Source organism: Lycium barbarum, chromosome 7 (genome assembly GCF_019175385.1).
Source record: "Lycium barbarum isolate Lr01 chromosome 7, ASM1917538v2, whole genome shotgun sequence".
NCBI classification, from domain to species: Eukaryota; Viridiplantae; Streptophyta; class Magnoliopsida; order Solanales; family Solanaceae; genus Lycium; species Lycium barbarum.
Window position 1 is genome coordinate 82,478,082 of NC_083343.1, and position 72,089 is coordinate 82,550,170.

A 72,089-nucleotide genomic window follows, 5' to 3' on the forward strand; every position below is an offset into this window, starting at 1 on the left:
ATGAAATAGAGCTCTGCTATGTAATCTCTGAGAAAGCAACTATGGATCAAGCCTGTCTCCCTGTGCTCCTGCGGGCATGACGCAGCGTCCACAAACAAAAGGACGTCAGTACGAAGAATGTACTGAGTATGTAAAGCATGATCAATATCAATATGAAAGCATAATAGTCAACATATGAGATAGCATAGCATGGGAGATAATAATATCGTCGTCATAGCACTTACTTGCTTTCCACAAGGACATTCCATTTCCATTGCATACCCGTGTACATACTTCCATATCCGTACTTAATTACCTTCACATTCATTTTCGTATTCATATTCATGTTCATAACATATTCGTACTCATATTGATGTCATATACATAGCATATACAAATATATATTATATATATATATATATATATATATATATATATATATATATATAGCATGCCCGACCAAGAAGGTTCGATGTTTTATACATACTTGGCCAGCCAAGGCTCAAAGTTATACATACCTGGCCCTACCAAGGCATCAGGGTTATCCGTACCATCTGCAGAGGTGTGCGCGCGTTACATAATCATATACATACTCTATACATATTCATATACATATATTCTGCCCGGCATCATAAGCTCGGGGTATTATTATAGCCCTTCATAGACACACATACATATAATAGCCCGTAGGCATCTTTAGCGTCACATTATTTTCATCATCATTACTATCATTATCGCTGTCATCGTCATTATCATTACATCTATCGTAGCGTATCAAGAATCGTGTCGGAAGATCAATCATTTGAAGAAATCATAGACTTATAGAAGATTTAGACGTTAGGCCAAAGAACCATGCCGTATGAAAGAAGGGTTGGCCTTACATACCTTTCGGTTCAACTATTCTACACTTGCGCTTTCTCCTCCAATGCTAGTGTTTCTACCTTCATTAAAGTCATACTATCATTAGAATCGACAGCTAGCATATGTGACTAAAACTAGAGAAAATCGGACAGCATCTCCTTTATTTATACAACATTCCTCCATATCGTAATTCAACTCCCAAACGTCAACAATACATTCACAATATCATAACAATAGCCATTAATCATCCACATTACCCACATTTCTCAATTCACTTCCCATCATCCATGTTCAAGGTCATATCACACAATTTCGTTCATTCAAATATAAGGTCTATTCCATGCTCTCAATGCCATTGATAACATGATTATAATCATAATGTATCAAGAATCACAACTCAATTCAAACTATTTCTGAAAATGTCACAATTCATCATTCATGACCCATTTTCTTATTTCCTCATATAACCCAAGTGTTTTAACTTTCAAATACCTTAAACAACAAGGAAATGTCATAAAACTTACCTTAGATGGTGTAGGAATGAGACTTGGGTGCAAACACTTCACTTGAGAAAACCCTAGTTTACCTCCATTTGGATTTCATGACTTGAATGACCTTAATGGGTTTCCTTACTCTTGATTCACTTGATTTATGTTGTTGATCACTAATAATCCTTGAAACTTGTGGAATAAATGTAGAGAGATGTTTTAGAGAGAAGGGGGATGTCACATGGAAATGAAATAATGAACTTGGTCTCTTATTAATAACCCAAAATCTCATCTTAAATGAACAGAACAGTGGTCGTAAACTTGGTTTACGGTCCGTATTCCAGTTTACGGACTATCCTTCGTGGTCGTGTTTAATCATATCAGAACAAGAAACTCAGGCTGAGAAGTGGTGATTTACGGACACAGTTTACGGGCCGTAAACCACTTTACGGTTCGTATTTTGGGTCGTATTTAACCATTTGATCATTTGGCAGAAAGTTGAAGTTTTGGAAGCCAAAATACGACATGGCAGTTTACGGGCCGTATACCACTTTACGGTCTGTATTTCATTTTACGTGCAATTGGCCCGAATGAAAACCTGCAACTTTTCATATTTACAAAACCTATAATTAGTCTTTGTGGAGCATAACTTATCTATTATTGCATTTGCCTTCGGAATCTTACTTAGGGTCGTCAAACGTTGTTTCTTACTTATGGAAATATCGTATACTCGTACTCCTCGCGGGTCCATTCGCTTGGGCAACAATGGAGGATTTTTTCGAGGTGTAACAATGAGCTTCTTAGGAAGGTTAACCTACATTAGGTGGTTCATAGCCCAGTCAACTGTGATTATGGAGCAAATCCTTAAATTGCTCAAGAAAGATGCTCTCACAAATTGGACAGAAGAATGCCAAGAGGCATTTGACAAAATCAAGAGATATCTTTCCAATCCTCCCGTCTTAGTACCACCCAGGCCAGAGAGCCCTCTGTTACTATACCTGTCAATATCAGAAAATGCTTTCGGGTGCATGCTGCCCAGCATGATGAAGAGGGCAAAAAGGAACATGCCATCTATTATCTAAGTAAAAAGTTCATATCCTGCGAGGCACGGTATACGCTCGTAGAAAAAACCTGTTGTGCTCTGACCTGGATCGCTCAAAAGCTGAGGCACTACCTATCGGTGTTCACCACTCACCTCATATCCCGAATGGACCTATTGAGATACATTTTTCGGCAACCGATGCCCGTGGGAAAATCGAATAAATGGCAGATGCTACTAAGTGAATTCGACATCATATATGTAGCACAAAAGACGACGACAAACTTGAACCATTACGGACTTTCTTCCCGGACAAGAAAGTAATGGTTGTGGAGAAAGAGATGACAGAACCATAAAGTTGGAGACTATTCTTCGATGGAGCAGTCAATTACAAAGGATCAGGCATCGGGGCAGTGTCAATATCAGAAACAAGACAACACTATTCGACGGCTGTAAAGCTCAACTTCAGATGTACCAACAACATGGCGGAATATGAAGCATGTATCCTCAGCCTCAGGATGGCATTGGACATGAACATACGAGAGTTGTTGGTATTCAGGGACTACAATTTGCTCATAAATCAAGTGAAAGGAAATTGGGCGACCAAAAATGATAAAATACTCCCATATGTGAATCTGGTACAGAGATTGTGTGGGAGATTCAAGAGTATCGAGTTCAGGCATACTCCGAGGGCTCAAAATGAGTTTGTAGACGTATTGGCTACGATAGCCTCCATGATCCAGCACCCCGAGAGTGCTCACATTTATCCACTAGAGATTACACTGAGAGAAGAACAAGCTCACTATGCCCATGTTTGTCTCAACCCATTTTTACATAAGTCGTGCGGGCACTTACCTTTCCCACCTCGTTAAGCGAACCCTCAACCCAACGATAAGTAAAGAAATGAATAAATAATCTATCAAGCGGAAAAGATTAAATATGTAAGTCTCACAATATTATATAATAGAATAGTGCGGAATGAGGAAAATACCCCCAGGGCCTAGTCTAATGTCATACATGAGCATCTAAAGGGCTAAATACAAGTCTGGAGTAATAATACATAAAACTGTCTATGTCTCTGAATAGGAATAAGACATAAATGATAGAGAAGTCTTCAAGGCAGCGAACGGCCGTGCTCACCTTGGAAACTTGGAACAGTGTTGAGGAAGACGATCAGCCACGAGAGATGGAAGTAGAACCAACTTGATACTCTGCATTCATAAAGGAATGCAGCAAATGCAGGTCAGTACAATACAACGGTACTGGTAGGCATCATCGGCTGACTAAGCATAGCTAACATAAATCAGACAATAAAGAAAGATAGGCAGACAAACCAACAAGTGCACGTCAAACATAATCGAAGTCAAGTACACATCATCGCCTAAGTGAAACATCTAATCCCAATTGCACCAAGTCTCAATATATCAAGTTTGAATCCAACATCAAAAGTACAATATCAAATCATCTCCAAATCAAGATGTGATGCAATGCAATGCAATAATGTATGGATGGAATTCAATGCCATGCAAATGTTGTGTACACATGTACTCCGAATGGAAATATCAACATCTCGGTAGCACAATCCAGTGTGACTCGCGAAGTCTAAGTGCCACCCGTCCCGGATCTTTGCCCAACAGACAGATGGGATGCCAAATCTTTGCCCGTGGGGGGTTCTTATCGGCACCACTCTGGGGAACTCGTGGAGTCCATGCACTCTCTCAATCCACAATTCCGGAACTAACATCGGATATCGGAATCGCACGTCCCTCTCGTTTAAAAATCGAGCCCAAATCATCACAGTGTTTCATCAATTACTAATAGTGTCTCAACAGTATATCATTAAAAATGAGAGTGCGTGCAATGCATGTATCAACATCAATAATCATGCTCAATATCACAAGTACCAACAATGGCACGCCAACAATATATCAATATCATAAGTACCAACAATAGGTACGCCAACAATATCATAATCAAGAAGGCACAACAGATTCCAATAGCTACTAGCAACACGTGGCATCAATCCAACACAATAGGATAATCAAATCACAATGCAACGGGGTGGCTAGCCCCAATCGCGCAATAGGGCCCAACCTAAAATGATATCAAACCCAACTTCATACCCGAAGGTTTACATGCTTTATCCGACGATATAATCTAAATATATGCTTCGCTATACGAAGTCTCACAAAGGGTAAGCCATAACCTACCTGGATGGACGAACAACAACACCAACAAATCACTCTTTAGCCTTGCCCTTCCCCTGAGCCTCAGGACCAAAGTAGTCTAAGTATATTTGAAATCTAGATTAGAAATCGTGAAGAATGATACTAATATTACTATCTTTCAATTTAGGTCAAATCCGACTCTAGAGTTTGGGAAAACGGTGCCCACAAGGTCAAAACGAGAAATTCAGGAGTGAAATATCAAATTAAGTAGCAGATGATCATAACCCAACAATCATTTGCTAGTTTAGCTCATGGATTATCCTAATTTCAAAATTGAAGCAAAACCCCCAATTTTGGGTATAAACCCTAACTCTTTGATTTAAGAATTCTACTCTAATAATGGAATATAAATGATTAACAACCTTAGATTCATCAAATCTAGCATAAACCCCATCAATTTAATCATTAATAAGCCTAGATAAAATGTTCATCAAAACCCACTTTTATCTTCCATTTCCAAGAGATTATTAAGGGAAGGGGGAATCTATGATGAATAGGATTAATGAAATAGTAAAAGGATTTCGAAAACTTACCACCAAGTATTTTCACCTAAAAGTCTCGAAGGACAGATCCCAAGGGTTCTATTTTCGTAATGGTAATAAGTAGGGGACTAAAGGCTTTTAACACTTCATTAATAATGCTCACCGCCCGTCACCCGCTTTGGCGACGCTGGGACTGCCCCAGCGGAGCCGCTTAAGCGGACATTGACCGCTTCAACGGTAAAGCCCAATTGGCTTGGACCGCTCTAGCGGCAGGGTGACAGCTCAAGCGCTACCGCAGCTGCAGTGCTGGTACCGCAAAAGCGGGCACCAGACACCAGAAAATCCACCCAAATTCACAATTTAATCTGATTTCCCGACTAATTCCCTAGGCTATCTGCTCACATACCATACATATAGACATACATAAAAACACGCCACGAACGCGCTCGTGGCGTCAGAATTTCCAATGGATGTCTCGTTAACCAACTCAACCCCCGATACCTTAATTCCAATTTCTCAACCCAAGTCTAAAAATGCATCCGAGTGCATTGGGAACCGAACCCGATACACATACAAGTTTTAAATGACCATCCGAACCTCTCGGAATCAACAGATTCCCCAAAAAAGTCTGTTTACCTAAAAGTCAACTCTGGGTCAACTCTTTTTCACTTTAAGCCTATATTTCACAAAAGTTTTCTGAATCCGATCTAGACACCTCGGGAAGCTTGTCAACGGCCCCCTTGGGTGAAAAGTGAGCTAATCAATGCTCAGGAAAAAGTGAAAATGCCGAAAAGACTATAACAACCAAACGGGTCGTTACAGCGCCGAGGCCGAGCCAGATGGCCAACCATGGTATGCCGGCATCAATGCATACTTGGAGAAGGGAGAGTGCCTCCCAGATAGTTCGGCGAAACAGAAAAAGACCATCAGGAAGTTGGCTAATGGTTTCTTCATGAACAAAGAAGTGTTGTACAAATGGACACCCGACCTTGGGTTACTCAGGTTCATGGATGTCGAGGAGGCTACGAAACTGCCAAAAGAGGTGTACGTAGGGGCGTGCGAACCCCACATGAATGGATTAAATCTTGAGAACAAGATACTATTAGATGACCATAGAGCATGACTCCTGTAAATTCGTGCAAAAGTGCCATCAGTGTCAGATACACGGAGATCTGATCAAGGTTCCCCACACGAAGTTACATGCGATGTGCTCTCCTTGGCCATTCGTGATATGGGGAATAGACGTCATAGGACCCATCGAGCCTCCAGCCTCCAATGGACATCGTTTAATTTTAGTAGCCATCAATTATTTCACTAAATGGGTACAGGAAACTTCCCACAAATCAGTGACCAAGAAAGTCGTGGGTGACTTTGACAAAAACAATCTGATACGTCATGTCGGTGTACCAGAATCTGTCATCACAGATAATGGAGCCAATCTGAACAGCCATTTGATGAAAGACATCTGCGAACAATTCAATATAACCTACAGGAACTCTACCGCCTATCGATCACAGATGGATGGGACAATTGAGGCTGCCAACAAGAACATCAAGAGGATCCTGAGAAAAATGATCGACAACTATAAGAATTGACACGAGCAGTTGCCTTATACTTTGTTAGGGTAAAAAAAGACAACCCGAACTTCCATCGGGGTAACCCCGTACCTCCTTGTCTATAGTATAGAAGCAGTCATACCCACAGAAGTGAAAATCCCTTCACTCAGAATCATCCAAGAGGCGGAGCTAAATGATGTAGAATGGGTCAGAAATCACTATGAGTAGCTAGCCACAATAGACTAAAAGAGAATGGTGGCAGTATGCCACAAACAGCTGTACAGATAGAGAATGTCTCGAGCCTTTAACAAGGGGGTAAGAGCTCTGACCTTTCCAAATTGGAAAACTTGTGCTCAAGCGAGTATTTCCCTACCAAGAAGAATACAAACGAAAATTTGCACCAAATTGTCAAGGGCCGTACATGGTCATAAAAGTACTCTCAGGAGGAACCATAGTCCTAGCCATGATGGACGGACAAAAGTGGCCCAAAGTTATCAATGCAGATGCACTTAAGAGATACTATGTTTAGGATTCTATTTGTTTGTGATCACATTTTAATTTCCTTGTAATTGTATCTTTTGCTTGTAATCATATATTGTAATAGAATAGGAAAAACAAATCATCTATGTAATGAACTACGAAATGACCTAGCTTCCCCCCAGTGGGATACATAGGTAGTCCATATCGAACCCGATCACATTATTAGTAAAAACCAAAACTTAGTTACTTTATTTCGAACTATGTTCGACCTGAATTCCTGGTGCAACAGGATACATAGGTGCTTTCAAGCTTGGTCGTCATAGAAGAAAAACCCAAGAAACTCTTAGGAAACCCCAGAGACAATAAAGTAAATCAACGAGATCAAGCTACTAGGATCGACACAAGATTAAGCCCATATTTCACAAAAAGTTGACCGAATTCGATCTAGACACCTAGAGAAACGTGTCAACGGTCCCCTCGCTTCAAAAGTTAGCTAATCAATGCTCGAGAAAGGGCAAAAATGTCAGAAAGGCTATAATAAACAAACGGGTCGTTACATCAGATACCAATTGAATCGTCGCTCGTCCTCGAGCAAAGAAGAGAGTAGAAGCGGGAAAAATACCTGAATCAATAAACAACTGGGGATATCAGCTATGCATGTCGGAATCGGTCTCCCAAGTAGCCTCCTTAATAGGACGATGCTTCCATTGCACCTTTACAGAAACAATCTCTTTCGACCTCAACTTTCGAACTTGCCTATCTAAAATTGTGATAGGCTCCTCCTCACAAGTCAAATTCTCATCAAGTAATATAGAATCCCAACGAATAATGTAAGTACCATCGGCATGGTACTTCTTCAGCATCGAAATATAAAAGACTGGATGAATTCCCGCCAAGCCTGGTTGTTACACCCCGTAAGAGTCTGTGCTATTTTAATTAAGACAAGAAAAAAATGAGTTAAGAAAGTTCAAGGAAAGTTAATCGAGTTAGTAAGAATATCGTTATATATATATGGTTGCCTTAAGTATCCCGAGGTGACATCGTAACCTAAAGGATTTGAAATCGCGTTATGAGCGTATATGAGGTAATGTGAGTGCCCTTTTAAAGTATTTGAGATTATTAGTAATGTTATAGAAGATGGATAAAAGATATGAATATATTTTTGCGATTGGAGTTTCGTCGAAGCTTCGTAAGTTCTCCAGTTACGTTTAAGGTTATTGTGATTCTCCGGACCCTTCGAGATGTGTATGGATTGTTATGTACGTATATGACTATGTATATGCATGTATAAGAGGTTACACGAGGGTCGGAAGAGGATTAGAAGTTAAACGAATCTGAACGAAATGAATCCGAACAACTTCAGAAAAATCTCGGACCAGATTTTTAGCCCATATTGTTGGAGGCATATCTCCTAGTATATGAGGAGTTTTAAGGTGTTTTAAAAGCCTAAAATTAAGTTCATCGAGTCTAGTTTCCAACGCAACAAACCGCTCGTCAAAAAGATATCTGGATAAGGAAATATGGACGATGCAAGTTGGGCTGGCGGGGCAGAAAATGGTGACCCGATCCAACATTCACATTCGGCCCATGAGGCCCATTAACGTCATAAATATAAGGAAAAATTATGTGAGGGCTGATCATTTTCAGATAATATCTTCCAAGAACATTAGAGAGAGAGAGAGAAAACTTCAAGGCTAAGGAAGCCATTTTGATCAAAATCCGAGCTCCGAATCCCGAAGCTCATGAAGAGAAAAACGTTGTACGTTGCGTTGCCTTCAATTTGAGATAAATATTGGTCTTGGGGGATGAAATTTTCGTGGTGGATCTTCTGATAAGGTATTTATAAAATTCCTTTTATGTTATTAAAGTGTTTATTTAGAGTTTTAACGAATTAGAACGGAGAAAACAGCATTATAAACCCGTTTGTTGTTTTGTTGAAATTTATGGGTGAGGGGCTGTTTTAATTGAAATTGATGGACTGATTTGAATTAATATTTTGGTTGTGTTAATCATGGACTATGTGAGGAGAGTGAAGGAACTTAATGGTTATTAAGTTGTTGTAGGAAAACATACAACTTTGTTATGGTTTATGTAAAAATGGAGATGAAAGTATCAAGAGGAAAATTATGATTTTGATGGATGATGAATATGATAATGTTGATGTTGGTTTGACCTTGTAAAGTTTGTATGAAAATTTTCATTTTATGTAGAAAGAAGATCATTGATGTTAAAACCTATTTCGTTGTGAACTTTGACGTCGTTTGGTGTTGTTGGGTTGTTGTTGTTGAATGTTTTGAGCCGAGCTAAGTCTCGGGGGTGTTAGATTTATAGGGGAAATGCTGCCGAAATTTCGGTAGCCAAGTATAACCCCAAAGATTAGGATGTTAACTTTCATGAATAGTAACTGGTAAAAGTGACCATTTGCAGTTTTTGGACGAAACGGGAATTGAGATTTGATGAGCGTAAGGCGCAATCCAGGTATGTAAAGCCTATCTATCCTTCTTTTGGCATGTCCTAGTTACGCTAGGTTAAGATCGGACCCTCGGGGATAACTCTGCTCTTGGAAATCTAGGTTCAAGTTTAGGCACTATTCATTGAGCATAATTGAAACCTAATCTTTACATTTGGTTGAAAGAATGTTCGAACCTTCATAACTTTTGTTGTTGTGTCCGAATCCCTCCGAAACTTTTGTAGACGGCTTTATGGAGCCGAAAGTTTGTGATTTGTGTCCGCCGCCTCAATTTGACTCGAGGTGGGCCCGCAAGCCTTGAGGCTTCCATTATTTGGTTCGTTTGGCTCATTTTCGTCCGATATGTAAGGCAATCGTTTGTTTATGACTTAAGGGTTCGTTTGAAATTCCCTATGTCGTTATTGAACGTTTTGCACTTTGAATGATGTTAGATTTTCGGAGGATGACCCGTGAATCGTTTTTCAAAGGTTTTGCAGTTTGGAACTTCGTAACTTTTATACATTAATTTTGATCGACCTGACTTCTACTCCGAGCCTTCTGGCGTCGGTATATTCCTATATGTAACTATATGTCGAGTCCGGTAACTTACTTATAATATGCATATGGTTTCTGCACTACTCCGTTCATGCCATTCACTATGATTTCGTTCGTCGGTACCCGGGCCGGCTTTGTGATCGTGCGCGCTACACCATATTCGGAAGTTATGATGTGTTACGGTTTCCGAGGCCTCGCAATAGGGCCGGTTACCGTCTATGGAGTTATGATGTGATATGGCATTTGATGTGTTCTGATGATGTGATATATGTGTGATATGATGTGTCTGGAGACTGTACGGAGATTTGAAAACTTCTGGAGTTATGATGTGTTGTGGCACCAGCGTCGGGGGTGACCACGTTCCTAAACCCTATACATGATTTGATTTGCATTTGTACATTTGCCTTCCGCACAGGTTTGCTTTGCTACCTTGACGTTTGTGTTTGTTCCATTCTGACTTCAGTTGTGTTTGTGATTTTTGTACCTTCTGCTTTACATACTCAGTACTTCTCCCGTACTGACCCCCGGTTCTTCGGGGGCTGCGTTTCATGCCCGCAGGTACAGAAGCTCGTTTGGGTGATCCTCTGGTTTAGGCTACTCATTCTGATGTGTTGGAGAGCTCCCCTTGATCCGGAGCCTAACTTTTGGTACATACCTTCAGTTGTGTGTGTATTCTGTACATTTGTGGCAGTGTGGGTACGGCGGGGCCCTGTCCCGTCATATGTTCGTATGTTCTGTTTTGTTTTAGAGGCCTGTAGTCATATTTGTGGGTCGTGGGTCCGGTGTGTTTGTATGTGGATCTGTTTTGCGTTCTTAAGCGGCCAGTATGCTACTATGGCCAGGACGGCCCATGAGTTTGTACGTGTGTGTGTGCATTTGGGCGATGTATATTCCGCCACCTTTCTGATTTTGATTTGACTGTTCTGCACGGGCGACCGCTTAAGATAAGTGTTCGATAAATGTTTGTGTGACGTCTGTTGTTAATTTTCAATTCGAACAATGTACGTTAAGTCTGAATGAGTCTGAATACGATGATCCGGTTGTGAGTCTATTTGGGGTGCCTAAGTAGGGCACCAGTCGCGGCCCACGGGGTTGGGTCGTGACACTGGTGGCACTGCCAACTCATAAGCTATATCAGCCACACGGGAAACAATCACAAAGGGAGCAATATACCTGGGGCTCAACTTGCCCCTCTCACCAAACCTCATAACACCCTTCATTGGTGAAACCTTCAATAAAACCTGGTCACCAACAACGAATTCCAAATCCCGGACCTTTCGGTCCGCATACATCTTTTGTCGACTCTGAGCTGCCAAAAGCATAGCCTGAATAACTCTCACTCTATTAAGAGACTCTCTGAACAGATTTGTACTCCAAGGTCGAGCCTCGAACCTATCAAACCAGCCAATCGGAGATTTATATCTCCTACCATACAAAGCATCAAAAGGCTCCATGCCAATACTTGAATGATAACTATTGTTGTACGCAAACTCTACCAATGGCAAGTGTTGATCCCAATGACAACCAAAATTAATAACACACGCTCTCAACATATCCTCGAGCACCTGAATGGTCCACTCTGACTGTCCATCGGTCTCGGGATAAAAAGTTGTACTAAGATCAATCAGGTACCCAACTCCTTATGAAAAGCCCTCTAAAATCAGGAAGTGAAGCTAGTACCCCGATCAGACACAACAGAAATATGGACCCTATGAAATCTCATAATATCCCGAATGTACAACTTGGCTAAATTCTTCGCGGTATAGGAAACCTGAACTGGAACAAAGTGAGCGAACCTAGTCAACCGATCAACTATTACCCAAATAGAGTCAAACTTGCCCAGGGTCTTCGGAAGACCCACAACAAAATCCAAGGTAATCCTCTCCCACTTCCACTCGTGAATGGGAATCCTCTGAAGTACACCACCGGGCAGTTGGTTCTCATACTTAACCTGCTGACAATTACCACACTTAGCCACCAAATCAACTATATCTCTCTTCATCCGACGCCACTAATAGTGCTATCTCAAATCACAGTACATCTTAGTCATCCCCGGATGAATGGAATAGCGAGATCTATGAGCCTCAGACAAGATCAACTGAATCAAAACACCAACACGAGGAACGCAAACACATCCTCTAATCCTGAAAATGCCCTCAGAGTCAATCACGGCCTCTGTGGCCTCACCCCTCAAGGATCTATCTTAAGTCTTCCTCAACTGAGCATCCTCAAACTGATGAGTCCTGATCGGATCCAATAAAGACGACCTCACCTCTACACAAGCTAAAATCCTATCTGGAGCTGAAATATCAAGGCGTATGAAACTGTTTGCCAGAGTCTGAACCTCCATGGCCAACGGACGCTCGAAAACAATCAATCGAGCTAAACTCCCTATACTCACTGTCTTGCGACTCAAGGCATCAACCACTACATTGGCTTTCGCGGGATGATAAAGAGTAAAGATGTCATAGTCTTTCAGGAGCTCCATCCATCGGTGATGCCTGGAATTAAGATCTCTCTGGGTAAACATATGCTTAAGACTATGATGATCGGTGAAAACCTCACAATGAACACTGTACAAATAATGCCTCTAATTCTTCAAAGTGAAGACCACAGCCACTAAATCCAAATCATAGGTAGGGTAATTCTTCTCATGAATCTTCAATTGACGGGAAGGATAAGATATCACTCTACCCTCTAGCATCAACACAACACCCAAACCCACACGGGAGGCATCACAATAGACTGCAAAGTCCATACCCTCCACGGGTAATGCTAAGATTGGGGCACTAGTCAAAAGAAGCTTGAACTTTTAAAAGCTCTCCTCACAATCATCTGACCACTGGCAAGGAACATCCTTCTGAGTCAATCTGATAAAAAATAAAGCAATAGCAGCAAAACCCTTCACAAAGCGATGGTAATAGCTGGCCAAACCCACAAAACTATGAATCTCAGTAACTGTAGTGGGCCTTGCCCAATCCCTCACAGCCTCAATCTTTTGTGGATCAACCATAATCTCATCCTTAGACATAAACATGGCCCAAGAATGCTACAGACTCTAACCAGAACTCACACTTAGAAAACTTAGCAAATAGACTATGCTTCTTCAACAAAAAAAGAATAGAACGAAGATGGCTCTCATGCTCCTCCCTACTCTTGGAATACACTAAGATGTCATCAATAAACACAATTATGAAAGAATCAAGGAATGACCTAAAGAAGCCATTCATCAAAGTCATAAATGCAGCCGGGGAATTGGTATGCCCAAAAGACATCACTACACACTCATTGTGGCCATATCTCGTCTGAAATGCTATCTTCGAAATATCCTCCACCCTGATCTTCAACTAGTGGTATCCTGAAAGCAAATCAATCTTCGAAAACATCGAAGCACCCTGAAACTGGTCAAACAGATCACCGATACGAGGCATAGGGCACTTGTACCGAACAGTAACTTTATTTAGCTGGCGATAATCAATGCACATCCTCATGGTCCCATCTTTCTTCTTCACAAATAACACATGAGCATCCCAAGGGGGGACGCTCGGTATAATGAACCCCTTGCTCAACAAATCCTGTAACTGCTCTTTAGGCTCTCTCAACTCTGCAGGTGCCATCCGATATGGCGGAATAGAAATAGGGCAAGTGCCCGGATCCAAATCAATACAGAAATCAATGTCACGATCGGGTGGCATATCCGACAGATCTGACGGAAATACCTCCACGAACTCGCTCACAATAGGAATAGACTCAAGGGGTGGAGATGTAACATTAGTATCACGAACATGAGCCAAATAGGCTAAACACCCCTTACTTACTAACTTTTTTACCCGAAGGAAGGAAATGATCTTCTTCGGAGCGAGACTAGGAGTACCCCTCCACTTAAGCCTAGGAATGTCCGGTATGGCTAAGGTAACTATCTTGGCCTGACAGTCCAAGATCGGGTGATAATGAGAAAGCAGGACATCCCCAATATAATATCAAAGTCCACCATAACGAGAATCATCAAATCTACCCAAGTGCCACACCCCATAAAAGTAACGAAACAGGATCGGTAAACTTGATCAACAATCACAGAATCTCCAACCGAAGTAGACACATGAACAGGTGTATCTATGGTATCACAACGCAAATCCCAACTAATGACATGAAATGCAGATACAAATGAATAGGTGGATCCAGGATCAAATAACACAGATGCTACTCTATGACGGACAAAAATGGTACCTGAAATCACAACATCTGAGGCCTCTGCCTCAGGCCTACACGAAAATAAGCAACAATGGGCTCTATCACGCCCAATCTGAGATCCCCCTCTCGCACCCTGGGAACCACCTCTAGCTGACTGGGATCCACCTCTAGAACCATGAGAACCACCGCACCTGACTGAGCACCACTTCTCTGAGGAGCACAAACTCGGCCATTAGATGATGTCGGAGTCCTCGACGGATAATAATCCCGCCTGGATGATACCTCCTGGCCATATGCCCAACCTCTCCACAAGAATAACAGGTAAAAGGAGATGAAGGTCCTGATCCAGCGCGGTCATAACGGCACCCCCTATAGGCTAAATATCATCACTGGAGCGGGTATTACATCAATGAAGGGAGCCATAGCTACAGCGGGGTGTGCTGCCCGAATAGCTCCCCGCTTAGGGGTTTGCGCCCCAACTTTGGTCTGTGAACTCCTGCGAGGAGTAGTAACACTAGCTGCTGCCTACTGGGCATCAAGATGAAGTAATACTCTGGCCATAGTATCATGCATGGCCTGATCAGAAGTAACCTCAGGCTGTGTCCGTGCTAGGGCCACTCCATTCTCTGTGGCCTGGCCTCGATCCGGCTGATACTCAAGCTCGAGAGATGGAGACCTCCCCTGGCGCTGTCCCACTACAGGAGCTCTACCTCTGGATGTAGTAGCCCCGCAGCCTCTCGCTCTGCCGCGCCTTCTGGCTATCGCTCGCCCATGGGTGACAGCCGTAGCTACGGGCTTTGGCACTTGACCTCAAGCCATAGTAGCTCGAATCCTCACCATCTGTGAGAGAAGAGATAAGAGTCATATACCAATTTGATCTTTCCAGGTACCAATTAGAATAAAGTAGCACGAAAGAATGAAAGAAAGTGAGATTTCCTAAATGTCCTATAGTCTCTCGCAAATAAGTACGGAGCACATCGTACCGATCCACGTGACTCTACAGGACATGCTCTTTTATTATAGACCGGGTAACCTAGGGCTTTGATATCAACTTGCCACAGTCCATTTTGACATAAGTTGTGTGGGCACTTACCTGTCCCACCTCGATAAGCGAACCCTCAACCCAACGATAAGTAAAGACATGAATAAATAATCTATGAAGCGAAAAAGAATAAATGTGTAAGTCTCACAATATTATATAATAGAATAGTGCAGAATGAAGAAAATACCCCCAGGGTCTGTTCTAATGTTATACAAGAGTATCTAATAGGAATAAATACAAGTCTGGAGTAATAATACATAAAACTGTCTATGTCTCTAAATAGGAATAAGACATAAATGATAGAGAAGTCTTCAAAGCAGCGATCATCCGTTTTCACCCGGGAAACTCAGAACAATTTTGAAGAAGATGATCAGCCACGAGAGATGGAAGCAGAACCAACCTGATACTCTATATTTATAAAGGAATGCAATAAGTGCAGGTCAGTACAATACAACGGTACTGGTAGGCATCATCGGCCGACTAAGCATAGCTAACATAAATCAGACAATAAAGCAAGATAGGCAGACAAACCAACAAGTATAAGTCAAACATAATCGAAGTCAAGTACACGTTATCGCCTAAGTGAAAAATCTAACCCCAATAGCACCAAGTCTCAATATATCAAGTCTGAATCCAACATCACAAGTACAATATCAAATCATCTCCAAATCAAGACGTGATGCAATGCAATGCAATAATGTATGGATGTAATGCAATGCCATACAAATGTTGTGTACACATGTACTCCGAATGGAAATATCGACATCTCGGTAGCACAACCCAATGTGACTCGTGATGTCTAAGTGCCACCCATCCCGGATATTTACACAATAGGCAGACGGGACCTCGGATCTTTGCCCACGGGGGATTCTCACCGGCACCACTCTAGGGACCCGAGGAGTTCATGCACTATCTTAATCCACGATTCCGGAACTAAAATCTAATATCGGACTCTCACGTCACTCTCATTAAAAAATCGAGCCCAGCTCATCACAGTGCTTCATCAAGTACCAACAGTGTCTCAACTATATATCATGAAGAATAAGAGTGTGTACAATGCATGTATCAACATCAATAATCGTGCTCAATATCACAACTACCAACAATGGCACGCCAACAATATATCAATATCATAAGTACCAACAATGGGTACGCCAACAATATCGTAATAAAGAAGGAACAACATATTCCAATAGCTACTAGCAACACGTGGCATCAAGCCACCACAATAGGACAATCAAATCACAACACAACGGGATGGCTACCCCCAATCACGCAACAGGGCCCAACCTTAGACGATATCCAACCCAACTTCATATCCGAAGGTCTACATGCATTCTCGGCGATATAATCTAAATATATGCTTCGCTATACGAAATCTCACCAAGGGTAAGCCATAACCTACCTGGATGACCGAACAACAACACCAACAAATCACTCTTCAGCCTTGCCCTTCCGCTAAGCCTCAGAACCAAAGTAGGCTAAGCATATTCGATATCTAGATTAGAAATCATGAAGAATGATACTAATATTGCTATCTTTCAATTTAGGTCAAATTCAACCCTAGAATTTTGGGAAATGGGGCCCACAAGGTCAAAACGAGACATTCGGGAGTGAAATATCAAATTAAGGACTAGGTGATCATAACCCAACAACAATTTGCTAGTTTAGCTCATGGATTAGCCTAATTTTGAAATTGAAGCAAACCCCCAATTTTGAGTATCAACCCTAACTCTTTGGTTCAAGAATTTTACTCTAATAATGGAATATGAATGATTAACAACCTTAAGTTCATCAAAATCTACCTTAGATTCATCAAAATCTAGCATAAACCCTATCAATTTCATCATTAATAAGCCTAGAGAGAATGTTCACCAAAACCCACTTTTATCTTCCATTACTAAGGGATTATGAAGGGAATGGGGAATCTATGATGATTAGGATTAATGAAATAGTAAAAGAATTAGGGAACCCCCGATTCCATTATGGAATAGTCATAACCATCCTGCCTCACATTGAAGGAACTAGCATTATAAGGTGAGTGTAGCAACAATGGATAATATCAATGAATCATTTAGTTCATAAGAATCGTATCATGGAATTCTAGACTTGAACTCATCATCATTTTCATTTTCATAACATATTTCTTAACTGTATCTCATGAGAAGCTTCTTATCATAATTTCCAAAATGTAAGAAAGTCATGGAGAGATAAGGAAAATCATGTCGTAAGAGTCATGGCTTAGAAAGAAGGAACTAGCCTTACATACCTTTTCATTTAGCTACTTTATCACTTGAACGTTCGTCTCCAATTTTCACGTTTCTACCTTCAAAAGAGTTCGTACTAATATTAAATAATCGATAACATGAGCATGCTTGAACTAAAGCTAGAGAAAATTGGGCAGCATCTCCTTTGTTTCTACTACTTTCTCCATATCATATAACAACTCCCAATCATCAATAATAACATAATCAATAACTTTTGTCAAGTTCGCCATTATCCAACTCCCACAATTTTCTCTCAAAGTCATCCATAACCATAATCATGATACAACATTTCATTCATCCTCATATAATGTTTCTCCCATGTTCTTAATATCATTTATAACATAATTATAATCGAAACATATCAAGAATCATGATTCATATTAAGCTACTACTCAACAATGTCACTATTCTCATACGTGTAACCCATTTCTATTTCCTTCCATAATCCAAGTCTTTCAACCCCTCAATAGTCTAAATAGCATGGAAGAATCATAAACTCACCTTTGATTGTGTAGGAGCAAGTTTTGGATGAAAATCTTTCACTTGAAGAAAAACCCTAGCTTCAATCCAAAGATTTTTCTTGCCTTGTACAACCCTAGTGAGCATTCATGCTCCTGATTCCCTTGGTTGATGAAGTTGATCCTTAATTTCTCTTGGATTCTTGTAGATGAAGTGTGGAGAGAGTTCTAGAGACTTCTTGAGGTGAGTAGAGAGAAAACGAAATGAAATAAATGAACTTGGGGTCCCTTATATCAACTTAAAAATCTGTCCCGACCAAGTTATACGGACACACATACGGTCCGTATGTGTGACCGTATAATGGTTCCAGTGGAGACTCTTCTCTGGACAGGTTATATGATTATCTATAGGGCCAGTATCTTTTACACAGCCCGTACAAAGGACCGTACAATCTACAATTCCCCGAAACTTGTCCTCGTCAACCCGTTTTGCCTCCAATCCCTATGGAACTTTTTTAACACTTGTTTAACACTTCATTAACAATCTAAGAGGCGTCATAACTCTTATTTTAAGACATCATTAAGCCAACATTAACTCGGTACTTTGTAAATCTCTTCTGAAACACAACGTATACTTCGCCTTTCCTAACGAACTTTCTTCTCTTGCCTCATACGTCTTTGGAATCTTAATGAGAACCATTAAGTACTACTTCTTACTTGTAGAAACATCTTATACTTCTTTCCCAACGTTAATCTATTCACTGTGCAATGACATGAATTTTTTCGAGGTGTAACATTCTTCCCCCTTTAAAAACATTCCTCCTCGAATGTTAAGTTCTCGGTAATTCCGCAAAAAATTCGCCAGAGTTTTCCGTGTAATATGGCGCTATCATCCTGTCACAACAGCCTGCAATAACAATGCCTCACAGGGCTACAATACAATGGCAATAAATTTATGGCCACACACGACTAAAAGCATGAAAAGAAGGCATACATACCTCATAATATTGATGTCTCATCATGGATATCTTTCAGGGGTGGGAACAAGTGGTGGTACTTGGACTTCATATTTCCTTCCACTTCCCAAGTCATTTCTTCACGGTTATTGCGCCACAAGACTTTGACTAAGGATACCTCTTTATTTATAAGTCTCCGTACTTGTCTGACTAGTATAGCAATAGTTACCTCTTCATAGGTCAACTTTTCCATCACTTGAACATGATCTACCGGCACGATCCTATTAGGATCTCCAACACATTTTCGTAGCATTGACACGTGAAAAACTGGATGGACTGATTCCAATTCCGAGGGTAAGTCTAACACATAAGCTACTTGACCCACCTTGCGGACAATCCTACAAGGTCCAACGTATCGAGGACTCAATTTCCCTTTCTTACCAAATCTCATCACGCCCTTCATCGATGATACCTTTAAGAACACACAATCATCAACTTGAAATTCTAAGTCTCGCCGACGGTTATCCACATAAGATTTCTGGTGACTTTGGGCTATCATTAATCGATCTCGGATATCCTTGACCTTTTCCACCGCTTGTTGAATCAACTAAGGGCCTATTAGTTGTACCTCTCCTACTTCGAACCACCCAATTGGGGATCTGCACTTTCTTCCATATAATGCTTCATACGGGGCCATCTGAGTACTGAAATGGTAGTTGTTGTTGTATGCAAACTCAATAAGAGGTAAGTGGTCATCCTAACTACCACAAAAATCTAGCACACATACCCGTAACATATCTTCCAAGGTCTGAATAGTGTGTTTGGCTTGCCCATCAGTTTATGGATGAAATGATGCGCTAAGCCTTACCTGAGTACCCAAACCTTCTTGGAAAGACTTCTAGAATTTAGCTGTAAATTGGACTCTTTGATCTGTGATAATAAATATTAGGACACCATGAAGTCACACAATCTCATTGAGATACAACCTTGCATAATCTTCTACTGAATATGTGGTTCTGACTGGAAGAAAATGAGCCGATTTCGTGAGTTTGTCCACGATTACCCATATGGAATCATACTTTCTTCGAGAACGCGGTAACCCTACAATGAAGTCCATATTAATCACTTCCCATTTTCATGTTGGGATTTCCATTGCTTGCAATAATCCTCCTGGCTTTTGATGCTCGGTTTTCACTTGTTGGCAATCTGGACATTAAGCTACAAGTTTTGCTGTGTCCTTCTTCATTCCATTCCACCAATACATTAAATTGAGATCATGATACATTTTTGTCGCTCCCGGGTGAATAGAATACCGAGAGAAATGAGCTTCTTCTAGAATTCGACGGCGTAATTCCGCGACATTCGGAACACACAACCTGCCTCGGTATCTAAGAACTCCATCTATAGAAATTTCAAATGGAGATCTCTCTTTCTCATGAAATATATCTCTATAGTGGCTCAACTAAGGATCTTCATATTGAAGCTCTTTCATCTCTGTATCTAAGGATGAAACGGTTGGATTATTAATATCAATTCCTGCACTGCCTGATTCGATTAGGCGAACTCCGAGGTTGGCTAGCTTGTGGAGCTCACGAATTAATTTTTTCTTCTCTGGAGGAACCTCACATAAGCTACCCATTGATTTGAAGCTAAGTGCATCAGCCACTACATTCGCCTTTCCAGGATGGTATAAATTACTCACATCATAATCTTTCAATAATTCCAACCACCGTCTCTGTCGAAGACTCAACTCTTTCTGTTTGAAAATATACTGGACACTCTTGTGACCTGTATAAATATCAACATGTACACCATACAAGTAGTGTCTCCACATCTTTAGTGCATGGATAACCGCAACCAACTCAAGGTCATGGGTCGGATAATTCTTCTCATATTTCCACAACTGCCTTGAAGCATAGGCAATGACCTTACTGTGTTGTATCAATACACATCCTAACCCAACACGAGAGGCATCACAATATACCACATAACCATCTGGCCCTTCTAGGAGTGTCAAGACTGGGGCCGAATTTAATATGTCCTTCAATTCTTGGAAACTGTGTTCATAAGTATCAGTCCATTGAAATTTCGCTGCTTTCTGAGTTAGCTTCGTCAATGGTACTGAAATAGAGGAAAACACTTCCACAAATCTTCTATAATAACCTGCCCATCCCATAAAACTACAGACTTTTGTAGGTGTTGTGGGCCTTGGCCAAGTCTTCACAGCTTCAATTTTCTGAGTATTAACTCGAATGCCATCAGCTGAAATAACATGGCCCAGAAAAGTCACAGAATTTAACCAAAACTCGCATTTTGAAAATTTTCCATACAATTTACGAGTACGAAGAATCCAAGGACAATGCGTAAATGGTCTGCATGCTCGAATTCTGTCCGAGAGTATACAAGAATGTTATCAATGAACACAATCACGAACAGATCTAAGAGAGTCCTGAATACATTATTCATCAAATTCATAAACACTACTGGAGCATTAGTCAACCCAAATGACATTACCCGAAATTCATAGCGACCATATCTCGTTCGAAAAGCTGTCTTGGGAATATCTTCTTCTGTAACTCTCACTTGATGATAACCTGGCCTCAGATCTATTGTGGAAAACCATTTGGCACCCTGTAATTGGTCGAACAAGACATCGATTCTCGAAAGAGGGTATTTATTCTTAATCGTCACCTTATTCAGCTGCCTATAATCAATGCACATCTGTAGGGAACCATCTTTCTTTCTTACAAATAGGACATGTGCTCCCCACGGTGATGAACTGGGCCTAATAAACCCTTTCTCAAGCAAATCTTTCAGTTGTGCCTTTAGCTCTTTCAATTCTGCAGGAGCCATTCGGTAAGAAGGAATAGAAATAGGCTTGGTGTCCGGTAGCACATCAATAGCAAAATCAACTTCTCTTTCCGGAGGAAGGTCTGGGAGTTCATCTGGAAATACATCCGAAAATTCATTCACTACCAGGACCGATTGAAAAGTCGGTGGCTTTGCTTCGGTGTCACGAACTCAGACTAGGTGATAAATGTAGCCTTTTCTATCATCTTCCTTTCCTTAAGGTAGGAAATAAACCTACCTCTAGGAGACGTTGTATTACCTTTCCATTCAAGCACGGATTCTCCTAAAATTGGAATCAAACCACTTTCATTCAGCAATGGACATTGGCATAACATGAGGCCAACCAATCCATACCCATAATCACATCAAAATATAACATTTCAAGCTCAATTACATCACCTTTAGTCTGGCATTCACATACCACAATTATAAAATTCTTGTATACTTGTCTAGCTATCACGGGATCACCAACCAGAGTAGATACCTTAAAAGGTTTAATTGGCTCAAGTTTCACCCGAATATGACCAGCAATATATGGGGTAATATTAGATAACGTAGAACCCAAATCTATCAATCCATAGACGTCATGAGAGAATATGGATAATATACATGTGACCACATCCGGGGAGGACTCAAGATCCTGACGTCCAGCCAGAGCATAAATATGGGGCTTGGTGCCACCTGAACTGGATGCTCCCCCTCTGCCTCTACCTCGACCTGCAGGAATCTGGGGAGTCTACCCTATCGGGCGCATAGACGAAGAACCAGTGGCTGGACCCCAACTCTACCACTCATCGATGGACAATCTCGTATCATATGCCCAACCTGACCACAGGCATAGCAAGCATCTGAACCTCAGCGACATTGACTGGAATGTAACCTACCGCACTGGCTACATCACAGTACTGGTGGTCTCCGCTGGCTAGGATAACCCCCAAACTGAGAACCTGAAACTCTTGAACTTTGCCCCTGTCCTGAATGAATTGAGCGATCAAATCTCCTGCCTGCAAATCGGGAAGGTGCACTAGTTGCCGACTGGCCTGGATATCTAAATGTGTCTGCCTTGATCCCCCTCTATAGTCGTTACCGGCACCTATAGATCTGGCCCTTTTACCCTGCTCTCTATCGATATCGTGCTCACCCTTTTGCGGATGTTACTATTCTTCTAAGTTCTGGGCATGGGCCTGAATACGGAAAATATCCATCTCTGCTTGCAACAAAGCTGTCAAGTAGTCTTTAAATAAATGTGGCCCTAGGCCACTCACAAACCTATGCACTCTATCTCCCATATCGGCCACCATAGTCGGAGCATATCTAGCCAATGAATTAAAGTGAAGGCTATACTCCCGGGCACTCATTTTTCCTTGTTTTAAATTCAGGAACTTGTCAGCACGGGCCCTTCAAACCTTGGGTGGCAAATAATGGCGAATGAAGGCGTCTACAAACTCTTGCTAAATTGGAGGAGGTGCATTCTCTTTTCTTGAAGATATCCAATTATTATACCAAAGGACCGCCATATCCCGGAGTCTATAAGATGCCAATTCCACGGATTCCGTATCGGACGCATGAATAATTTTCAATGTCCTCAACATCTCATCAATAAAACCTTGCGGGTCTGCATCCGGCTTGGACCCAAAAAATTCTGGAGGGTTTAAACTCATAAAATCCCGAGCTCGAGTACTAGTCGTCCTGTCACCTGAACCTGTACTCTGCGCTGTGCCTGAGCAACAACTAACTACGTCAATAGCTGAATAGATTCGGTCATTTATTGACCTGAAGCAGTCGGTGGAGGAACTGGAAGCATAGGAGCTGGAACTGAAGCCCACTCTTGTTCTTCGATAATAGGTGGAGTATGAGAGGTGTTAGATGGAGCCTCATTATGTGATTCACCTTCTTTTACATTTGTTGGCAGCTCCTTTTCTATCCGCCTTTCTGTCGTAGCCTTGCCCGTTGGGGCTACTGTAGCTTTTCTCTTTGGTGGCATCACTGAAATCATAACACACCATTAGGGAGGAGAAAATCTTATAACATGGATCTATCGCACGATCTAGTAAGAAGAAGAATGGCCATTTTTCCTAAATGCCCCGCAACTTCTTGTTTATAAGTGTGGTGCACTTCACACCCATAAACAAGCCTCTGCTGGACACGGCTCGTAGACACACCCTAGGACTGAACTGCACTGATACCACTTTTGTCACGACCCGGCAACGGGGCCATGACGGGTACCCGGAGCTGACTACCGAGCACCACTCAACCTGCTAGTCATCACACTAAACCTGAACATATATAAACCTCAAAGCTATACATGGATATACATAAGCCCGTACGGCTACAAAAATGTGCACTAACATCATCCTGGGACACAACTTACCCACACGTAAGTATCTACGAGCCTCTACTAGAGTATCAGACATAAGGACGGGACAGGACCCCGTCATGCCCAAATATGTACACAAAAATAATATCTCAAAATAGCACCTCCGGAGTAATGGAGTGCTCCTGTAAACGTGCTGATAGCTCCTATGAATCTGGGTCACCTCCCTGTCTAACTGTGGGCATGAACACATCATCCAAAGAAAAGGACGACAGTACAAACATTGTACTGAGTATGTAAGGCATAAACAACGTCGATGAAGCAAGGAGACATCAAGTAAGGAACCTGTAACTGACTTTCACTTAAGATTGAATAATGCATGCTAACTTACTTCATAAACATAATCATATCATGTATGCATATATATATATAAGATGCCCGACCATATAGGTACGGTGTGATCATCATTAGCCCGCATCAAGGCCTCCTGCGTCCGGGGTAAACGTCTCATGCCGCCCACTAGTGGTGTCTGCCCATGCCATCTAGACATGGTGTATATGCTGCCCGCCTTAGCGGTGTCTGCCCGGCCATAAAGGCGCGGTGTAATCTCATCATCATATACTTATCATAATGCATGTATAAGAACTCATGGACAACTACAATTCTATTGGGGTGACGTAAGGTCGTGAACCCCCGATTCCATTATGGAATAGTCATAACCATCCTGCCTCACCTTAAAGGAACTAGCATTATAAGGTGAGTGTAGCAACAATGGACAATATCAATGAATCATTTAGTTCATAAGAATCGTATCATGAGCTTTGGAATTCTAGACTTGAACTCATCATCATTTTCATTTTCATAACATATTTCTTAACTTTATCTCATGAGAAGCTTCTTATCATAATTTCCGAAATGTAAGAAAGTCATGGAGAGATACGGAAAATCATGTCGTAAGAGTCATAGCTTAGAAAGAAGGAACTAGCCTTACATACCTTTTCGTTTAGCTACTTTATCACTTGAATGTTCCCCTCCAATTTTCACGTTTCTACCTTTAAAAGAGTTCGTACTAGTATTAAATAATCGATAACATGAGCATGCTTGAACTAAAGCTAGAGAAAATTGGGCAGCATCTCCTTTGTTTCTACTACTTTCTCCATATCATATAACAACTCCCAATCATCAATAATAACATAATCAATAACTTTTGTCAAGTTCACCATTATCCAACTCCCACAATTTCCTCTCAAAGTCATCCATAACCATAATCATGATACAACATTTCATTCATCCTCATATAATGTTTCTCCCATGTTCTTAATATCATTTATAACATAATTATAATCGCAACATATCAAGAATCATGATTCATATTAAGCTACTACTCAACAATGTCACTATTCTCATACTTGTAACCCATTTCTATTTCCTTCCATAATCCAAGTCTTTCAACCCCTCAATAGTCTAAATAGCATGGAAGAATCATAAACTCACCTTTGATTGTGTAGGAGCAAGTTTTGGATGAAAATCTTTCACTTGAAGAAAAACCCTAGCTTCAATCCAAAGATTTTTCTTGCCTTGTACAACCCTAGTGAGCATTCATGTTCTTGATTCCCTTGGTTGATGAAGTTGATCCTTAATTTCTCTTGGATTCTTGTAGATGAAGTGTGGAGAGAGTTCTAGAGACTTCTTGAGGTGAGTAGAGAGAAAATGAAATGAAATAAATGAACTTGGGGTCCCTTATATCAACTTAAAAATCTGTCCCGACCAAGTTATACGGACACACATACGGTCCGTATGTGTGACCGTATAATGGTTCCAGTGGAGACTCTTCTCTGGACAGGTTATATGATTATCTATACGGCCAGTATCTTTTATACAGCCCGTACAAAGGACCGTACAATCTACAATTCCCCGAAACTTGTCCTCGTCAACCCGTTTTGCCTCCAATCCCTATGGAACCTTTTTAACACTTGTTTAACACTTCATTAACAATCTAAGAGGCGCCATAACTCTTCTTTTAAGACATCATTAAGCCAACATTAACTCGGTACTTTTTAAATCCCTTCCGAAACACAACGCATACTTCGCCTTTCCTAATGAACTTTCTTCTCTTGCCTCATACGTCTTTGGAATCTTAATGAGAGCCATTAAGTACTACTTCTTACTTGTAGAAACATCCTACACTTCTTTCCCGGCGTTAATCTATTCACTGTGCAATGACATGAATTTTTCCGAGGTGTAACAAATACTCACTGCCCGTCACCCGCTTTGGCGATGCTGGGACTCTCCCAGAGGAGCCGCTCCAGCGGCAGGGTGACGTCTTCAGCGGTACCACTGCAGCGGTGCTAGTTCCGCCAAAGCGGGCACCAGACACCAAAAAATCCACCCAAATTCACAATTCAATCCGATTTTTTGACTAATTCCCTATGCCATCTGCTGACATACCATACACAGAGACACACATAAAAACACGCTTGAATGCGCTCATGGCCTCGAAATTTCTAATGGAGGTCTCATGGACCGAGTGAACCCTCAATATCTTAATTTCAATTTCCCAACCCAAGTCCCAAAATGCATCCGAGGGCATTGGGAACTGAACCAGATACACACACAAGATCTAAACGACCATCATGACCTCTCGAAATTGAAGGATTCTCAAAAAAGGTCCGTTTATCAAAAAGTCAACTTTGGGTCAACTCTTTTTCACTTTAAGCCCATATTTCAATAAAAGTTTTCCAAATCCGATCTAGACTCTTCGGGAAGCATGTCAATGGTTCCCTCGGGTCAAAAGTAAGTTAATCAATGCTCGAGAAAGGGCAAAAATGCCAGAAAGACTATAACGACCAAATGGGTCGTTACAACATCGAGGCCGAGCCAGATGGCCAACCGTGGTGTCACACCCTGTCACACCGTCTGACGTCATGAACAACATCGGAAGAACCTAAATGATGCGATAACAATATTTGAACCCGCCAGGTTCAATATTCGCCTCCAACAGTTTATAAAATAAATGTACAAATCATGAATATATGAATTAAATCAGCCGAAGTCTTTATTCATCAAATACTTAGTCAAACGTAATAACGTGCCCGAGAGTTAATCAATAACTAAACAACTACCTACAAGAACGTATACTATGGAGCTTCTAAGATAATGAGCAATGTCTAAATCATCGGGATGCAGCCCGAAACTAAAAGACGAAAAGTAAAGATAGAATGGTGCCCCACGAACAATCATGTGGGCTCACCGAATAGTCTCGAAAGCAGCAAGTTCTTTTAAGTCGTAGGCGTATCACGAAGCTGCTCCTCAATAATACCTAACATACCATCAAAAACAACAATGGTATGCCTGAGTACTGGGTAGTCAGTGAGTGTCTAAGGGGCAATAGTTAACAAAACAAGATATAATGAATAAAATCAATAAATTGATATCAATGAAAATAACAATTCAAACCCAGGAATAAAGTGAGTCAGCAACATTAAAGAGTCATCAAAGAATCCAACAATGACAAACACATTAACTTAACTCCTTACCATTTACCAGGCCAAGTACTTCACTGACGAATTCAAATCACCACAAGCCACTCACAGGCAACAAGATATAAAACAAGCCACTCACAGGTAGATCAATCAATCGATACACCGAGTTAGGAAACCGCGGAGGCTAATCGTCATCTGGATTAGCACAACAATAGACACTCCGGGCTTGGAAGCAACGGAGGCTAATCATTCTCTGGACTAGCACAGCCATGGATACTCCGGTCTAGGAAGATACGGAGGCTAATCGTTCTCTGTACTAGCACAGCAATGGATACTCCGTGCTAGGAAGCAACGGAGGTCAATCGTCCTCTAGACTGACACAACAATACTCATATCGATACGTTAGGACCCATAATGGCTAATCGTCCTCTGGATTAGCACAGCTTGCCCATACAGGCCCAAATACCAACAAAATACAAATCATGGAATATTACCGAATCATCAACCATGGCTTAGAGCCGAATCTCACTTCTCAAGTCATCATCTTAAAATAGAGGCAGTTCAAGTCATAACCGATTTAGAATCTTATTCAAATATCTTATTCAATTTCAAGTTCAAGAAACCCATTCAACAACAAAACAAGTTTAAGGTCCAACCTTTAGAAGATTAAGTTCAATCATCCAATAATGGGAAAAGAGAGTTACACAAAGTAGTATAGTTCGTATAAGGTTCGATGCGGGCTTGACCCTACACACACATGACCTTGTCTAAAAGAAATCATGTTTAATTCCAAAATAAATTCCACCCAACAAGAGTTATAACTTATACAAACAATCAAGGAAGGATTCTCAAATACAATTCATGCTTTCACAATATAAGCATACTTCACAAGTAGACATAGTTGAAAAGATGATTTTTGAAATATAGACATACTTCAAGAAAGATTTTTGGGAAAATCTAGATATACATGAAAAGACGAATTTTGAAATACAGACATACAAATCATCTTCATAGTCAAAAAGGATTTTTAAAAGAGACATACCTTAATACGTTAAACCAGGTTTAACAATTCATGAAAATTGCCCAGAAGACAGACCTACCAAAACTTAGGCGAATTTAAGAGCCCTTAAGAACTTCAATTGTTGGTTTGACTTCAAAACGACCATCTTCCACCCGAATTCATCAAGAATGGATTCGTATAGGTGTAATATCATCTTAACACTAGATTTTTCCATATTCACACCTAACCCTAATTTACGAAGTGTTACACACCCCAAAACCCACCCCAGGCGTAACAGGCATTCGATGCCATGAATAATACTGAAAGCACCTTATAAAATCAATAAACGTCTAATCTCTTTCGAAAATCTTTTAATAAATACGAAAAACATTCATTAATAAAATGGATAAAATAACGATCATACTTTGATATAATCCAGCGGAAGTCAAATCAGAAACTTAGTAAATAAATGTGGCAAAATACCTAACTAGTCACACAGGACTCCAACACACTACCCACAATCTAACAACTGTCTATGGAGCTTCTAAGATAATAAAGAGTGTATAAAAACATTGGGACTCAGTCCGGAACTAAAATATGAAAAGTAAAGATAGAATGGTGCCCCACGAACAATCATGTGGGCTCACCGAATAGTCTCGAAAGCAGCAAGTTCTCTTAGGTCGTAGGCGTATCGCAAACCTGCTCCTCAATGATACCTAACATACCATAAAAATATCAATGGTATGCCTGAGTACTGGGTATTCAGTGAGTGTCTAAGGGAAATATTTAATAAAAACCAGAGTAAGGTAGTAAAATCAATACAATGATATCAAAAGAAACAATTCGAACTCCAAGGATTGAGTAAGCCAATAAACTAGGGAAATCACCAATAAGAGTCAACATACATGAATAAGTCAAGTTCTACTTATGTAACTATTCACATCATTCTATGTTTCATTTATGAACTCAAGGTTTCCACAAGCAACTCACAGGCAACAAAGATACAAAACAAGCCACTCACAGACAAATCAATCAGTCGATACTCCAGGCTAGGAAACCACGGAGGCTAATTACCCTCTAGACCAGCACAGCAATAGATACTCTGGGCTAGGAAGCAACGGAGGCTAATCAATCGTCATAAAAGAAAAACCCAAGAAACCTTTAGGAAACCCCACAGACAATAAAGTAGGAGAAATCAATGAGATCAAACTACAAGGACCGACACAAGAGTCAGCTAGCGTCAACCCTACACTGGGGCAGAATTTTTGAGGGGGTCTCAAAAATTCCTACTAGAAACAATCAACAAAGAAAATTGCAAAACAAAGCCATACACTGAGGAAGAATTTTTAAGAGAACCTCAAAAATTCCTACATAACAAGACAAAGCAAGGGCCACTCAGAGCAAATCCTGAAACTGGGGCAGAATTTTTGAGAAAGATCTCAAAAATTCTACCAATTCAAAAGTCAAAAGACCTCGTTCAAAGAAAACACACGTCATGACACATAAAAAATGAAATAAACATTTCTTTTACAAAAAAACAACTCACATTTTATAAATCTTACTTTAGATTTTCGAATATATATATTAATTAGCATAATGTACGCCCTAAAACCATCTCTTAGCATAATGTACGCCCTAAAACTATCTCTTGAGATACCGAGCCCAAAAGGGTTCAAAGGAGCATCAAAAGGAGACACCAGAAGGGAGGACGACGACGCTAATTGGCCTTTTAGGAAACTCATGATTTTTTTGTGGATGCCGGATTTAAACAGGACAGCAGAGAGGTCATCAATCAAAGACAAACTTAACTTGACGTCAGATAACCACGAGGGTCACGAAAGGAATGAACGACGAAGACACATCTGACCAAAAGGGTCAATAAAATAAATGAATGGAAAAGAAGTATTCGACCAAAAGAGTCATACAAAGAATGAGCAACCAAGACATATCAGGCCAAAGGGGTCACAATAAATAAGCACAAAGATGCATACGACCAAAAGGGTCACGACAAAGACGAAAAGAAGTATTCGACCAAAAAGGTCATACAAAGAATGAGAAACCAAGACATATCAGGCCAAAAGGGTCACAATAAATAAGCACAAAGATACATACAACCAGAAGGGCCATGACAAAGACAAAAAGGCATATCCGACCACAAGGGTCAACAACCAACACAACGAACGAAAGAAAGATTATCTAGCCAAAAGGGATATACCTGTTATCTCCATCATATTTCAAATTGGCGAAAGGGATATTGCATGTTTACTTTCCTGCAGCCAAGAGGGCCATTCATACAAAACTGTCGAGAGGGCCATTGCACGATTACTTTCCTGCTGCTAGGAGGGCCATTCATACAAACTGCCAAGAGGGTCATTCATACAAACTGCCGAGAGGGCCATTGCACGTTTACTTTCCTGTTGCCAAGACGGCCATTCATACAAACTGCTGAGAGGCCTATTCATACAAAGTCCCGAGAGGGCCATTTATACAAACTGCCAAAAGGGCCATTCATACAAATATCTTGAAAATATCCGCAATATTGTCGAATTACGGAAGCAGGTGCACCACCTCCAAAAAGGAGTCAGCTTGCTAAACTGGATCCAGACGAATTGCGGAGCAAACGTGAAACTTTTTCTTACGCAGCCCGTCAAGATAGGGTACTCATGAGAGTCAAGCTCTCTGGCTAGGACTTGGAAGCCATCCAACCTCAGACTTAGCCACAATCTATCTATTTTATTTTTTCTTCGTTAAAAATCGCGACCAGTCAGATACACACTGGGGAAATCCAAAAGTAATCCCGAAAAAGGGATATACTCTTCTCCAGCGAGTCGAACTGCAGGTGGCCTAAATTCTCGTATAGCCCGAGATACATAGGAAACCCAAAAGCCAGGGTCCGGCTGCATATGTAAATTGCATGAAGTTGAAGGGTAAGATGAGTCGGGTCCATCAAAAATTAGGGTTAGTCAAATTTTGTTGCTCGGGGATGGCGTTAGGGTTAGTCAAATTTTGTTGCTCAGGGATGGTCCCGCCATCCCCGAATACCGAAGGGGTAGTTGTTGACACCTAATTTCTGATTTCCCGTGATGTTTTTCTAGTTACTCAGAGTCCTTCCTCGGATAATAAATAGAATAAGTTGTGCACCTTAAAGGGTCTAAATAGATTTTTATAAAATTGTTCAGGTCAATGTTTTACTCTTTTAAATCGATGAAAAGGATTTTCATGACAATATAAATTATTTAGAAATTGATTGATATTTTATGACATTTATCGAATATTTTATTAGAATTAATCAAAAGCAAAATGATTTTGAATAATTATTTACTTAATTTTTGAATGATGGAAAAATCAGATTTATAAATAATTTATTCTATTTTTATCCCAGGTATTTGATTAATTAAAGGAATTGACAATTTTACCCCTCAATCTTTAATTTCTGTGTGTTTGCATAATGGCTTGAGATTAATAAATCATTTTAGTAATTAATTTGGTTAATTAGAGGGATCATTTTTGCAAATTGGTTTTGATTATTTAATTATTTTACATAAATGACCACATTAAATTAACCAATTCATGGTTTAAGGTGATTGGGGTCATTTTTGCAAATCTAGCCTCCTAGTGGCTTTAATTGAGATGACCAAATCCATTGGCAAATCAATTGAGGCCATTAGCGCAAATTAGCTTTAATTGGTCAATTAATAGCAAAATAAGGCTATATTTTAAATAATTAATCAGATTAAGATTAACGAAGGATATTTTTGTAATTAGCTAGATAAAAGGGTATAATTGCAACGATCATTTAGTTTTAAAGTCAATTGAGGCCATGTTTGCAAAAAAATGAATTTAGTGGTCGTGTTTTGAATTAACTACATCCTAATTTGACCACGATTTGATTAACTACCATCAAGTCATTTTGAGCATTTTTCTATTTTTATAAAATGCCCATCTTGCCTCCATGTGTATGTATACACTTGATATACGCTTATATGTGTATACAATAGGCAAAAAATAGGCCACGTTTTTATATAATTAAGTGGCCAAGCCCAGTCCAAATACAGGACCAGACCCGGCCCACGTAGCAATTAAATGGGAGACAATGCGTATACCCTCCCCTCATTTATCATTTCTCAGACCCTAAGGGTCTCTATGTAAAAGAGAAAGAGGCGAGGTGGCTAGGGTAAAACCCTAGCGCCGCCTCCACCATTGCCCCCCCCCCCCCCCCCCCCTTTTCCTCGTCGCGTCTCATCGTAGAATGGAGTGTAAAGCATGGGAAAATCAGAGGAGAGGATGAAGCATTAATGGCTTCGTCCTTTTCCATACATTTTCTTCACAAATTCATCCAAACGCTCCCCTAAGGTACAACCCTAGCATAATTTTTTTATTTTTCATCGATTTATAGTTGTTTAAGATGAGCACGAGCCGTTGATTGTAGTTTCCTTTCGATCTGGGCCATATAAGGTCGAATCAAAGTTGAAATAAGTGAAGACTTGTGAAAAACCCACAAGTCCCACATCGGTATTCTAGGATTTGTGACAAATTTTGGGGTTCTATAAATAGAACCCCATCCCTCACCATTTAAACAAGTTTTTTACAACCTTAAGAGGCTTGAACGTTGAGTTTTACTCGAAATTTTGGCTTCATCAATATTGTTTTAGACTTTAAATAAAGGGTTTGAGTCTTTCCAGTTATAAAAATTTATTTCTTTTTGTGTCTTATATTTTGTCTGGCTGAGTGTGGGAATTAGAAGCACAAAGGCTCCAAGTTCGTTCTTGTGCACGGCTGCACACACAAAAGGTAAGATTTAATCTTGTTGTCATTCTTTCTGCATTTTTCTTTTGTTTTAGTTCCAATTAAGAGTAAAGTTGATTAGTTTAGGTTATTGTATTGTTATTCCTTGCTTTCATTTAGTGAATTATTAGTAATGGGCTATTTAGTTTGCTAAAATTCCTGCTAATAACAGTACTTCTTAGTCATATTCATGTTCTGATATTTGCCTGTTTGAGTGGTGATTAGTCTGATGATATATGCTTAGTTTGAGTTGGGGTCCTGATAGCACCATATTAGTTCATGGTCATTTGTGGTAAATATGCAAATCATGATTAATTAAGAACTATTTGATGAGTTAGGCCAGTGAGAATCTTATCTTGACTTTTTTGAGTTTATCAATGAAAGTAAATCAGCCTTCATTTGTTTGTTTTGTTTAAGTATGGTTGATTGGATGGTTTGAATATGATGATGGGAGGCTGAGTCTAGGGTAATGTGGTTTTGAATTTAAAAATTATAACTTGATGTGGTTATTGGTAATAGAATTGAAGGATGCATCCCTAAAAATGGAATAACCTGGGAGTATGCATAATGTTTGCTGCTTGTTTTAGTTTTCAACATAAATGTCCCTATATGATCACTCAAGTGTTTTAAAACTAGTTTGTTCTGATGGTCATGATTAAGAATGAGTTGTATTATGCCATTTATATGGGATTGGATATGGAGAACCAACTATGATTGAGTTTACTGAAACTGGAGCAATCTTTGTCCAAATCCTATTCCATGAAGTTTAGTTACCTTATTTCCTCTGTGTCAAAGCTTGAAGTGGGTGTGCAGTTACTACAGTAAACCTGAGACTTTGAGGTTGTTTAGTTATGTCTAGGGTTATCTTTACTCTGTATCTTATTTAGGTTGAAGAATGAGGTAAAAGGGTCTAGTATCATTACATCCCTAGTTTTACTTTGTTTGGTTAGGGTCTGTCTAGTATGCATATGAGACCTTAGGTTGATTGTCCTTCTTGCCTTTTCAAATCTCAAAATGCTACTTTGAAATGATCATGGATAGAATGCATAATACATGATGCTGTGAGTAAACATTTTCTGTGGTCTGCTTCCTTCCCTCATTTGATTATTGACTTGAAATTGGAGTGACCTATCATGTACATGCACACTTGAGTTGATCCTTGTCCAGCTGATTAAATGATTAATGCAAGCATTGTGTGACTGATTGAGTGTTGATTTATTTCATATGTTCTATGAGTAAACCTATCTGAAAGCTAAGTAAACTCTGTGGGATGCCAAACATGAATCTTCGGCTGATTATTTTCCTTCTTAATATGTTAACACTTATCTATGGGGATTGAATCACACAGTAATCTTTGATCATGCTTGTAACTTGACCATAAGACCTTAAAGGTTTGAATAAGGTTTAATGAGTCAACTACGGTAGACTTGTGATAGTGATAAGCTATTCTAATCCATCCCAAGGCTCTTAGTGGTTATCGCTGGGGTGTGGGGATGAAGTCATAAAAAGGAAGGATCTTGGGAGGGTAAAAGGTGAGCCTTGGCATGAACTGGAGGTAATGACCAATGGAACCCAGGATCCCTTTTTACTGAAAGAAGATTCAAGAAAAGGAAATAGGAAGGTGATGACCCCACCTGTCCTACTTCCCTTTCAGGACCCTGAGGCTTCTTCCTATTCTTTTGAACCTTCTTCTCATGGTTCTGGGATACACAAGGACCTCAGGTGGATTAGGGAAGCTTAGCTATATCTGGGAAAGGGCTGCACCTAGAACTAAATAATGTCCTGCCAGTACTTGTAAAGCCTAAGTCATGTGTTTAACTATGTCTTCTAAAAGGGATCGAATCTGAGGTGACTGGTTGGCTATGCTGTTGTTTGAGTTAGGTGTTTAATATGGAAGTAGGATTAGGGAGTGTACTAGGGATGTTCCAAGTTAATATCATTGAGGGACTGAGCAATAACCTTAATATTTGTTACTTGCCTTTACTTATGATCATGTGCATCCTGTTCTTTTTTAACTTGGGCATCTACACCTTGCAGCTTAGAACTTGCTTTCTTATTACACTGATTGAGTCTTTGATTTTGAGAACCTAACTATGCTTTAAATTTTTTTAAAAGATTTTCTTAGATTAAATAATTGAGGAACCATTACTTGGAATTAAGATTGATTCAAAAAAATTTGACTGACCGCTTACATGATATGCTTCTGTGATCCATTTTCCTAAAAGTCTTGAGTGTACACATATGTATGGATTGGCATATGTTCTAGTTAGTTGATATGATAGGCTGGGATTTTAAAAAGGAATGTGAGTTAAGCCACTAAGTCTAAATGTATGCCTTAAGTTACAAAACTCTTCTAAGGCTCTTCTCTGAAATGAATCAATGCAATGCTCAAAGTGGAAACCTGCCTGCTGTGTCCCTTCTTAAATTGTTGTGTACATCTTATTTGAATTCTAAGGACTTGCTTAAATTGTTAGTATCACTACTTGACTGTTTGGCTTTCTGCATCTCATAGAACACTCTGCCTATGTGTTGAATTATTATTGCTTGCTAATCTGGTTGTGTGCATCCCTACGGCTGGGTTGAATAGAGCTTATGACACGGCCTGACCAGTAGTGAATGCAGACCTATTTGTGATGATTCTATGAAGTTAAAAGGACCTGAGTAACCTGTTAATGGTAAGTTGGCCCATGTTATGACTCTGGATAGCTTAATGATACCTTGAGGAGGTTGACAAATGGTTATGACCTTAGCTGAAATGATTATGTATGTTTATATGTAAGTATGTTTGAACCTTTTTGGATTGAATTATTGGCTATGAATAGTTTGAGAAACCAGTTTTCACATGATCACAAGGGACTGAAAGTGAGCTAGGGCCACAAAACCTAAGATGAGCCTTTTTTTAGAGTGCCTTAGAGAAAGGATAAAGGGAAAAACAAGCCTAGCTTGGTGTAACACCTTTCCTTCATATAAAGGGTACCATGGCACTTTTATGGCTTGTAGGGTTTGTATGATCATTGTAAAGGACCTTGGGATCACATGGATTCTATTCCTAGACCAGAAGAGACCCCAAGTTAGAGTTAAGTATAAATTTTAGAAATGATTGATGATTTGATTATATAAGGAGTCCAAGTTTGCATATGTGCTTAAGTTAGGCACCAAAGGAAGGGCTCAATAGAAGTATGAAACTGGGATGTTAATTTGTCTTGTCCATGTCCTATTTGCTTGTCCAAACTACACTACTATCTCCATTTGATGCCATGTCTTGTACATGATAACCTAAGCATAGAAAGGTTCTAGTTCTGCCTCTATCCCTTCCAAGTCCACATACCTCAACTTGCTTCTGTTTGTCTCTTACCTACAAGATGCAGCCTGCCCTAGTCAATCTCATAGTTATGTGTTTGGCACTTGCTTTGTTTGCCTCTTATCTATAGGATGTAGCCTGTTCTGGCCCATCTCATGATTATGTGCTTTAGGACTTGCATGTATTACCTCCCTTGTATGTTACAGTTTGTTGTGTCCATCCATGATTATGTGCTTTAGTTTCTTGTTCTTGTTCACCTCACATCTGTATACTACAGCTTATGCTGGCTCATCCATGATCATGTGCCTTGTTCCTTGTTTTGTTTACCTTACATTTGTATACTGCAGCTTGTTTTGTTCCCATATGACTGTATATTTTGGTCCTTGTTTCTTGTTTACTTCAGCCTGCTTTTGGTTCATTCCGTGAGTGTATCTTTCGTTTTGCTTCTGCTTACTTCATTACTTCATGTCCATGTCCTGAAGTTTTGCTTTGATTAACCTTTGGTCATATGTCCTTGACTTGCTTTTGTTAACATTGAACTCATTAGGGCCAGCCTGCTTCTAGCTACATTATATCTATATATATGGCCATCTATGTTATGTTATGATCCTGGGATACTGCTTATTATCTTATGGCTACATTAGTGGGGGATGAGGTAATTTTGAGGGGGCCTAGTCATAGTCTTCCCCCGGTGTCTAGCCATGCCTGGGGTTCACGAAACCCCTTGGAACTTGTGCGGCATCGGGAATACGGGGGGCGACGACTCTTTCCTCCCTTATTACACAAATCCCTGCCAGTGGGGCCTCATAGTGTGTGTGTGTGTGTGTGTGTGTGTGTGTGTGTGTGTGTGTATGTATATATATATTACTCCATGACTTGTGAATGTGTTTGATACATGTATATATATTTGATATTATGTATTTGTATAGTTATAAGTATGATAAGTTCAATATCCCTAAACTAACTGGGTTGCTTTTTTCTTTTCTCCCTCCTCACTGCATGACCATTCGGGTGAAGATATAGCCTACCTATTGGGCCATAGACCCAATAGGAAAATTCCTTTTTTTAAGACATTGAGTCCGTGAAGATAGGAAGCAATACGCGTACGCATGGAAGGCCCAGCCATGGGTTAAAATGTCTAACTAGGGGCTTGGTACGCCCCTAGGCTTCCCTTCTTATTTTATTTCTTGTCATCTTCTTTTATGTGTATAATTCATTGTGTTTTAATTTGAAAAACTTGTAAAAAAAAACTCATATCATATAGTGGAATCCTTATTGTATGAACTAGTCGTCTTAGGATAACGGTACTTATGCCGTTTATACTGACTTTAAGTCCCAAAAACATTTTTCAAAACTCGGATTTAGCATAACAATTTTTTGGCAAAATTAAGTGGATAACCAGCAAAGCTACTTTGACACGAGTTAAGAAAACAAAAATAAGAGGAATTTCAAATTCACAAACGCTACAATATTATTTGTAGCAAAAGCGGATCTGTTTTTAAACCAAGGGACACATTCTCTTTAAAATCAAGCTAAGTTTCTTTCAAATCCAAACCAAGACTGAGGATAAATGTTTTGGACCAGCCCCAAATAACAAAATTTGGCAAAGTTTTGGGCTAAGAAGTCCCGCTAATCTTCTTTTTCAAGAAAATGATTAAGACCCAAAAACGGCCCTAGTCCAACAAAATATATATATAAAAAAAAAATTGGGTTGAAGCCCACTTAGGGATAAAGAGTTTATGATACTAGGCTTTTGAACAATATTTCATACATGAGCTTACTTGGGCCAAGCCCAGAAAATCATGGACGGACCTTTCTTCTTTTAAATGGCAAGTCATAATTTATTTGGGCTATAAGCCCAAGTCCGAGACCAATTTTTATAGATTTGTAACAAAGGACGTACATTTTTAAGATAAATACGCTTCAAACAAAACATTCCTATATACAAGTTCTTAGATGAGGCACTCCAAACGTATTAAACGGATCGATCCAAACAAAGTATGAGTTAAGCATGGACAAATTATGTACTTAAACATAACAATTTTACATTCTTTACAAATAACATGTATAAAAGGATGACAACTTTTATATACTCTCTTTATAAACAAAATATACCATCCTTAGATATAAAGGGAGATCATTTTTATCCGAATATTATAAATCCCAACCTAAGTACCCTATATATAAAGGGAATATGTTCAAACACTTTTTCTTAAAAAATGATATGCAAATGACAAGATTTTTGCGGGAATAAACACTATATAAATTGTTCATGCAAATACTCATTCATTGGAATTCAAAGGTCAACAATATAGTACGGATCCTTAATACTGGGGTGCCTAACACCTTCCCCAGGGGATTATCAGAACCCTTACCTGGAACTCTGGATTACGAAGGATTTTTCACGGTATTTGAATAAACCCTTCACCTCTGATTTTTCTAACTTCCTAAAAATTAGGTAGCGACTCTTTTAATACAAAGTCTGAAAGAGCATCAACGAGTTCGAAGTAGCTTTCTGAGCGTTAACCCTGACCATGAAATGCGAACCATTACAGAGATTAGTGATGCTATAAACAGTAATGGAACCTGTCTAAGGAGGCGACATAAGCAGGACCATAATTTGCTATTCCTTCAGAAGCCGTCTATTGGTCAAATTATGAAGTACCTTGCTTTGACCGAGGTGCCCTGGCCACATGGTCCTACTATAGCCTTCAGAGACCAGTACCAGAGATTCGGGGACGTCACTGGGTATACTTTGTATCAGAGAGAGTTCAAGAGTCAAGAAGATGGGAAGCCGTCAGGCCGTTAGCATTCGCCATAGCTTTATTGGGTACTATGGTGTTTCTAAAAGATGAGTCACTGGCTATAGACACCCGAGTGATCTACTTAGCCCAAGCTATCTTCTATGGCTTGACAAAGGATCAAGAAACTAGGTATTTCGACCTAGCCACTATCATCTTGGCAGACATCTTTAGGGCCTTAGACAAATGCCGGAATCATTTTCAATACTTCCAGGGGTGTAATATGTTATTGCAGTGGTGGATTATCAAACACCTCAGCATGTCCTAAGAGGTTTCGGGTTGCAGTCGACAAAACAGGATAGACCGCCTCGTAGATTACTGTCCAGCTCTCAGGTTTGTGTCCAAAATTGGTTGGGCTAATTTCTTCGCTGACTTGACTAAAGATCGAATTCAGTGGATGTTCCCCGACTTCACATCTAAAACCATAGTAGTTCGGGGCAAAAATTGCCCATTTGTGCCATTAGTCGGGGTCCGAGGAATCCTCCCCTACTATCCATCCAGGGTTTTGAGGCAGTTTGGGAGAAGGCAAGTAATACCCCAAGCAAGGAACCCCGAGCAGTTCATCAACGAACATACAGAACAAAAAATCAAGAATTTTGGGATAATTCTCAGAGAATGGAATGGTCGTCTGAGGTGGGGACTAGACATCTTAGCCCCAGACAGGTCCGAAGCATAATGTGACCCGGGCTACTATGAATGGCTGCAAGGTCATTTGGCCCGCACACCTATCCAAGGGACCACACTTCATCATGATGTCTGAGAACAAGATCAGCTGAAAGAATGTTTGAAAAGTACGGATGAGCGTTTGGCTAATATTCTGGAACAGTCGGATCCTATGATGTGTCATGACCCAAATCGATGAGTCGTGATGAGTGCCTGACCTCAGATGACCAAGCACCCATCTACTAGTACTTGGACTAACTGAATAATAGAGTGGCCCATATACAACCCTTCTCTGGACTATGCTAACTTGAAGGAACAACATCATAACCTCGTATCCAGAACTTATGACCATCTATATATATATATATATATATATATATATATATATATATATATATATATATATATAAGTACTGGAAATAATAACACTAGCAGACTAGATTACTATACATGGTGTACAACAAAATAGGAGTCGTCATGGCTACATAACATCCCAACGATATACATTTGTCTACAGACCTCTAACAGAGTACAAGCTATAAAGAAAATAGGATAGGGCTCCCGTTATACCTATATATATATATATATATATATATATATAAACTGGAATAGCATACCAAAAAGCAAGCTGCAGCCCCGGACTAATTGGAGCGTATTTGTTCTACTGAGGGGTGGAAGTCCTACCGAGCTGGACCACTTCTTTGCTTATCTGAACCTGCGGGCATGAACGCAGCCCGCCAAGCAATAGGGGAGTCAGTACGAATATTGTACTAAGTATGTAAGGCATAAAATAAACATGTACATAACATCATGGAAGACATCTGAGACATGTCAATGAATGTGTAAAGATAAATAAATCAGTATGGCTATATCAAGAAAACACATATATCTATAGAAATGCCACAACATATGCCACATCGTCACCCCTAAAAACATCACAACATAGGCCACGGCGTCACCCCTTGTCAACTGTGCCTTATATATATATATATATATACACACATCACATCATAGGCCACAGCGTCACCCCCTGTCAACTGTGCCTTATATATAAACATCAAGTCATAGGCCACAACATCACCCCCGATCAACTGTGCCTTATATATATAAACATCATATCATAGGCCACAACGTCATCCCCTATCAACTGTGCCTTATATATATAAACATCAAGAATAATAATGAGTGCAATGCAATAGCAAATGAAATAATAAAACTTGGTAATGTCGCAAAATAGCCTATATATTATACTCATAGCATGCATGAGAGTTCAAACATAAACTGCCACTTTAGCGGAGTGACGTAAGGTCGGTAATCTCCGATTTATATTATGGAACAACCATCACCGCTATATCTCACCTTGAAGGAACAAGAATATGAGATGAGATCAATCAACAATGAGTGGCATCAAGAAAATCATAAAGTAACTCAATAATCTTATAATATTATCAAATCATGAACTTGAAATTAGGATAACTCATAAAAGCATACTCATCTTTGGCATCATGAGAAACTTTCAGAATCATGAATCTCTAGCTTCTGAGAGTACAGACATTTAGGAAAACAAGTATGGGTTCACAAGAAATGAATCATGCCTTTGGAAAGGAAGGAACTAGCCTTAACATACCTTTTCAGTCGCCTTAACCTTAGCTACTTAGCGCTTGTCCTCCCAAGCTCATAAATCTACATTCAAGAGAATTCACACTATTGTTAGGCTTATCATCACATGCTTGTCTCAAGCCTTTAATTAAAATCCTTTTAGAATCTATCGAAATTCGGGCAGCATCTCCCCTGTTTATATTCCTAGACCGAAATCACAATCCAGCAACCACCAACAACAACAACAATACCAACATCAAAAACAATATTATCAATTCCAATATATTCCATAAACATCCCACACGATGTTCTATCTAATTTCTCAACCTATAAATTCATTATATGATCATTTAATAACTTTTCTTCCGTAAGTAAGCTTAGATCAATATTTATAAGGGAAGATTCATAACTTACTTCCACTAGCACCACACTCTCCTCAATATTCTCCTTGAATCCAAGCTATGTTTCGCCGCAATACGATATTATAATCACAACTATACGTTGTTCGGACCTAAATCCGGACATTTCACTTAATTTGCACTAAAATTCGATGGACGGAAGTTGGGGGATTGTTCTAGAGAGTTTGGGATAATTCTAGAGGTGTTTGGACGAAAAATGAGGGATAAAACCCCTTTTAAAAGGTTCTAGAGTCGGTTCGGGTACTGTAGATGTTACTGTAGCAGCTCAGTTACTGTAGCGCGCGTTTCTGCTCTGACAGCCTAACTTGTAATGTCCATAATTCTCTACTCCGATGTCGTATCGACAAGCGGTTTGTTGCGTTGGAAACTAGACTCGACGAACTTCATTTTAGGCTTTTGAAAAACCTTAAACTCCTAATATACTAGGAGATATACCCCTCCAAAGTTGACCCAAAATTCTACTAATTTCTAAATTTTTGAAAAACTTATTTTCTTCGATTTGCTTGGTCCCAGAACATTTAGATACTTGCTTAACACTTGGTAAGAGTATTCATTAACCTTATAAGGGTTCCATGGCCTCCCCGAGCTTACGTTAGTTTACTTACAACGCAAATGACACAAAAACAAAATCGAGGTGTAACAGATAGTCAGGATGAAGCTGTATCAGACACGTCTTCACATTCAGACCGCCCTTCGAAGGGCCAACAAGGCCAAAACAGATCAAGCGTCGACATCAACCACTGGAGGACTTTGCTGACTTTTTACTGCTTTTATTATCATAACCCCATGTCGGCTTTGTTATCTTTTTGTAATCCCTTCGGGGAAGATATTATTATTAAAGAATGATGATTTTCGGGGCAATGGGTCATCCTTACAATGGCACTTGCATGTCTCAAACGATTAGGACAGCCTTGGCTCAAAAAGCCTCAGGAACACTAGTATTATAATTGTTTACAAATTACATGACTATTTGCTGCGTGCTTTACATGCCTACTTCCTATATGTGCTATCATGTGTTAAAGCCTGAATACGATTGAACCAATGTTTTAAATTACATACCTAAAAGAAAAACCAATTGACTTAAGACTTACCCTAGTTTATCTCCACTTAAAAAGGTTGACTTACAAATGGCAAACCAAGGAGATCAGAACATGCTCACCTAGGAGAAACCGCTGAGATGCTAAGACTCAAGGTTCAACAAATGGAAGAGCATCTTCAGGAGATAGGAAAGAAGATTAAAGAGGTCGAGGCTACTGAATCTGGATGGTAACCCATCGGAAGGGATACCACAAAAACAGTACTATGAGGAGAATGTCTCCGAGGAAGTGAGCGAGTTGGTGATGAACTACATACAAATGGAAAGGAGGCCAAAGAAACCTCGAGAAGGAGCCCCAGAAGATGAAAATGAGAATCAGGGAGCTGAATCTGACCCATGGATGATGGAGTCAGATCCACAAAAAGAGCTAGAGCCTCAAGAGGAAGCCTCCGAACCACAAGAAGCCTAAGAAGAACAACCAGAGGAAGTTGAGCCCCAGGATATGGAACAAGAAGAGTCACAACCTATGGACATAGAAGTTAAGGGAGACCTGGAGCCTTTTGGAATGTTCCCTGAGTTCTAGATGAAAAGGCATGATGTGGACGATGAGTCTGACTACTACGCACCGACAGACAAAGGATCTAATTCTACGCACTCTCACCTAAGCCAGTACCAGCAACATCCACTATGGCATTGAAAAACTTTGGAAGATAGCACCCATCTGGTGGGCCACAGCCTTCGAAGCCCGATCTTCCCCTTTTTGATTGGCTTCTCGACCCGCCAGTTGTAAAGACGTGTTCGAAAAATGCAAGGCCATTGGAATACCTTGTACCACTCAATCCAGACTACAAACCCCCGAGTTGGTTTATGCCTATAAGAGATGCCTTATGCACCGTAAAAAAGTGGGCCATAATCTGAATGAGTCTTTAGGATTGAGAAGAAGAATCGTCAGTCTGATAGACGATAGAATCATTAGGACTTTATAGGGGCCACATACCTTCCTAGTCCATGACCCTATCGTCCCAGAAGAAGGAGTCACCACTGAAACTCAAATCTGGTAGTACGACTTCACAGTCTTTGAGGAGACGTACTCCCGCATCTTCTTAACCTTGGCTGTCTTGGGGAAAATCAGATCTATGGAACTCGTCCACGAGCCCCTACCAGTGAGGCCCGGCAGAAACAAAGTTTACTTGTTCCATATAGGAGCTATGGGACATGATATCGAGGAATGCTGTGCTTTTACGCTTGAGCTCGAGTATAAGATCAGAATTGGGCAGATCTTGGTCATCCTCCCGCCACAGTGCTGAGAAAAAGAACGACAAACATGAGAGAGCGAGTTCGTAAGGATGACGATTCATATAGCTATATTTTTGGGTGGATATTATCTGTCCTCTTCTTTTGCATAAAATTTAGCCCTCCCCCCATAAATATGTAAGGAACCGCGCCGATCTGATGTTCTTATGGAGGGATACACGAGAGGCCCTTATCGGGCCTGGTCTAGGGATTTCTTTAGTTAGGGTTAGCCCAAAGGATATCTAGGAAAAAGTATATATCTTTCTTTTGTCAAACGAACTACGATAGGGCCTGATTTCCCCTGGTGGGATTTGTAGGCAGTATACGTAAGACTCGGCCCCTACATGATACAAAATATAATCCCCCCCTCCCCCGATTTTTTAACTTTTGTAAAAGAAAGAAGGCTTCCCAAAATGAGTCAACCTCAAAGCCCATTGGACCAAGATCCACTCAAACAAAAAAGCCCATGATATCCGAACCTTTAGAACAAAAGATCAATCAATATTCTAGCTTTAATACATGACTTTATGCACTACGGGCCTTTAAATACAAATATGCGATATTTTGCTTTTATATTCAATATCAGATGGCTAACTTTGTCTACCGTTGAGTTATTCTTATCTTATAGAACGAGGCCGATTAGCTTAGTACCACAAGCTGGCATACTTCACGATATCAAAAGTCATGTTAGCATCCCTCTCGAACGACGACAATGGAAAAGAGAAAATGGTTGGTACACCGGATGCCAGAAGAAATGAGCTTGTTCTCTGCGAAGGAGATACCCAGGACCCCCAGGAGGCATCACCTAAGGAGGACGTGATTGCAACATTGCTAAGCGTCATCACGGCCCTCCAAGACAAGATTGCTAAGAATGAGGCAGCCAATGCTAACACGGATGCTTCTGCTGAAGGAAGGAGGCCTCCCTCTAACTTCCCCTCACTAAGCTCTCTGATGCGTGATCACTTCCACATCTACCCACCAGGAACCATCCCACCTCTAATAAATACAACTGACCCGAATCACATCGGTGCTTCTTACCGTACTCCACCACCAACAAAATCCACCCAAATTTCGGGAACCACTCATTCAATTCCCTCATATCAAGCTCCCCAGCCGGTGTTCATCAATATGGGAAATCAACCACATGTTTCAGCTCTGCCAAATGGGAATAGGTTTTTCAGAGCCGATCAGACTTGTGCCTTTCACTCAGGGGGAAATAGGCACAGCACAAACGATTGCATAAATCTCAAGCATAAGATCCAAGATCTAACTGACAAGGGAGAGATCATCTCGGAAACCGCAGCTCCCAATGCAAACACAAATCTGTTGCCCAACCATTGAAACAATGAAGTCCACATGATTAAGAAGGGAGAAGATTCGGTAGCCTGCAGAGCATTAGCTCCCAGAATAGTCAAATCCATTGAACAGATAGTGACTTCCCTCACGCTCCAGGAGCGTCCTAATTTTAAGTCCAAATCCTGGCGGAAGTTTCAAAGGCTATACCAATGTTTAGAACCTTAATCACAGCACCAGTGGTAGCTCAGGTGGCACAATAGATAAAGGCGACTCCCAAGGAGTCGATCACTTTACAAGAAGCTATGACCCAAGGTATGACTCACTCGGGAAGATGTTAGACTTCTGAAGAGCTGGCTCAAAACGCCGCAAGAAAGAAAAACACCCAGAAAAGGGCGATAACGGAAGGAGAAGCCGAAGATTTCTGGTAGCGTATGCAGCCAAAAGATTATTCAATCGTTCAACTTCTGAAGAAAACACCAGCAAAACTATTAGTGTTGGCATTACAAGTTAGCTCGCCGTCTCATATGAAAGCTCTCAGGAAAGTTTTAGATGATGCACACATGCCAGATGGTATAAACAGTGAAAATCTGGCCTGGCTAGTAGCTCACATCATCGGAGAACACAAAATTTTCTTCTCTAAAGAAGAACTACTGATTGAAGGAACCTCCCATAACAGGGCTCTCTATATCACTCTAGAATGTCATGACAAAGCGATAGAAAGAGTGCTCGTGGATAACGGGAAGGACTCAATATCTGTCCTCTGACCACGCTGACACAGCTCGACTATGATATTGGAAAAATCCACCAAAGTAGGACAATTGTCAGGGTATTTGATAGATTTCAAAGTGATTATTTGGGAGAAATAGACATGCACATCCAAATAGGACCTGCCTCCTTCACAACAGAGTTCCAAGTTATGGCAATCACTATTACAATCTTCTTCTGGGAAGACCATGGATACACTATGCTGGTGATGTACCATCAAAATTGCACCAGGTAATGAAGTTTGAGTGGCAAGGCTAAGAGATTGCAATCACAGCTAAAAAAGATACACATAAGTACCTTACAACATCATACCAGTGATCGAAGGAAACCCTAATAGATCAGATTTTCATGTGGTGGAATATATCAAGGCAACCCACGCTGAAGGGAAATTTGACCAACAAATGACCACAGTCTACAAAATGATTGCCTCCACAATGTTGAGAAACAGTAAGACAGGGAAAGGCCTGGGAAAAGATTTGGAAGGCACAACAGAACCTGCACCAATCCCAAAAGAAAACTACCACTTCGGCCTGGGATATACTCCTAGCGAGGACGAGCTCACAAAGGCCACTAAAAGAGAACTAAGGACGGAGAACCTTCCTTGACCAATTTCGGGTTTGTACCAGTCATTTCCCAAAAGGATGCCGATACAGAGAGATGATGAAGCTGACAAAGGTTTGGAGCTGCTGTTTCGAGAGAAAGAATGCTGCACAAACATCAAAGAATTCTAGGAGATACCTACCATGCATAGCCTGAGGCCAGGAGAGTGCTTGGATAACTAAACATCGGCTCCCCTCTTAGCTCATCGGTAGAGAGATGGGCTTCTTAAAATCCTTTTTTCTTAAAAGGCGACATCGGCTGAGGCCCAAATAATCGCCCCTTTTTCAAAATTACCTCGTAACGTTAAAAAATGAGAATGGCCCGATGTTGTTCGGGACTAGGACCACAGTTTGTAATCAATTGCCTTCGAATCAAGGAAGCCTCGATTTACATTGTTTTCACTAATAATAATAAAATTTACCCTATAACCAAGAATAATGGACAATAATAAAACCTAACTTTACTTTTCCTTGCTTTTTTACTAATAACAATAATAAAACAACTAAAAATGTCATGATGTGTCGTGAAACGAATGAGGAGAATTATCAACAAGAGTACAAGGAATATGACGAGGAGAATCCATATATCACATGACAGTACCATCCTAAGAATCCATCCCAAATCTCCAATTCCAATACATGCATTCTCCGTTTCTTATAATACATGAATATGTAAATCTAACCGGAGTCTACAAAAAAGGAAGCAGTAATCTACCTCGAGACCGAGCGGGTGCCACGAACATCCGTAGATCTTCAATTCATTCATCACGTCATAAACTGCACGAAGGAACTTGAAACCATCACGAGACCCAAAAATAGGAATCACCATTAGAGCACTTATAAGAGGTTCGGATTGATAAAGAAAGTCTAGAATTTCAGACTTCTTCTAGATTTTCTAGGCCTTTATCACTAAATGAACTCTCTTCCCATCATCATATAGCTAAGCGATTTATTAACCTCCATTCATGAATAAATTCAAACACTTAAGCTACTAGCAAAGTAAATTCACCATTTCTAACTTTATTCCTTAGAAAGCCATATTCAAGATTTATGGAAGAAACTGTTACATCTTGGAAATTTCGTGTCGTTTGCATTATGAGTAAACTAATGCAAGACTAAAGTGGACATGAAGCCTTTATAAGTTTAAGGAGGGTATTGTATAACTTTAAGTGTGTACCTTAAGGTTTTGGAGTCATATGAAGCGGTGAAAGTAAGTTCATTCAAGGGATTGGAATTTGAGTCATATTTTGGGAAGGTTTCGTATTATTTGAGTTATAAAATGTTTATTAATGCCTTGAGGTGGGAGCTATAGGTCCCCTTATATGGTTCATGAAGTTTTATACAACTACCAAGAAGGTTGCACAAGGATTGGAAGTCAAACGAATCGAAAAGAACGCATTTTCGCAAAATTGAGGAAAATGGGGCCATATGCGGCCGCATACTCAGTATGCTGGGCCGCATATGGGAAGCAAACTCACCAAAATGTCAGCCCCCACTTCCCAACCTCAATCCCATGGAGAGGAGGGGATATCCAGCGGCATATCCCATATGCTGAGCCGCATCTCCACTACAAGTTGGTCCGGGGTAGGGGTGGGGGGCGACTTTGCCCCCTTTTTAAATCCCAAAAGACCTCATTTTAATCTCAACCTCCCACACTTATTTCCCCAGAGTTCTTGGAGCTCCATAAAATTTCAAACCTTTCCATATCATCAAGAGAGAAGATCAACATCAAAACCCAAGGATAATCCATGGGAGAAGATTGTTCTTGCTTCTCTTCAAAGTTATGATAAACTTGGTCTAGAAAGGAGTTGAGGAAAGTGAAGTTCCTCTATTATAAGGTATGTTATTCCTATTATTTACATGATTGAGTTGATGTAAAGATTTAGTAACTCTTGAAAAGGAAAAGAATTCAGTGGAGAAGTTATAAAGTGTTAGAGTCAAGAAGATGACTATGAGAAGAATTGGAAAAGGGATTTTGGAAATATTTGAGACTAAATCGAATATAACTTCTAAATTATGATATTGTGGATGTTGTTATTTTTGTTTTGGAGTTATTTTGTGATATGGAGGAAGTTGAGAAAATAGGGGAAATGCTGCCCAAATTTCGTTAGATCGTTAATTGCACTAGTTTGAACTTAAAGAGTGTTTTCAAGACTAAACCTTAGTGTGAATCCTCTTGAATGTAGATTTTGCAGACTTTGGAGGAGAACGTTAAGTAGTTAAGAAGACGTAAAGGTATGCAAGGCTAACTCTTCTTTCTACAGGTCTGATTTCCCTATTTTGAATCCATCTAAGATATATGTAATGTCTTATTCCTAGAAAATGATAAAAGCTTATGACTTCCAAGATCTTTAAGATATTATTGATCAAAGCTCATCATGGTGATGATCATAATGATGATGATGATGGTGATGATGATGATGATGGTGATTCCATAATGGAAATCGGGGGTTTACCGACTTTATGTTACCCCGATAGGGTTGTAATGTTTCCTTCGGATACTCATGTATGTATGTATATATATATATATATATATATATATATATATCTTATGAAACTAAGCTTGTATGGTCGGGTATAATATCTATTGCGTGCCCACCATTGCAGTTGGGTATGGACAACACCGATTCTCGATATGGTCGGGTATGGATAATACCGAGCCTTGTTATGGTCGGGTATGGTGACACCGAGCCTACATGGTGGGGTATGGTATTATTATATATATATGTATGTAATGTTTTCTTTAGAGACAAGTTGAGTATGGACAACACCGATTCTCGATATGGTCGGGTATGGATAATACCGAGCCTTGTTATGGTCGGGTATGGTGACACCGAGCCTACATGGTGGGGTATGGTATTATTATATATATATATATATATATATACATATATATCTTATGACACTAAGCTTGTATGGTCGGGTATAATATCTATTGCGTGCCCACCATTGCAGTTGGGTATGGACAACACCGATTCTCGATATGGTCGGGTATGGATAATACCGAGCCTTGTTATGGTCGGGTATGGTGACACCGAGCCTACATGGTGGGGTATGGTATTATTATATATATATGTATGTAATGTTTTCTTTAGAGACAAGTTGAGTATGCATGACAACTATCTTAAGAGGTATTGCGAGGTATAAAAGGGTTCTCCTTATCTTATGTTATCTTCATATTTTCATCATGTTACTATTCGTGTCTTACATACTTAGTACACTGTTCGTACTGACATTTTTTTATTTGTGGACGCTGCATTCATGCCCGCAAGGAGACAGACCAGACCTTTAGGCTGCTTCATTGGAGATTTCATAGAAGTGCTCCACTTGATCCGGAGCTGCAGTAGTTGGTATTATTCTTCTTGTGTACATATATGGGCATGGCGGGGTCCTATCCCGTCTTTATGATATTATATACTCTTCGTAGAGGCTCACAGATAGATTTGTATAGCTAAGCATCTCGTAGCCTTCTCGGTTTATATTTTGCATATTATTTTGATAACCTTGTCGGCTTGTATATACATATATGGGCATAGCTAATGATGTTTATATAAATGTGCCTATGTTCTATGGAACTTGTGTCATTTGGTTCTTGGTCATTATAAGTTAGCTATGTGGCTCACCTAGATGTGATTAGGATAGTATGCTAAAAGGTGCCTGGTAAGGTAGTTCTGGGTGCCCGTCGTGGCCCTCCGGTTGGGTCGTGACAAAAGTGGTATCAGAGCAGTTCGTCCTAGGGTGTGTCTACCAGCCATGTCTAGTAGAAGCCTATTTGTAGGTGTGAAGAACACCACACTAATAAACAGGAGGCTGCATGCATTTAGGAATGAATGACCTTCTTCTTCATCATAGATTGTGCGATAGAGCCATGATATAAGAATTTTCCTTTTTCTTAACCGTGCGTTATGTTTTCAGTGATGCCTGTGAAGAGAAAGGCTACAGCAGCCCAAAAGGGCAAGACAATGGCAGGCACGAGGACTGAACGGGTACCGCCTACAGAGGTAGATGAGGGCGAGTCCCAGAATGAGGTTCCATCCCGGTCTTCTCATACTCCACCTGTTTCAGAGGAGCATTAAGGAGCCTCAACTCCAGCTCCAGCACCCCCAGTTCCTCCACTAGATGCTTCAGGCTAGGAGATGAGAGAGGCCATTCATTTGCTGACCCAGTTAGTCACCGCACAGGCCCAGCGGCAAGGTGTGGGTCATGGTGATAGAGATGTCAGTGCCAAAGCTCGTGATTTCATTAGTTTGAACCCTCCAGAATTCTTCGAGTCGAAACCGGATGACGATCCGCAAAGATTCATAGATGGAATGTTGAAAACATCGCGGGTGATTCATGCTTCGGATGTTGATTTAGTAGAGTTGGCCTTCTATAGATTACGGGATGTTGCGATTCATTGGTATGCTGTTTGGATGTCTTCTATAGGAGTTAACACACCTCCACTGGTATGGCAAGAGTTTGTAGATGCTTTCCTTCGAAACTATTTGCCACCAGAGGTTCGACGGGCCAGAGCTGATCAGTTCTTAAATCTTAGACAAGGGAATCTAAGTGCCCTAGAGTATAGCCTCTGTTTTAATTCTTTGGCTAGGTATGCTCCAGCTATGGTAGCTAATATGGGAGATCGTGTTCATCGATTTGTGAATGGTTTGGGCCATATTTGATGGATAAGTATTTGACGGCCTCGCTTCAGCAAGGCATGGACATTTATCGTATTCAGGCCCATGCCCAGAATCTGGAAGAACGACAGCAACAGTGGAGGAGTGAATGTGAGCATGATAGGGGTTATAGTAAGAGGGCCAAATCTTCAGGTCTGGTTAGTGAGTTTAGAGGAGGATAGAAGCAGCTATATTCTAAGCACTCCGGCCATTCAGCGACTAGTGCACCTCCTCGATTTGCGAGCTAGAGATTTGATCGACTTATTCACTCCGGATTGGGTCAGAGTTTCAGGGTCCTGGGCTCTTAGTATAGGGGTGATTCAGGCCAGTTGATACCACCCTTACCATGATATACACAGTGTGGTAAGCTATATTGGGGACAGTGCAGATTAAGTTTGGATGTTTGTTATGCTTGCGGCCAGTCAGGCCATATTATGTGTGAGTGTTCATTTTGAGGTAGTAGAGGTACGATTCAGTCTACATGATCAGCAGCTTGTTCTTCATCATTTATACGCCCTCCGAGGCAAAGCTCACAAACACTAGTAGGTCGTGGTAGAGGTAGAGGAAGAGCGCCTTGTTCTAGTAGTTCTCTGCAACGTATTTATGAACTGGCTAGGCAACAGGATCTTGAGTGTTCCCCCAATGTTGTCACAAGTATATTATCGGTATCTTCTCATGACGTGTATGCATTTATTGATACAGGTTCCACATTATCATATGTTACTCCTTATGTTGCGGTCGATTTAGGGTGAAACCTGTGTCAATTAAACCTTTTGAAGTGTCGACACCCATCGGTGACTCAGTGATAGCTAGCCGGGTATATAGAAATTGTGCGGTTGTGATTTGTGACCATCACACTATGGCTGATCTACATGAGTTGAAAATGGTAGATTTGATGCCATTATGGGTATGGATTGGTTGGATTCTTGCTATGCCAATGTTGATTGTAGAACCAAAATTGTTCGTTTCCAGTTTCTAGGAGAACGAGTTTTAGAGTGGAAAGGTAATACAGTGTCTAGGGGTGTACATTAACCGGGTTGGTTCGGATTTCTTAAATACCAAACCAAACCAATTGCGTCAGGTTTTTAAATTTATACACCAAACCAAACCAATAAAATTCGGGTTTTTCAACCTCGGGTTTTCTCGGGTTATTCGGTTTTCTCGGGTTATTCGGGGTTTTTTTTCCGGAATAATCTTGATACAAAACATATAACTTTTACTTCAATATTTCTTTAGTCCTAGTAAGATAAACTATGTAATATTAAGGTGTTTCATAAGAAAATAACACAAAATGTGAGAAGAGTAATGACATTGTATTAAAATGTTCAACAAAAGATAATAAAATCGGTTAAAATAAATATTGCTAATTAATAAGCCATAAAGAAAATGACCATAATCTAAAAATACTAAGTCATGCTAAATAAGTACGGCTAATAAGTATTAATTACATGACAAGAAAAAAAAACTTAAGTTATGTATTTTCACTCTCTAAACCAATTATGCAAAACTAAAGAATAGATATCCAACATTATTTTCATTTCTATGGGTAAATTGAAATTCTTTTGTTAGTATTAGTGTTGAGTTGGTTTTGGTTTGGACTTTATATGAGTTACTAACATCCATAGGATATAAAACTTATTCACGTTCAAAATCCTAAGTTCAAGCTTGAATAATATGATAATAGATGAAAAACTATGAAAACAATTAAGAAATATTTATAAATTACATTACAAATAAATATTTTTATGTATAAAATATTTTAAAAATTGAATACATGTAATGTCGGGTTGGTTTGGTTCGGTTTGACTTTTTTTAGCTAAAACCAAACCAAACCAATTATGGTCGGTTTTTTTTTTCCAACACCAAACCAAGTCAAACCAAACCACTAGTCGGGTTTTTTTCTCGGTTTGACTCGGTTTATCGGTTTGGTGCGGTTTATCGGTTTACTTTGTACACCCTAACAGTGTCTCTAAGAGGTAGGTTTATTTTCTATCTCAAGGTAAGGAAGATGATTGCTAAACGATGTATTTATCACTTAGTCTGGGTTCAGGATATAGAGGCAGAGTCACCAACTCTTCAATCTATCCTTATGGTGAATGAGTTTCTGGATGTGTTTCCAGATGAGCTTCCAGGCCTTCCACCCTAGCGGGAGATTGATTTTGCTATAGATGTGCTACCGGATACTAAGCCCATATCTATTCCTTCATATATAATGGCTCCTGCAGAGTTGAAAGAGTTGAAGGAACAATTGAGAGATTTGCTTGAGAAAGGCTTTATTAGGCCTAGTTCGTCGCTGTGGGGGGCACCTGTGTTATTTGTAAGAAATAAAAATGGATTCTTGCGAACGTGTATTGATTACAGACAGCTGAATAAGGCCACGATCAAGAATAAATATCAACTTTCAAGGATTGATAATTTGTTTGATCAATTGCTGGGTGCCAAATGGTTCTCAAAGATAGATTTAAGATCTGGGTATCATCAGCTGAGAGTTAGGGAGAAGGACATTCCGAAAATAGCTTTCAGAGCTAGATATAGACATTTCGAGTTTCGGGTAATGTCGTTTGGGTTGACTAATGCACCGGCGGTGTTCACGGATTTGATGAATAGTGTGTTCAGACCTTTTTTAGATTCATTTGTGATTGTGTTTATTGACGATATCCTGGTATACTCTCGATCCGAGGCAGTTTTTGCGAAATGTGAGTTTTTGTTGAATTCTGTGACATATTATTTCACCAGATAGCATTCGGGTGGATACCTAAAAGATTAAAGCTGTAAAGACTTGGCCGAGACCTACAACACCTACGAAGGTTTGTAGTTTTCTGGCTTGGCAGGTTATTATAGAAGATTCGCATAGGGATTTTCTTCTATTTCTGCACCATTGACGAAGCAGACTCAGAAATCAGCCAAATTTCAATGGACGGATGCTTGTAAGCGTAGTTTTCAAGAGCTGAAATATAGATTGACTTTGGCCCCTGTTCTGACACTTCCAGAAGGACCGGAGGACTATGTTGTTTATTGTGATGCCTCAGGCATTAGGTTGGGTTGTGTGTTGATGCAGCACGGTAAAGTTATTACTTATGCTTCAAGGCAGTTGCGAAAACATGAGAAAAACTACCTGACCCATGATCTAGAGTTAGTTGCTGTGATTCATGCATTGAAGATGTGGAGACACTATTTGTGTGGTGCTCATGTTGATATTTATACCGATCACAAGAGTCTCCAATATATTGTCAAGCAGAAAGAGTTGAATTTATGGCAAAGGTAATGGTTGGAATTGTTGAAAAATTATGATGTTAGCATTCTATATCATCCAGGGAAGGCGAACATCGTAGCTGATGCTCTTCGTCATAGATCTATGGGGAGCTTATGTGATGTTCAACCAGAGAAGAGAGAGTTAGCTCGTGAGCTTCAGCAGCTAGCTAGCCTAGGAGTTCGATTAATGGACTCAGGCAATATGGGAGTTACCATTCAGAATTTGGTTGTTTTGTCATTGGTTGTTGAGGTGAAAGAACGCCAGTATGAGGATCCCATATTAGTTCATTACAGAAATACACTTCCTCAGAAGAAAAAGTCATCCTTTGAGATTTCTACAGATGGAGTTCTTAAATGTCGAGGTAGATTGTATGTACCTGAAGTTGCAGGATTACGTCATCAGATTTTGGAGGAAGCCCATTGTTCATTCTGTGCATCCGGGAGCGATAAAAATGTATCATGATCTTAAATCCACCTATTGGTGGAACGGAATGAATAAAGACACAGGGGAATTCGTAGCTCAATGTTCTAACTGTCAGGAGGTAAAGATTGAGTATCAAAAGCTTGGTGGATTGTTGCAAGCTATGGAAATTTGACTTGGAAATGGGAAGTGATTAATATGGATTTTATTGCAGGCTTTCCTTGTTCCCAGCGTAAGTATGATTCTATATGGGTAACTGTGGATAGACTCACAAAGTCAGCTCATTTCTTGCCTGTCAGAACTACATACACAGCTGAGGATTATGCAAAGCTTTATATCAAGGAGATAATATGATTCCATGGTCCAGTATCTATTATTTTTTATAGGGGAACCCAGTTCACAACTAATTTCTAGAAATCCTTCCAAGAAGGTTTGGGGACTCAAGTGAGTCTTAGTATAGCATTTCATCCACAGACTGATAGACAAGCTGAGCGTACCATTCAGACTCTTGAGGATATGTTTTGGGCATGTGTGTTAGATTTTGGGGGTAGTTGGGATGATCGCTTACTGCTTATAGAGTTCACTTATATCAATAGTTATTATTCCAGCATTCAAATGGCCCCATATGAGGCTTTATATGGGCGCAAGTGTAGATCACTAATTGGGTGGTTCGAAGTGGGAGAAACTAAGTTAATAGGGCCAAACTTGACCCAACAATCCATGGAAAAGTTCAAGCTTATTCAGGATCGATTATTGGAAGCTCAGAGACGTCAGATATCTTATGCAGATAATCGTCGACGGGACTTGGAGTTCTAAATTAATGATCGGGTATTCTAGAAGGTGTCACCGATAAAATGCGTCATGAGATTTAGTGAAAAGGGCAAGCTTAGCCCTTGGTATATTAGGGCTTACAAGATTGTAAGCAAGGTAGGCCAAGTGGCTTATGAGTTAGATCTACCTTTGGATTTGGAGTCAGTCCATTCAGTTTTCCATGTATCGATGCTTCGTAAGTGCATTGGAGATCCTTCCAGAATTGTACCTGTAGGTAGGTGATGTCCAGTTCACAAATCAATTATCCTAAGAAGAAATTCCCATTGCTATTCTAGATAAACAAGTTCGGAGACTCAGAACTAAAGATGTACCTTCGATTAAAGTTCTATAGAGAAATAATAATAGAGAAGAAATAACTTGGTAAGCTGAGGAAGATATGATGTTCAGGTATCCACATTTATTTCCACTCCCAGAGGACATTCAGACAGAGGCACCATTATCCTCAGGTATGTCATGCTTTCTTTCGATGATTTCTTGGTCATGTGTGGCCATTATTGTAGCTGTTGTCGTAGCCCTGTGAGGCAATATATATTTTGGGTTTTTGTGATGGTAGTAACACATCACAAGGGAAACTCTAGCAAATATTTTGTAGAATCCCTAAGAGCCTAACATTCGAGGACGAATGTTCCTACGGGGGGTGGAATGTTATATCTTGGAAATTTTGTGTCGTTTGCATTATGAGTAAACTAACACAAGCCTAACGTGGACATGAATCACTTATAAGCTTAAGCAGGGTATTTGATAACTTTAAGTGTGTACCTTAAGGTTTTGGAGTCATATGAAGCGGTGAAAGTAAGTTCGTTGAAGGGATTGGAATTTAAGTCACGTTTTGGGAAGGTTTAGTATTATTTGAGTTATACATTGTTTAGTAATTACTTGAGGGTGATATATAGGTCCCCTTAGATGGTTAATAAAGTTTGATACAAGTTCCAATAAGGTTCCACAAGGATTGGAGGTCAAACAAATCGAAAAGAATGCATTTTCGCGAAATCGAGAAAAATGGGGCCATATGCAGCTGCATATTCAGTATGTTGGGCTGCATATGGGCAGAAAACTCACCAAAATGGAATCTCGCACTGCCCAACCTCCATCCCATGGAGAGGAGGGGAGATGCACACGCATATCCCATATGTTGGGCCACATCTCCACCGCAAGTTGGAGTGGGGGGGAGGGGTGCGACTTTGCCACCTTTTTAAATCCCAAAAGACCACATTTTCATCTCAACCTCCCACACTTATTTCCCCAGAATTCTAGAGAGTTCTTGAGAGTTCTTGAAGGTTCCATAATATTCAAAACTTTTCCATATTATCAAGAGAGAAGATCAACAACAAAACCCAAGGATAATCCATGGGAGGAGATTGTTCTTGCTTCTCTTCAAAGTTGTGATAAACTTGGTCTTGAAAAGAGTTGAGGAAAATGAAGTTCCACTGTTATAAGGTATTTTATTCCTATTATTTACATGATTGAGTTGATGTAAAGGTTTAGTAACTCTTGGAAAGGAAAAGAATCAAAGTGGAGAAGTTATAAAGTGTTAGAGTGAAGAAGATGACTATGAGATGAATTGGAAAAGGGATTTTGGACAAATTTGAGACTAAATCGAATATAACTTCTTGTTTATGATATTTTGTATGTTGTTATTGTCGTTTGGGAGTTGTTTTACGATATGGAGGAAGTTGATAATATATGGGAAATGCTGCCCAAATTTCGTTAGTTCGTTAATTGCACTAGTTTGAACTTAAAAGAGTGTTTTCAAGACTTAACCTTAGTGTGAATCCTCTTGAATGTAGATTTTGTGGACTTTGGAGGAGAACGTTAAGTAGTTAAGAAGACGTAAAGGTATGTAAGGCTAACTCTTTTTTCTAAAGGCATGATTTCCCTATTGTGAATCCATCTAAGATATCCATAATGTCCTATTCCTACAAAATGCTAGAAGCTTATGACTTCCAAGATCCTTAAGATATTATTAATAAAAGCTCGTCATGGTGATGATGATAATGATGATGATGATGATGATGATGATGATGGTGATTCCATAATGGAAATCGGGGGTCTACCGACTTTATGTTACCCCGATAGAGTTGTAATGTTTCCTTCGGATACTCATGTATGTCATATATATATATATATATATATATATATAGCTATCTTATGACACCGAGCTTATATGATCGGGTATAATATCTATTGCGCGCGCACCATTGCAGTTGGGTATGGACAACACCGATTCTCGATATGATCGGGTATGGACAATACTGAGCATTGTTATGGTCGGGTATGGTGACACCGTGTCACGACCCGACCCCGTAGGCCGTGACTGGTGCCCGAACTGGGCACCCGTATACCAACCTGTTACATATAATATCAAATTGAAACTACAAGAATACCGAAACTTATAAAGGAACTCCAAAGTTCGTAACATCGTCATATATACATATTTCCAGATCAACTGCCTCCTGAGGAGTCACAACTAATCATATCATGAAATAATACGCAAGCCGACAAGGCTGCTACTATAGAAGAACATCATAACACAACACATCGTATAGACACATCTGAACAGAACCCATACACAACCCACACATATGTCTACAGACCTCTAAGAGTACGAATAGCGAAATATGACGGGACAGGGCCCCGTCTTACCCCTGGATAACATATACATATATATATGTATATATATATCATAAGATTCAAACCAAAAGTCTAGACTCCGGAACAACGAAGCTCTCCAAGACAGCGGAAAGGGAATCCTAAGCTGGCGGATCACCAAGGCGAGTATCTGCACCAGCGGGCATAAAACGCAGCCCCCCGAAGAAAGGGGGTCAGTACGAAATATGTACTAAGCATGTAAAGCATGAAATAAGTAAACAGGATCATAACTGAAATAAGGAGTACAGAAAACAAGTACAATAACCAGAATACCAAAATGCTTGCCTTTGAAACATAAATCATGCATGTCGATATCATATATCGTATCCGGCCCATTATGGGACTCGGTGAACATGGTCGCCACCCCGTCTTTGGCGCCATAACACAGCATACTCCAGAACACAGCATAACTCCGTAACACAACATAACTCCATAACACCATAACACAGCATAACAGCATAACACAGCATAACACCATAATATATATATATACCGTACCCGGCCCTCTAGTGAGGGACTCGGTGAACAATGCAGTGAAACTGTGCACGATAACATATCGTGGCCCGGGACTCAGTGAAAGACATATTGAGGCATGCACGAGCAGAGTAGTGAGAAACTATATGCAATTTAAAACATTTTCAAAGACTCTATAGAATAATCAACACGAATTACCATTTGAAAATTAAGACAATAGTTGTATCAAATACCTTTCGAATGTCACTCGGAAACATATCAAACATCCCTTGACATCATCATAAGTATATCCCAAAGCCTTAAGGATCATAGTCATATGTCACTATAGTACGAAACATCTTATAAAAGTCCAGTCACTAGTTATTATAGAGTTCCTAAGAATGGGAACGGGTATATATCGACTATTATCCGACGTACGGAAGACTAAAAAGGGAGGCTCAATCACTTGAGAATTGTAATATCAAGAAGTGAATAAGAATCATAAATATCACTCAAAGCTTATGAATGGAATTACCCCAAAGTTCATATCATTCATCACTTAAGTCTAAGACATGCCAAAAGAAAGAAGGGATAGCTTTACATACCTGTTGACGACTAATCGCAAAACCGTTCGCTTTGTCGCTCTTTTAGCCTATTTAATATAAGAATAATATTATCGTTAGTGACTATATTTTCTAGTCCACAAATCTATAACCCATTTCTTATAGAACCTATATTTTAGCTTATATATTCTCATTTAGGGTTTTCCATTAATTAAGGGCTTAACGAAAATCGGGCAGCATTTCCCCTATATATTCGCCTAACCCGAATTTCTAATTGTCCTCCTGTCAACACAGAAATACCAACAACAATGATATACACATAAAAGTCTCACAATTTAGCCCATAACAATTCTAATAACCCAACAACTTTCTCTTAACCCATTTCAATCCACAATTTCCTATAACATTGATTCCATGCATTTTCTTAATTCCAATTTTGTCCAATCGAATTCTAATAACTCCATTACAATACTATTAACACAATTACATCATAAAACAAGAAAATCTTACCTAAATTTTCTCGGAGAAATTTCTACTCTTAATTGCTCCAATTTCGCAATTTCTTCTTCCTCGATTCCATATCCAATGTTGCTATCGCCTCCTTGAATTTGTATTGCACTTGAAACTTAATCAAAATATTCAAAAATGCAAACTTTTCTCCACACCACTGCTGGTCCGAAAGTACCATTTCCTTTCTTTAACTACAAACTTAGCCGTGTGTGTGTGTGTGTGTTTTTTTTTTTTTGTTATTAATTCCTACGTGACCTTTTGCCAATTGCATTCATACAAGAATGAATTGTCAATATTTGAATGTGTAATGAGTCTTTCAAAGTGTAATAGCCTTATTTGAGAAGACTTTGAGTCATCACTAGGCATTGACACGTTAATGTTCCTCTTGACTCATTGCTGCCACGTGGCAGCCTACTTGGTGTCACGTGGCAGCCTAATATTAGCCCACTAATTTTTAATTAACACCACAATTAATTAGTTCCTAATATCCAATAATATTTTACACTAAATAAAATTTATAAACAATTTATGTTCTAATTAAAATCGAAATTTAAAGGTTTTTATTTCGTGTCCGAAAATGACTCCGCCTTTAACTTGAGTCGATTCTCTTGTGAGTAACTCGACGTATAAATATACAGGGTATAACACACCGAGCCTACATGGTGGGGTATGGTATCATTATATGTATATGTATGTAATGTTTTCTTTAGGGACAGGTGGAGTATGCATGACAATTATCTTAAGAGGTATTGCGAGGTATAAAAGGGTTCTCCTTATCTTATGTTATCTTCATATTTTCATCATGTTACTATTCATGCCTTACATACTCAGTACATTATCCGTACTGACGTTCTTTTGTTTGTGGACGTTGTGTTAATGCCCGCAGGGATACAGGCCAGACCTTTAGGCTGCTTCATTGGAGATTTCATAGAAGTGCTCCATTTGATCCGGAGCTGCATTAGTTGGTATTATTCTTCTTGTGCACATATATGGGCATGGTGGGGTCCTATCCTGTCTTTATGGTATTATATACTCTTCGTAGAGGCTCGTAGATAGATGTGTATAGCTAAGCATCCCGTAGCCTTATCGGTTCATATTTTGCATATCATTTTGATAGCGTTGTCGGCTTGTATATACATATATGGGCAGCGCTAATGATGTTTATATAAATGTGCCTATGTTCTATGGAACTTGTGCCATTTGGTTCATGGTCATTATGAGTTAGCTATGTGGCTCACCTAGATGTGATTAGGAGAGTATGCTAAAAGGTGTCCGGTAAGGTAGTTCCGAGTGCTCGTCATTGCCCTCCAGTTGGGTCGTGACAGAAAACCATTTACAATTTTGGAAGAAGATGAGAGTCTAATTTGGTAACCATTCTAGGGTGAAGAATATGAGAGATCGAACCAATATAATCCGTAGAAGAACATGCTGACCATTTGACCTTCTAAGTCTAGAAATTGGTGACACCCATTTCCATTTGCTTTTAGGAAAAGAACTTAGGAACACGTAGCTATGTGAAAGAAGAGATTTGGAGAGTTAGGAAGATAACTATTATCAAGAAGATCTGAATTGAACTCCCAACAATGCTTGAGGGGCGGCTGAGTTTTAGGGTTTGAGAAAATAGGGTCAAATCCCAAAATAAAATCTTAAATAGGGGAATTTACTACCGTCACTGCTATAGCGGTCGACCAACCGATCTCTAGTGATGTTGTTTAACCCTGTTTGAGCCTCTAAATCATTGATGCTTCTGTAACTTGGTCACAAGGCCTTGATGGCTTAGGTTAGACAAAAATGAGATGTTTCATTTGATTTAACTTAGAAGATTTGTTGGTTTATTGGTCTAAGAACATTAATACGATAATCCTAAGTTTACTTTTGGTCCAAATATGCTTATTTTCATGTCATGCTAACTACATAAGTCATAACTAGGTTAATTAAGGTAGCATAGTTGGTCTACACAAGACTTAATAGGTCTAAACATGCTTATACAAGTCTTAAAATGTGGTCAAGGTACTGGAATGTATTTGAATGAGACTTGATTGTATCTAAATGTGTGTAAGCCTATCTAAATGTGTTTAAAACATGATCCTAGTATCTGAAGAATTCTGAATACACCAGGTTGTATCTGACTATACCTAGGTTTGCCTAGATTATCTTGAAATAGCATAAGTGTGGCTTTGGTATGACTTAACTAGTATACACTAGGGATGAAACCTGGAGGCGGTTCCGCTTCGGTGGTAAAGAAGCCCAGGAGCAGTCAAGGAGGAATAAAGGGTGCCTCTACAGTGGTGGACTGACCGCTGGGGCGCAATGACTGGGCAGTAGCATCAACAATATGCTCGAATTACTTTCGCAACTAAAATTTAAATCAAACATTTCCAACACAAACTAAATTTGATCTGTAACATGACATGATTGCGCCCTTAGATACCAATTGTAATCGTCTAAATACCAATTGGATACACCGGATACCAATTTGACCGAAGTAGCACGAGTTGAAAGAAAGAAGGGAAATTTCCTAAATGCCCTATAGCCTTCAGTGGAGGGGCACGGACGTTTACGTACCATTCCACAAGACTCTACTAGACATTGCTCTTGTACTTGTAAGACCGGTAACCTAGGCTCTGAAACCAACTGTCATGACCCAATTTAGAATCGCGGGGGCACCTACCATTCCTACCTCGGTAGGCGAACCCTCAATCAAAATAACATATTTTCCAGGTAAAGAACAAATCCAATTGCTTCAATATATGAATAATTAATGGCGGAAATCAAATCAATATATTAGCTCAAATAGCGGAAGTTAATACAAAAAATAAATAATTACAATTACTTAATCTGATTCCCACGACCTGGTCTAGACTAGTACAAGAGCGACTAAAGTGGATCTGGGGCACAATAATAACACTAAGACCCAAACCCCCATCCCGGAATGAAAAGGATGGAGGCCTTCGAGATAAGCATCGCTCATCTTCCGAACGTTTCAACAATCCATCACCTGAAACACTCTACACCCCAAAAGGAATGTAGCAAGAGTAGTATCGGTACAATAAACACGTACCGAGTAGACATCATAGGCCGACAATGGTTAGAGGTATATATCAGTAAAAGAGCAAGCATGATAAGTTACTAGATCAACAACGTAAATTATCTGGCGCTCGTCATAACATCAAGATTCTTAATTTCCTTAACTCTTCTCTAATAAACACTAGGCAATTCCACACAAGTTTCTCTAGTCAATTATCATTACACTATTCAATCTTAGTATAGAAGTCACTCGTCATTATGATATTCATTATTCTACATTATTTTTAATAAGCCAACGCATACAATTAGTCCCACGAATGGTAAACAAAGATAAATCAAGATCATGGCCTATATTTATAGCAACTAAGCCCAATTACGTCATGTCTCAAATACTCAATCCGTATCCATATAATACAAGTACATCACAAGGATATCACAACAAAAGCCAAATTCAATGCAATGCAATAATGTATGAAATGTGTATGCAATGTTGTGTACACATGTACTCCGGGCAGAAACCTCCACATCTTGGTAGCACAACTCAGGGTGACTCACGAAGTCTAAGTGCTACTCATCCCGAATCTTTGCCCACGGAGGATTTTCATCAGCACCACCCAGGGAGACCCGTGGTGTCCATGTACTTCACGGTCCGGCAACAACCTCAGATACCGCTACCACTCAACCACGATTCCAAGACAACCATCGGATATCGGACCTCACGTCACTCTCATCCAAACTGAGCCCAGCTCATCAAAGTTTTCCTCAAATATCATCAATGTATCAACAGTATATCATGGAGGATGAGAATGCATGCAATGTTTGGGTTCAATGTCAATAATCAGATCAATATCACAAGTACCAAGTAAGGGTTCACCAATAAAATACTATCCTCGTATCAACATCAACAATTAAACTACTGCAATATCATGAACCAGATATATTATTAGTCTCCGATAATCAACACAGACAAATCACACAACAATATTACCTTACTTCTTTTACTTCCTATCAACATTAATACATGATAATTTCACCTTGTACTTATAAGACATCACTAATACTCAGTCTAGAATCAATTCACGACCTTTGGTACATTTTATCCGTTTCAATACCAATTAAGATTCACTATTTATAGCATAGAACCAATTAGGCACATCTTACATAAATTTCTCACCAAGGAACATAGAAAAGTAAGTACCAACAACTACTTCCAAGTCATATAAAATCCACCGATATTCAAGGTGAACCAATACAATAATCCTAGGAAATCTACAGGCCACAAGCCTGAACACATATATCACATGACAGAACCATCCTAAGAATCCATCCTAAATCTCCAATTCCTATACATGCATTCTCTGTTTCTTCTAATATATGAATATGTAAATCTAACCGGAGTCTACAAAAAGGAAGTCGTAACCTACCTCGAGTCCGAGCGAGTGCCACGAACATACGTAGATCTTCAATTTGTTCTTCATGTCATAATCTACATGAAGGAACTTGAAACCATCACGAGACCCAAAAATAGGAATCACCATTAGAGCACTTATACGAGGTTTAGATTGATAAAGAAAGTTTTGAAATTTAGACTTCTTCTAGATTTTCTAGGCCTTTATCACTAAATGAACTCTCTTCCCATCATCATAAAGCTAAGCGATTTATTAACATCCATTCATGAATAAAGTCAACCACTTAAGCTACTAGCTACGTAAATTCACCATTTTTAACTCTATTCCTTAGAAAGCCATATTCAAGATTTATGGAAGAAACCCATTTACAATTTAGAAAGAAGATGAGAATATAAGTTGGTAACCATTCTAGGGTGAAGAATATGAGAGATTGAACCAATATAATCCATAGAAGAACATGCTAACCATTTAACCACCTAAGTCTAGAAATTGGTGACACCCATTTCCATTTGCTTCTAGGAGAAGAACTTAGGAACACTTAGCTATGTGAAAGAAGATATTAGGAGAGGTTAGGAAGATTACTATTATCAAGAAGATCTTAATTGAACTCCCAAAAATGCTTGAGGGGCGGCTGAGTTTTAGGGTTTGCGAAAATAGGGTCAAATCCCAAAATAAACTCTTAAATAGGTGAATTTACTGCGCGTCACCGTTATAGAGGTCGACCAACCGATCTCTAGTGATGTTGTTTAACCCTGTTTGAGCCTCTAAATCATTGATGCTTCTGTAACTTGGTCACAAGGCCTTGATGGCTTAGGTTAGACAAAAATGAGATGTTTCATTTGATTTAACTTAGAATATTTGTTGGTTTATTGGTCTAAGAACATTAATATGATAATCCTAAGTTTACTTTTGGTCCAAATATGCTTATTTTCATGTCATGCTAACTACATAAGTCATAACTAGGTTAATTAAGGTAGCATAGTTGGTCTGCACAAGACTTAATAGGTCTAAACATGCTTATACAAGTCTTAAAATGTGGTCAAGGTACTGGAATGTATTTGAATGAGACTTGATTGTATCTAAATGTGTGTAAGCCTATCTAAATGTGTTTAAAACATGATCCTAGTATCTGAAGAATTCTGAATACACCAGGTTGTATCTGACTATACCTAGGTTTGCCTAGATTATCTTGAAATAGCATAAGTGAGGCTTTGGTATGACTTAACTAGTAGCTCCTAGGAATTTGGGCCACCTCCCAATCTACCTGTGGGCATGAACACTTCGTCCAAAAAGAAAGGACGTCAGTACGAACATTGTACTGAGTATGTAAGGCATGAACAATAATAACATATCAAAGAGATAACGGAACAACAAGTAAGGAAACAACTTGTAACTGAATGTCACTTAAGACGGGTAATGCATGCTATCTTACATCATAAACAACATCATATCAAGTATATATATGTAAGCTGCCCGACCATATAGGTATGGTGTGACCATCAATAGCCCGCATCCAGGCCTCCCACGTCCGGGGTAAACATCTCATGCCTCCCACTAGTGGTGTCTGTCCATGCTATCTAGGCATGATGTATATGTCGCTCGCCTTAGCGGTGTCTACCCGGCCATATAGGCACGGTGTAATCTCATCATCATATACTTATCATAGAGCATGCATAAAAACTCAAAGACAAGCTATAACTCTATCGGGGTGACGTAAGGTCGAGAACCCTCGATTCCATTATGGAGTAGTCATGGCCATCATGCCTCACCTTGAAGGAACTAGCATTATAAGGTGAGTGTAACAACAATGAGCAACATCAAAGAATCGTACATGGATTATTAGCTTCGTAGAAATACCATATCATGAGCTTTAGAATCTCTAGACTTAGACTCATCGTCATCATTATCACATTCGTAACATATCTCTTATCTTTATCTCATGAGAAGCCCTTTATAAACATAGACTCAGAGTTTTCGGATTGTAAGAAGGTCATGGAAAGATAAAGGAAGTCATGTCATAAGAATCATGCCTTAGAAAAATATGGGACTAGCCTCACATACCTTGATGTCTCTCTAACTTTATCAATTAAACGTTTTCCTCCAACGTTCACGATTCTACATTCAAGAGAATTCGTACTAAGGTTAGATAATCAGAAATATGCTTAAGCTTAAGCTAAAGCTAATGAAAATTGGGCAGAATTTCCTTTATTTCTACAACTTTCTCCATATAATATAACAACTCCCAAACGTCAACAACAATACCCACATTATCACAATCAATAAAAATTGTTGAGCTAAACATTATTCAACTCCCAAAATTCCCCTTACAGACATTCATAACCATAGTTATCACCCAACATCGCATTCATTCACATATAAGGCTTCTTTAACATCATTTATTTCATTTATAACAAGATTATACTCATAACATTTCAAGAACTATGATTCAAATCAAGCTACCATCCAAGAACTCCACCATTTCCATATTTGTGCTCCATTTTCTACTTCCTTCCATAATCCATGTCTTTCAACCACTCAATACTCTCAATAGCATGAAATTAACATAAAACTCACCTTTTATTATGTAGGAATGGTCTTTGGATGAAAATACTTCACTTGGAGAAAACCCTCACTTCATTTCCAAGGAGATTTCTAGCTTCCAACAACCCTAGTTAGCATTCTTGCACTTGATTCCACTTCTTTTTGGTGTTTGATCTTGATTTTTCCTTGGATATGTGTTGGTATGGTGTGGATAGAGTTCTAAAGATTTTGAGAGGGTTGGAAAGAAATGGGAAATGAAGAAAATTAAATTTGGGGCCTCCTTATAAAATTTTAAAATCTGCCCGTCGGGTATTATACAGACACATATACGGTCCGTATAACTTATACGGTCCATATATGTGATCGTATATTACTTCCAGTGGAGGACTCTTCTCTGGATAGGCTATACGGTCCCTTTATATGGACCGTATAAATTATACCGGCCGTATTAAGTTGGCCGTATGACTCCCAGTTTTTTCAAAGTTCCTCTCGTCATTTTGTTTGGTCTCCGATCCTTATGGAACCTTCTTAGCACTTGTTCAACACTTCATTAACAATCTAAGGAGCGTTATAACTTTTCCTCAAGACATTATTAAATCAACATTAGCTCAGTACTTTGCAAAACCCTTCCAAAACACGACTTATACTTTACATTCTCCAACGAACTTTCTTCTCTCGCCTCAAACGTCTTTGGAATCTTAATTAGAACTGTTAACTAACCTTTATTACTTGTAGGGACATCGCATATGTCTCACCCTGCGTTAGTCTATCCACCACACAACGACATGAAATTTTTCGAGGTGTAATAAGAAAGATAGGTGATTCTTATCTTAACTGACTAGGGCTAATCTAAAAAAGTATTTTGATTTGCTGAGTGTCCATGTTTAAAACGGTAACATGTAACCACTATAAGAGAATAAGTGAACTTTAAATGAGGGTTGTCTAGGTTTGAACGATTTGGGCACATTGCTAGATTTTGTCATGTCATGTTGTGTATAAATCACACTCAGAATAAAAATGAGAGTCTGGTAGATCTTTGAGTATGCTGGTCTTTGAAAATTTTTTTAGGAAAGAAAGTATGCTAACTTGGAAGTTAAGACCTGTTTGCTTTGTGCATCTCTTTTGATCTTGATGAATGAACATGCCCAGGACTAGTTCTAATTTTGAGTGATAATTACTTGACATCTGTTTCGTTGTAATGAGATAAAAAGAAGGAAATGAAACTGGACACACACATACACTTAGCCAGAATTAACCTAAGAAAATGGTATGCATATATGTCTAAGTTTTCCATGATCAAAGAGGATTAGAGTAATTCAGTAATTATGATCTAATAGCTATCTGCTTAAGTATGTGATTGGGAATGGTTTTAATGACAGAGTTTGTATATAGTCATAAGGATTTATAAGTGAACTAAAAACCACATGGCACAGAAGAATCTTTTAAAGGGTGCCTTGGGAGAGGATTAAGGAGAACCAAGCACTACTTGGTTCATAATACCTTTCCTCCACATAAAAGGCACCATGGGTACATGTTTGCTATATAAATGCATTATGATCCTATAGACTCTATCATTAGATTGGGGGAAGGGGGGATTGTTTCTTAGCTAATTGGTTGGATTATGAGTCCTAGAACATGTTCAAGGCTAGATATACATAGAATATACACTAAGGTTATAAGAGGAAAAAGGGATATAAGTACGATATACACTTAGTATGCATATACTTATAAATATACCAGTGGAATATTAGAAGTATAATGGGACAAGAGTAGTCATACTATATGAATATTAAAAGAGTGAAATGAGTTGGGCCTTAGTCTTGGTCCAATTTAGACTTCAGTAAGTAATTGGGCCTAACCCGTTTAGAGTCTTAAAACTAAGACCATGAATCATACTTAGCCAAAATAAGAAGCAAATAGGGAGTAGATCCGGGTAGTTCTTCTTTTTAGGCCCAATAAACTAAAATAGTATGTATGTGTGCATATGTGTTTGTCTTGTATGTGTTATATATATATATATATATATATATATATATATATATATATATATATATATATATATATATATATATATGAGAAGATCCGGGTAGTTCTTCTTTTTAGGCCCAATAAACTAAAATAGTATGTATGTGTGCATATGTGTTTGTCTTGTATGTGTTTTATATATATATATATATATATATATATGGTAAGTTCAGCGTGTTAATTCTAACCGAGTTCCTTTTTCTTTTCTCCCCCTACTGCATGGCCATTCAGGCAATTCTTTCACAATAAAGAGTCTGTTTGAAGAAAGGAAGCTAATATATATGCATAAAATACATAAAAGGCCCAGCCATGAGTGAAAATGGCCAACTAGGGGCTTGGTACGCCCCTAGCCTACCTCTTTCTCTTTATTCCTGTTAGTCATTTTCTTTCATTTGTTAAATGCATTTGTGTTTGTATTTGTATTTGTATCATTTGCAAAAACGCTTATATATATTGAAATCTTTATTTTTCTGAACTAGTCATCTTAGGACAACGGTGCCTATGTTGTTTAGTTAACTTTAGGTCCCCAAAACGATTTTCAAAAACCAAACTTAGCGTAGCAATTTCTCAGCTTAAGATGGAAAAACTAATAAACTTGTTTTGATATAAGTTAAAGATGAAGGGATAAAAAGAGAGTTTTGAAAATCACCGACACTGTGGCATTTTCTTTAAAACCAGGTCAATTTTGAAACCAAGGGATTCATTCTTTTAAAATGAAATTAAGTTTTTTGGATCCAAATAAGGAGTTGAAATAAGTGATTTATGGGCCCAGCCCAAAAAATAAAACAAAGAAAATTTTAGGGGCTAAGGATTAGTTGGGTTTTAGAAAATGAATCAGAAAAGTATAAATTTGGGCCAAGCCCACACTGAAACGCCCTCTTTAAAACAAAGTCGCATTTTCAAGCTTTAAACCCCAACTGTAAGCACTTGAATGTATAAACAGGCCTATGAACCGCTGATAAAATGAACTATTTCATAAGTCAAAACTGTTCAAATAAGTGGAAAATGTTCGTAAAAAGGAGTTTAGGATAAGGCATTCCAACGAATTATACAAACCGACCCGAAGCAAAGTGTATGATTATAACATAACTATATATATACTTGTACATCTAACCAAAATTGAAACACTTTTACACTCTTTCTTATGAATAAAATACATTACCCTTATATATAAAAGGGTGACGAGGCCAAAGTGCATAGGAAAATTCGTTCGTACTCTGTCAAATTCTAGTATATTTTAAGATATCGTCCCATAGTGATTGGAACCACCAAGGCTACAGATGTGTATTGTCTTGGGTACTATTTGATAGAATCAAATTGATGAAAGGAGAGGTTTTGAAATTATAAATTACTTAAAATAAAACAAACAACTTATTAGAAAATTTAAAAAGAAAAGAGTTAGGAGTCGTTGAATCCACTTGGCACAATTATAATAAAATCTCATTCTAGTAAATTCCACAAAAGAATAGAAAAACTTATTTGACTTGATTTGTGCTATGAGGAATAAAGACCTCTTGCGATTAGCCCTTAAAATCAAATAACTTATTTGAGTCTGTCCCTCCGCGAGAACTAGAACTGAAAGAAATAAAATAGAGACCCCTCAAATCATTAAACTTGTTTGAGTCAATCCCTCCGTGATAATTAGGATCGAAAGAAATAAGATAACAATTTTAAACCAACAAAATTATTTGAATTAATCCCTCCGTGAGAATTAGGACTAAAAGAAACAAGATCAAAGATTTGATTATCAAGACATGAAAAAATTAAAGTAAAGATAATATTATAACATCATACCAAGCTTCTTCAACTATCCCAACAAAAGAAACTACTCTATTAAGGAGTATGCAAGAAACAAATTAAAAATAAAATACTGCTCCTACAAATATAAAATAAAAAGAAGAGAAAATAGAGCAAACACTACTTCTTATGTCTTTCACAGGGATTGGATTAGATAATCTCTGAGCAAAGTGATTGTTACCCCTCGGAGATTTCAAATTTGTTGCATCATGAATAGACTACGCGAGCTTAAGGTGAATATGAAGTCCTTACGAGATTAAGGAGAGTATTAGATAGCTTAAATTGCGTACCATAAGATTTCGAAGTCATATGGATATGTGAGACTAAGTTTGTTGAAGGAAGTGGAAATGTAAGTCATGTGTGGAAGGGTTTTCGGGATGGTTAAATCAATGCGTATTTAGTGATGTCTTGAGGGGGCTGCTATAGGGCCCATTTTATGGTTAATGAAGTGTTATATAAGTACCAAGAAGGTTCCACGAGGATTGGAAGTCAAACGAATCACCAAGAGCAACTTCGAAAATTATAGGTTATACGACCACTTATACGGTCCGTATAAGGGGGTTCGTATAACCCTTCCAGAGAAGGGTATTTTCATGGTGGTATTATACGGTCCACTTATACGGACCGTATAATGTTATACGGACCGTATAAGTGGCCCGTATAACGCCATCGGGCAGATTTTTAAATTTTATATAAATAGATGACCCTTGTTCTTTTATTTC